Raw genomic sequence first — 72,089 nt, 5'->3', positions numbered from 1 at the left:
CCAGAGTGTGGCCAAGATGATGTGTCGGCCCTTCCACACATTGATTAAGGCCAAATGAGTTCAAAAGAGTTTTTAAATCATGAGCAAGTGGGTTTGAGGGACAACACACATGGATATTGAAGTCCCCACAGAAAGTCCAGCGCATTTGTCGTAAAGAAGTCATTCAAAATAAAAGTCTTATTCGTGAGTGATCTAGTGTTGATCAGCGCCATGCAAATTGAGCGTCTTTCAGTCTGTTGGGAAGCACGATTGATCGGGCGGAGATTCTCATGGTCACAGCCTCGCTTTGAGCGCTTCCTGTTCCAGCAGCGGGGAGATGGGCACTCGGAGTCGGGTACAGTCGACCGAAGCCACCGGTAACCGTGTACCAGAGAACGCCGCGGATTGCAGCCGATGAACTCTGCGGAAAACCCAACACAAGGATAGCCCAGATCGCTGGTGGAGGATGATGCCAGGTACGCTCTGAGCCTGACACGTACTCCTCCTCTCTTACCGCGTCTCCTGCGGCGATTGTTGCAGAGCGGCAGGCAGGGCTGACGCCGTAGATAGGCCGGTATGGACGCCAGGAAAGGTGGCGGCGTAGATTGACCATCAGCGCCGTAGATCGGCACTTTCTCCGCAGAATAATATATACTTAAAAGAGTCAGGCGATCATACACCAGCAGAGGTGACACATTTCGAATGACAAACAGTAGACAGAGGCAAATATACAATAATTCCAACACAGGTAAGCGGCGAGACATCGAGAGACATCTTGAACCCAGTTCAGATCAGTTTATCATGTGAAGCACTTTGTGACCGTCTGTGAAAGGTGCTATATCAAATAAACTTATTATTATTATTATTATTATTATTATTATTATTATTATTATATTATGTACGGTTTAGGCTGTAGTTGGAGTTTAAGGCGGAGAAGAATAATGGAAAATAATCTTTCCAAAAACAATAGGGTTCCACAGCCCTGCTGTGCGAACGGCGTAGCTCTTGCTACCGCCGGTTCTTCCAGACTCGGGCTTGGACCCCTAATAATCTTAGTAAAAACAATAGGGTTCCACAGCTACGCTGGGGATGTGTTCCGCGTTGCCTTGCATAGGCGGATCCCGTGCCTTGATTATTAGGGGTGGACCCTGTGTTAAAGTAGGCGGTGCCTGTGTTAAAGTGGGTGGTACCTGTGTTAAAGTGGGCGGTGCCTGTGTTACAGTGTGCGGTGTCTGTGTTAAAGTGGGTGGTGCCTGTGTTAAAGTGGGCGGTGTCTGTGTTAAAGTGGGCGGTACCTGTGTTAAAGTGGGCGGTACCTGTGTTAAAGTGGGCGGTGCCTGTGTTACAGTAGGCGGTGTCTGTGTTGAAGTGGGCGGTACCTGTGTTAAAGTGGGCGGTGCCTGTGTTAAAGTGGCCGGTACCTGTGTTAAAGTGGGCGGTGCCTGTGTTACAGTAGACGGTGTCTGTGTTAAAGTGGGCGGTGTCTGTGTTAAAGTGGGCGGTGTCTGTGTTAAAGTGGGCGGTGTCTGTGTTAAAGTGGGCGGTGCCTGTGTTAAAGTGGGCGGTGCCTGTGTTGACGTTGTGCAGGCAGCCGTGACGAGTAATATTGTTGACACTCTTTTAATAACAGTCATCGATCAGTGAAATAATAATAATCTCAAAACAGGTACACTGTAAACCCCAATCCATCCATGACACAAAATTTTAATGTTATGTCCACACAAATGTTCAGGATTGTCAAAACAACAATCAACAATGTTTTGACAATCCTGAACATTTGTGTGGACATAACATTAAAATTTTGTGTCATGGATGGATTGGGATTTACAGTGTACCTGTTTTGAGATTATTATTATTTCACTGACACACTTTGTTCATTTGACACAAAAAATCATCCCATGTGAGGTTGACATAATTTTTTTATGTTAAGTCAACAATTTTTGAGTTTTGAGTTCATTCTACTTAAATGTATAACGTCAACATCACATAATTAGTTCAAGGCCAATTAACAACACATATACTGTGCACTTGTCAAAATATGTACTCAATGTTTTTATGTTCATATGACAAGCGGTCACTTTCATGTTCAACAAAACGAAAATATTGTGTTCACTTAACACAACAAAAACACATAATTACAACATAAGTTCCAGAGTTATGCTGAACACAAATATTTTGTGCTGTTTTACCATAAAACTGCCACAATGTTTTGTGTTTTTACCAACATATTATATTTTAGTACACATAATTAAGTTTTAACTAGTCAAAGCAATGTTAAATTTAAAGGTTGAGAACAACTTCCATTTCTTTGTTTGTCTAATTTAAAATGTTTGAATAGAAAGGATACATACAATTTGTGTTATGTTTGATTTCAAATTTACTGTTAAAATGGCATATATTGTTAAGCTCAATGGACAGCATAGAATTTCTGTGCAACTGCCAGAAAGGGAAAAAAGGAATACAGTAACTCTGGCTCAGAAATACAACACTATCACAATATTTACAGTGTACTCACAATCAATTGTTTCTTGTTGGTCGTGTATGTGTTGAAGGCCGCTATGACAGATGGTCCCGCCTCTTCACCACTAAGCCCCTCCTCTCGACCTCTCTGAGACGAGCAGGCACAATGGTGGTTTCTATGCCCTGGGGACTGACTGACAGGCTGAGGTTGTAAGGAAAGGCAACTTTATTTCTACAGCACCTTTCAGCAACAAGGCAATTCAAAGTGCTTTACATGAAACGGTCATGATGAAAATAAAACAGGCTAAAATATAAGAATATACAAATACAGGAATAAAAGTTACAGTGAGTAAGAAATGTATAATTATTCAATTTAATAGGTTGTAGGGACAGGTTTGGGAGGAGTGAGGGAGGGGTTTTATTTAATTTTTTGTTTAATTTCTGTCAGTGTAAACTATTCTAAATTAATAACAATGTTCTAAGTAAATAGATTTGGAATTATTTTTACAACTGAAATAATTTTTTGTAATTACAGAGGGAAAGTACCGAAAAAAGTACTGTTGGGTACCAGAACCAAAATCCAGGTACCGGTAACGGTAATGGTATTGGTTCAGATGCAAAAGGTCCCCAACCCTAGTTTCCTCACTGAGGAGAGAAGAAACTAGAAAATATTCACATTTAACAAGCTGTTTTTCATATAAAAATGACTCAAACCGACTATCAATGGGCTACTATGGATGAATCAGTGCAGCTCTAAAGAAGAAGGGATGAATGCAGAAGTGAAGGTGTGAGTCTGTAGTCTGACCTGCAGTCTATCACAAAGCCTCTGGCCTGAAAACACCAAACCGAAGCCGCCGCTGCCGAGCAGAGAGCTGCAGCGATAGTCGAACGGTTCCTTCACTGAGGGAGACGGAGAGATAACACACAACAAGTCAGTCAGCTGAGGACAGTTTACACAGAATTCATTTTATATCCAGTAGAGTTCATTGTTTCCCTGGCTTTGTGGAAGACTTAAGGCTGTCTTATGGTTCTGCGGAGGCTCCACGCAGAGCTTTTGCCGTAGCCTACATAAGTGGCCTGATGTTCATACTTCCGCCCGCTGGTGTGTGCGTCGAGCCGGCGTGTGTGTGTGTGTGTGTGTGTGTGGTAGAGTGAGTGAGAGAGTGATGGTGATTATCTTCAGAGTGAGTAGTGACTCCAGAGTCATAGTGAGAGAAACTAAGTGTCTCCCCTGTTCTTTCTGACCACGGTGAGAAATCTGGAGCAGGAGAAGTTAACCCTCTCCTTGTTTTCATGTTGTTGATGGAGAAGGAGAACCAGGAAATGAGTCGGGGGGGAATGCAACGCTACCAAGCCACGGCCGAGAGACGTAGTTACATTTTTTGAGAAATGACATATCTAACCCTAATGGAGGCTGTTTTAAACAGTCACAGACTGGTTAGGTTTGTGTTGTTAGCTAACTTTACTTCTGTTCACACATCTGATGCAGAAGGGGACGTAGTTCTGTAAAGTAAAAAAAATAATTCACCCTTAATTTTTAAACGGTATATGAAGCCCAGTCTTCTGGGTGACAGCGCTCTCTCGTTTGTTTGACGAATATGAAGATACGACCCTCTGCTGGATAACAGATCAAAAGATGATGCTTTGGCTTTTTCCCCTAATGTTTACTTAGGAACAATATGTGTCCAAATCACAGAGCAACATAGGAAGTGCTGAGATCACCTATGGGGCAAGGTATATCCTAACTTTATGAACACCGGACATAAAGTACAAGTGAACAACCACAGTGATACCCATCATACTTACAACCAGGGCCTGAAATCAACACCAGACAACGCGCCAAATGCAGGAGAATTTTGCCATTGGGCGGTAAAACTGTCAATCTGCCACGTTGGCTGGTAGCCAGTGAGAATTGAGTGACTCAGTTGTTTCTTGCCAATATTGTTCTTTCACATTTTTCAGTCTGCCATATTCTTTGGATTTGAGCTCTAAAATGTGGCGGTACATTACTGCGGCGAAGAGGCCGGCTAAAACAAGCAGCCAACAAAAAGATTAGGTGATTAGATAATTCAGAGAAAGTAAAAAAAAAAAAGACATTTCAACCTTATTTGGTCAGAGCTGTTGCCTGCGACGGGAGAAACACATACTTTGTCTTATTTAATATCTCCTGATCAATATAGTGTAGAGACTTCCTTTTTTGTTGTCTAGAAGCAGAGAAATGCGCAGTTTCAACGAGGTCTTCTGACAATTGTAGTTTAGTAATCTGGCCAACCTGATCTCACAGAATTCCGTGAAATGAACACGGCCCCTTAACTCAAAATCTGTGGCAGTTTCACGGAATCGCAAAAAATTCCGTGATGGGCCCACGGAAGAATTCCGTTAATTGAACACGGCCCCTTAAGTTGAGGAAAAGGTCGCGGGTGGGTTTACGTTTCCATGACACGCGGGACAACAACAGGACGGTTGGGTTTAGGAAAAGAAGAACGGGACGGTGTTACGGAGGGTTGGTGAATGGCGGACCCAAAATGCAAAGATGGAAGCAGAGGATCGTTTGATGATTTAATAGAAAAAACATACAAAACCAAAGGAGTCCTGGAAAAGGCAGGTAGACGGAATCCAAAATAAAGTCCAAGTCAAAAAATAGAAAAACAGGAACACTAAGACTCACAGGGAAAACTAACACTGGCTAGTGCACACATAAAATACAAACAGGAGACGAAAAACACACAATGATCTGACACCGGACAGGGGGGAAGACAAAGACTATCCGTGCGTTCATGGACATCGGAAAAAAGTTTTTCCGAGTGAAAACGTCATCATTCACGTCCCTTCCTGTCGGAATCAGAGGTGGGAAACTCGGGCCAGATTTTACTAACCGAGTTTCCCAGTTGGTGACGCGTTGTTGACAACTGACGTTTGATGGAGGCGACTTTGGTTCACTGAACATATTTCAATGACAATAAACTGTTTATTGTGGACAAACGCCTCTGCTGAGAAACATACACAGACATAACATGTTTCAAATTATTCATAAATAGGCCTATGTATAAAAAAAAAAAACAACACATTATCCGTGTCCTTTCCTGTTTGTTGTCCTGCAGATAACTCAAACACCTGACGATGTGCTGTTTGTATGCTCGCATAACAAAACAGCAGCAAATTATTTTAGCCTCCATGTTTTATATACAGTCTATGGTTTTCACCAGGTTTTCACACACCTGATGCTCTAGGCTACACCCAACATTTGATGGCAGTCATGCAACAAGTTGTTATGCCAAACGCCAATATAACAGAAGAAGACGAACACGCATCCCGACCATCCTAACCATGTGAACACTGGTAGTCGGAAAAACAACATAATCACGGGGGCGGTCCCTGTTATTCCGAGGTGGCATGAACGCGCCATAAATACACAGGGTAACGAGGAAACACAAGACAGGTGACACAAGGCTGGGAAACAGGTGAAACTCATTAGGGCAATCACAAGGGCGGGAAAACACAGGAAGTAAAACAAGACAAGACAAGACAGAAAACAAGACCGTCAAAATAAAACAGGAAACAGGGCAAAAATCCAAAACAGAAAAAACAGATTACCAAAACAAGACAAAATACACCAAACCCATAACAGACGGTTGGGTTTATTTTCGGGCTTTCATACTACTTGCTACCGTAGTTGCTCTTAATGCTACGTCATTTTCTCGTTGACTTTACATTGGTATTGTTTTCCGTGGTGGCCACACGGAATTTTCACACATTCCGTGCCACCACCACGTCATGCGGTGTTAACAGTTTATCATTTCACGGAATTCTGTGAGACCAGTCTGATCATAGACTGTATATAAGAATGGACCAACAGATCCCGTTGCTCTGGACGGAGACCAGTGAAGGCCGTTAGAAGCACTTTTCCGGTGATGGCTGAGCGTTACTGAGCAGCCTCCAACTGAGAGAGACGACGTAAATGTGATGTGAGCAACCTGTCTGAAAGTTGGAAGTCTTCTGGTAGGTGTGCCAAGAGAAATCTCAATCATTCCCAATCTAGCAGAGACGGAGAGCGTAGGTATATGTAAGGAGATAACATAGGCACAGGCTAATTTTTGCTAACTAAAATGCTAGTTAACATTAGTAATTACACTTAAACAGCTAATGGAAGTCCAAACTGCCTGCGTGCTTCTCCTGTACTATACGGTAATTCCTCTACTATGAGACAGTAAGTCTCGTGGTTATGACCCAATCGTTAGCCTATTTTTATAAAAACGTCTGCTACGGAGCCATAACGTGAGGTACAAGGTAATGGAGCCTTTTATACATTGTCGTGTTTCTTTAGAAATAAACAATGGACAAATAGAGTCTTTAAACTCTTCAGATGTAAAGTTATTCTCTGTCAAAGTGACATCAAAATGAATGGCAGTCAATAGGATGCTAACGGGGGGTGATCGCTTTGTAGCATTAAAATGGCGCCATAGGAGGTTCGCGGTCCGAGGAGAAGCTTACCCCTTGGTCTGATCCGGCCAGAAAGATTAGCCGGATGCCATCTTTGATAAGGGCACTTTGACGGACAGCTGGCTTGACCAATGAAAGCAAGTCATAGAAAAAGAAAAGAAATGCCAGAATGAAGCCTGGAGGTTGAAATGAGTGTAGTTTGGCCTACTGATGTCAAATAGCAGACAGATAATGCTCTCGAGCTGACACTACTAACATTTTTGAAGTGTATTTAATTTCCGTTAATTGTTAATAACTTGACAACATTTAAATGTGTATTCTTGACAAGTTCAAGAACGATACTCGTGCTTTTCCTGTGTTTCACCTTAATTAGGCAAAAGATGGCTGTTAAAAAGCCTGCGTGGCTGGTGGCCAAAAAAGTTAACTTCAGGCCCTGCTTAAAACCATGTGGTATTAAAAAGAAAAACTGAATTAAAACAAAGTAGTCTTCAGCAAGTTAATAAGGCAAAGTTTGTGTGAATGCTACAGTATGGTGTCTTAATGAGCAGAGCTAAAACTGAAATGCCAAAACTCAATTCTCAATAGAAAAGTGTTTGATGGGGTAAATGACCATTTACTTAATTTGCCTGTGTATAGTGGGCATCATCAGACACACAAACAGTTCCCAACAGGTCCCGTGAGATTTAATTTGTCTCTCTATGAACAATGTTTTGCAGCCCATTAGTGGCTCCTAAAGGCGGTGTGCTGAACCCCTCTGGACAGGAAGTTTATTCACACCTGCATGTGTTAGTCAGATAATGACATCTCGACCAATGAGGTGTCACTGCAATCAGAGGTGTGAAGAAAAACAAGCATCAGCATCAACCAATCAATGTGATGTGATGCAATCATTACTGAACAGTGATGTTTTTTCAGTTGATATTGTGTCTGACAATGCAATAATTTAATCAAGTGGAATTTTCTTTAGATTTTTAAAAAGAAAAAGGGATTCAATTAGCATGTGAGAGGGGTTGCTGCCAGTCACAAATCCACAGAGAATTATCTCCTGACTGTGCAGCTCCTCTCAGCTCTACAGAGTGTTTTTATCTCAATGGTATTTTGTGTTTAAGGCCCAAAACGTCACTGTTTTTGTTCACTCTCACAGCTCTTATAATAATAATAATAATAATAATAATAATAATAATAATAATAATAATAATAATTCCATACATTTATATAGCGCTTCAGGGGGGACCACACTCTACCACCACCAATATGCCTTACAATGCCAGACGCTTACCTCTCATCAGAGTCCATTTCAGGACTCTAAAACCCACTGTACCAAAGAGTTTGGTGTAGCTCAGCAGCAAATAGACAGTTAGAGACCAGCTGGTGAATAAAGTGGAGGATTTAGCAGGTGAAGAGGGTTGTAGTGCTGCCGGAGTACACCAGAATGTACGGAAGGGGCCACATGAGCAAAGCATTAAATAAGGACACAAAGTATAAGAGCGCCAAATTCCATGTAAGAAAGCAGGTTGGGGGGGGTGGCTGGGTCAAACAAACACAGGACTTTAAACAAGGAGACCGGGGACCGTATCCTGTTTGAAAACAAAAGTAGTGGTATTTTCTTGCCAATGATAGGGCGTTAATTCATATAATGCTCATATGGGTCGTATTAGAGGGTAGGAATAAACAACCTATATTGTCATTTGGTTTGGACAACATTATAATGCTACTTGTTCTGGTTCTGCATCCTTTGGTTCAGTCAGACTGCAATGGAGGGGACAGAGGGGAAGTGGGAAGAAACGAAGCTTGCTGAATGTTAGGCTATGCTAGCAGGCCGAGAATCACAGTAGTTAGAAGTCGGCAGGGAATCAAGCAGGGGGCTAGCGGGCAACCTTCTTGACTCTAGAGAAGTGCTAGAGGGCCCATGGAAGCACTGGAGGTCTGGGAACAAAGGTTGGAAGATTCAGACTAGGCTGGAACAGGCTCTGGATAGACTGGAGCAGAGCTTGCAAACAATTTCCCCCTGAAGAATGCAACTTATTGGGCAAACTCTGGCACTGGCTCACAGATGGCAGTGGGAGTTACTGTGGAAGGATGCGGAAAATGATTAGTTTAGGTAAAGGAGCCTCCAGCAGCTGCTCTTGAGGTGTTAACACAGTATAGCAGTTTTAAAGAGAAACTGCTATGTATGGCAAGCACAGTCCTACACCAAGGGCTGCATCTGTGTGGATGTGTTACTTTAGCTGACAGTGAGGTTATGTAACAGGATCTGTGAAGTTTCAGATACAGGAGTATGAAGGCGTACGATCAGCCTGCCCAGGGACTACGGGTGAAAATTAGCTCTTGAGCTAAAACCTGGTACTATGCATCTCTCCTCTTGAGGTTAATGTTTATTGTACGCTGTCCCTGTTTCTCTAAATAAATAAAATAAAATAAAAAGTATTATGTTTGAAAATGCCTTAGCTTGCTACCATATAGCTAACATTAGCTTACTGACAGCTAACTTATCCTCTCTGGCAGACAAAGGGTGCCAAAATTATAATTCAACATGCTTAAATTTTGTGTTTTTAGCGAGCTACAGGCACTAGGTGGAGTAGTTTTCCTCGCCGGTGGGGGCGGGACTTACATGCACTGTCTCTATGGAAGGATGGAAGTGGGCCATAGAAGGATGTGATTTGCCAGTATTCAGATGACAGACAAACCAGAAGGAATTATGTGATCTCTCTTCTCTCTGTGGGCCGGTCAGCCAAAAGACCAAGGATGTGATTGGCTAGTGCACACATAAAAGACAAACAAGTGGGCCAATCATTTGATCTCTCTTGTCTCTATGGGCTAATAAAAAATAAAATTAAAAAAATAAAGTTTTGACCGGCATGCACCACATGCAGCCCACACAAATAGACCGGCCCACCGGGAAATCTACCGGTACTAGCGATGTCCAATCCATACCTGGCAACAGGTCGTCGTTGCAAATGAGAAATTGTTCTCAATTGACTTACCTGGATAAATAAAGGTTAAAAAAAAACAAATTAGTCAGACCACCACAATGGTTGCCTCAGGGCCACGAGTAATCACTTTGGATTTAAAAATTTCACGCAAGAAGGAAAAAAGCAAACTGCTGAAAGCAAGACCTGCTTATCAAAAATCTCGGACAGCCAGACTACAACCTCAAACATTTTTGTCATTTAAAGACTCATTCTGATCGGTAAGTGCCTGTCACGAGGTCTGATGTTAGCTAACATTAGCCCGATATAATCTGTTCACTTACAACTAACATATGCTATCTAATGTTAGCCCAATATGCAAATATCAGAATTGAATTGGCTGCTTCACGTTAGCGTAAAAAAGTGACTATTTAGGATTTGACTGGCCTTAAAGCGTAACTCTCGCCAAAATGCAACCAAGTATCACCAGGGGCTCTACACTTTAACAAAAGTGTTGAGAACATTGGTTGTGTACCCAGAGTTTACTAAAAAGAGAGGTTTTGAACAACCTACCGTAGGTCTGGTTGTTTCCGGCCGCTACCACCTCGGCAGTCAAAACGAGTCGATATCAAAACAAGTAGCCCCAGATTTAGTACATCTCTTGTGCACCGGTGTAGTTAAGGTGTAGAGCCCCTGATGATACTTGGAGCAAAGTCTCATGTTGTATCGAGCCTTCTTAGTGGTTTAAAAATAGCTATTTTGAGGCTAGCATAAAAGTGCCCCTAGCACTCCCATTCAAAAGGCCATTTGACCAAAAAACGAGAATACGGTAAATCTTAAAAGTGGCGCTTCTGTCCTAAATATGCTTTTAAACGAAAGTTTGACTCGGGTACATTCACAAAAAGACCCTAGGTTGCATTTTGGCGAGAGTTACACTTTAACTAAGGACATGCTTTAACGTGACATAACTTGTGACTTGACCTGACTTGCCACCAGTGTTGGGGAAGTTACTTTTAAAAAATAGTGTTTGATCGTTACTCGTTACTTCTTAAAAAAGTAATCCGTTACTTTACTTAGTTCCCTATGGAAAGTAACTTTTTACTTTACTCGTTACTTTTAAAAGCAGGCGTCTCTGGCAGAGACTGAAGTTAATTACACCAAAACTATCTTTGACCATAAAGCCAATCTCTGGTTTATCAGTGAAGTGTCTGAACTACACTGCAGGCTGGATTCTCTCCTCACAGAGTGACGGCTGATTCGTTATGAACGAGTCCAGCGCGGGTTGAATGCACATCAGCAGGTCATCGGCGTTACACGGTGTTAGTGAATACTACGTAATGTCTGTATCGACTTGTACCGGTCGCGCAGCCACGATGGTCCGTGCATTGTCGTAGACACATACAGCCTCTTTTCTGGAAATCCTCGCGTGTCCGTGCAATCTGCTTCGTGTATGAGGCCGTCTCCACCGCATCCATCTGTGAGGTTGTCAGCTTTGTGTCTGCCTGGATCAGAGCGCCATCCAGCAAAAAGCCACAAAGCTTAAAACGCTCTCAAAAGTTAGCGTTGGCTGCTTCTCGCTTGCCATGATTGCTCTGCTACAGCCTCTGTCACGTCCCGTGTGGAGCTTGTGAGTGCACAGCTGAGAAGGCAGTGTCGCTGTCAAATCTGTCTCTGGGAAAAGTAACGTTGCGCCGAATTGAAAAAGGAACTAAGTTTCATTACCAAATTTTCAGTAGTAGCGCGTAGTACGTCACTGCTTGCCACCCACAAAAATTAACTCGCGACTGGCTTGAGACTTGGAACAAATGACTAGAGACTAACTTAGGACTTGACCACAGATGACATGGTCACAATACTGACTGATGCTATTGCAGCATCTAAGCTAACCTCTTTAGGAGCCTCCATTGTTGTTTTAAACGCCCAGCACACACACCTGAACCGTACCCGTAGCTGCCAGTAGCTCCACACAGGACGCTGATTGGCTGGGCCTCGGTGGCTCGGACACCAACCATAGAATGAAAATATAATGGACGTAGCATCAGTGACATCACGTGTTGGTTTGTGGAATGCCGTAATGAAGCCTGGACTTTGCATTTTGGCAAAAAAACATCTTGATATTTTCTAGCCAGAAGTGACCATATTTACAGAAGAGGGCAGAGACTGGGGAGAATGACGCAGCTTTGCCACCATCGTGTATGGTTTCCATGGGGCTGCACTGAGAAAAGCGGTAGAGAGGGAACGTAGGTGATTTTTAACCAGTTGACACGAGTCATCAGGCAGACTTTTGCCGGCGGGTAAACATGGACCTCTGGGCCGATTGGTGGGATAGCTATGGAAAAAGTACACACTGCGATACTCTGGTAAGAGCAAATAACGATTAACCATGTGTCCAGCTAATTTAAATAGCTCACATTACTGTATTGTGTGAACACTTAACTTCATTTAATATTGTATGTGGTGTTTTCTTTTGCGGGATGGTAATGTTTCACCAAAACAAGTTCCTTCCTGATAGTATTTTGCAGAGCCACCGTCACGTCCATAGCGTTTTTTTCTTCTATCCCAGAATACATCTGTGGTGTAGGCTAAATTGAAACATAATCTCTAGGACAGTAATAGGACAAAGGAAAGGAAACAAGGGTAGAGAGTTACAAAGGAGAGATTGGATAGAGAGACGGTGAGGAAGGCAGGGTTATAGAGAGAGTGATGAAGATGATGGTGGGATGTGCAGAGTGAGGGAGGAGGAGCATCAGAGTCCAACAGGGACTGAGAGGGAGGAGGGGATGAAGGGAATGTGAGAGAGATAATTCAGTTACATGACTCAGGTTAGTTCAGAAAGCTGCCAGAGCTGCAGCTATCTGCAGATCTCTGCAGATGGAGGTTGAGGACAGAGCCCAGCTCTGCTTTCCACAGTTCCCAAACACCTCCTGCAGGAAGCCCTTGTCTCCTTGGCCCCAAACAGTTACCATTATGCTGTACTCCATCTCTCTGATCACTGTGACTCTCAACCTGCTCATTATCATCTCAATCTCCCACTTCAGGCAGATATTAACTTTTTGGCTTCTCTCTACAGGATATGTAACTTAAAAATGTCTTTGAGCTAGTACTGAATAATGTTGCTCCAAATGTCTGACTTTGATGCCTGAGACTGTTGTTCATGTTTACTCTCTTACCAATACCAAGCATTGCTTTCTGTCCACCGTGACCTTAACCAAATCATTTTAACTGTCTACACTTAAACATATGGTAACTACTGATGTGGTGGAACGGAAAATATTCAAGCTCATATGCATTTTTATTTTGTTAACGTTTTTGGGTTGTTTTGTCATTCTTATTGGTGTAATGATGTTTTTCTCTTTCCCTCCAGGCAGCCCTACGGCCCCTTTCCGACAGACTTTCAACTCACACCTCCGGCGGAGCTTTTCGTGCATCCCTGGAGGCTGGGGGCATTGAACCCGAGTGGACAATGTTCAAAGTTTCCATTGCTGAAGCTGCAGCAAGGAGCTGTGGTCTTAGGGCCTTAGGTGCCTCAAGGGGCGGTAACCCACGAACACCGTGGTGGACACCGGTGGTCAGGGAAGCCGTCCGACTGAAGAAGGAGTCTTTCCGGGATATGTTATCCCAGAGGACTCCGGAGGCAGTTGCAAGGTACCGAAGGGCCCGAAGGGCTGCAGCCTCTGCCGTGAAAGAGGCAAAGCAGCGGGTGTGGGGGGAGTTCGGAGAAGACGTGGAGAAGGACTTTCGGTCAGCACCAAGGTGCTTCTGGAAAACCGTTCGCCACCTCAGGAGGGGCAAGCGGGGAACCATCCAAGCTGTTTACCGTAAAGATGGGACGCTGTTGATCTCAACTGAGGAGGTAATAGGGCGGTGGAAGGAGCACTTTGAGGAACTCCTAAATCCAACTAATACGCCCTCTATGGTAGAGGCAGAGCTGGAGGATGATGGGGGATTGTCGTCAATTTCCCTGGTGGAAGTTGCTGAGGTAGTTAAACAACTCCACAGTGGCAAAGCCCCAGGGATTGATGAGATCCGTCCAGAAATGCTTAAAGCTCTGGGTGTGGAGGGGTTGTCTTGGTTGACACGCCTCTTCAACATTGCGTGGAAGTCTGGGACGGTGCCTAAGGAGTGGCAGCCCGGGGTGGTGGTTCCCCTTTTCAAAAAGGGGGACCAGAGGGTGTGTGACAATTACAGGGGTATCACACTTCTCAGCCTCCCCGGTAAAGTCTACTCCAAGGTGCTGGAAAGGAGGGTTCGGTCGATAGTCGAACCTCAGGTTGAAGAGGAACAATGCGGATTCCGTCCTGGTCGTGGAACAACGGACCAGATCTTTACTCTCGCAAGAATCCTGGAGGGAGCCTGGGAGTATGCCCAACCGGTCTACATGTGCTTTGTGGATCTGGAGAAGGCGTATGACCGGGTCCCCCGGGAAATACTGTGGGAGGTGATGCGGGAGAATGGGGTGAGGGGGTCCCTTCTCAGGGCCATCCAATCTCTGTACGACCAAAGCGAGAGCTGTGTCCGGGTTCTCGGCAGTAAGTCGGACTCGTGTCAGGTGAGGGTTGGCCTCCGCCAGGACTGCGCTTTGTCACCAATCCTGTTTGTAGTATTTATGGACAGGATATCGAGGCATAGTCGGGGTGGAGAGGGGTTGCAGTTCGGTGAGCTGGGGATCTCATCGCTGCTCTTTGCAGATGATGTGGTCCTGATGGCATCATCGGCCTGTGACCTTCAGCACTCACTGGATCGGTTCGCAGCCGAGTGTGAAGCGGCTGGGATGAGGATCAGCACCTCTAAATCGGAGGCCATGGTTCTCAGCAGGAAACCGATGGAGTGCCTACTCCAGGTAGGGAATGAGTCCTTACCCCAAGTGAAGGAGTTCAAGTACCTTGGGGTCTTGTTCGCAAGTGAGGGGACAATGGAGCGGGAGATTGGTCGGAGAATCGGCGCAGCGGGTGCGGTATTACATTCAATTTATCGCACCATTGTGACGAAAAGAGAGCTGAGCCAGAAGGCAAAGCTCTCAATCTACCGGTCAGTTTTCGTTCCTACCCTCACCTATGGTCATGAAGGCTGGGTCATGACCGAAAGAACGAGATCCAGGGTACAAGCGGCCGAAATGGGTTTTCTCAAGAGGGTGGCTGGCGTCTGCCTTAGAGATAGGGTGAGAAGCTCAGTCATCCGTGAGGAGCTCGGAGTAGAGCCGCTGCTCCTTCGCGTTGAAAGGAGCCAGTTGAGGTGGTTTGGGCATCTGGTAAGGATGCCCCCTGGGCGCCTCCCTAGGGAAGTGTTCCAGGCACGTCCAGCTGGGAGGAGGCCTCGGGGAAGACCCAGGACTAGGTGGAGGGATTATATCTCCAACCTGGCCTGGGAACGCCTCGCGATCCCCCAGTCTGAGCTAGTTAATGTGGCTCGGGAAAGGGAAGTTTGGGGTCCCCTGCTGGAGCTGCTACCCCCGCGACCCGATACCGGATAAGCGGATGAAGACGGATGGATGGATAGCATAGTGATTTGTTGTAAAGTGACATATGGTAATAAACAGACATATTCACAATGTAATATTGTGTCTTTTTATCGATTTTTCACACTGATGTGAAATAAGAGACAATGATGACATGTTGAAAACTCCAGAACAAAAACAGAACTAGGTGTTTTATTAGCCTTCATACTCCTGGGCATCTGAGTGGGATTGCTGCATTCAAACCTGCCCAAAACGGACCGCACCAAGGGGGAAAACCAACCCTAGTGGGATTCAACCAAACTAAATGAGGCAGCTGTTAAAGCCTGAGTCCATTTTTTGGTGGTCCACTTCGATGACAGATGCCTGCAAAAACACCCTTAGTAAGCAGCCTGTGCCATGCAACCATTATTGTTCAGTGTAGAGCTACATTATCTGCACACTTAAACTGCCACAGTTATTCATGAAATGCTCTGCTGACTTGCAAGAAGATGGAGCTGTAAACTAGTATTTTGCATTTTACATGAAGTAAAAAAGTTGAAATGACAAGGTGAATAGTGGTGTCATCAAGTCAACCTTTGTTGAGTCCAAGACCAGGACTAGTCAAGACAGAGTCCAAATGAGAGACAGAAAAAGAGAATCCTCTTCAAGACCACTTATATACTTGTTCATAATGTATGTGATGCAAGAGACACTATATCTTTTATTTTAAGATAATCATTTTGCATTATTTTTTGTAATGATCTAAAAGCAAGTACAGTGTACCAACACTGTACTTGCTTACTGGTACTGCTTACTTACTGGTAACACAGGTGTCCCTAAAAAATACAAATGTTCCCATTTTTGAAACTTATCACTTGTCTTGAAGAATCCATGGTACAAAGTGCTCAGTGACATTGTGTCTGTGGCCGAAATCAAAAAAAGCTCTCGCTGCTCGGCCCCTAATAAGACAGGCAAAAACAATAGAGTCCACGCAGCTTCACTGCTCGGCCCCTAATTATCATCAAGGGATTTAGTGGAAATTTCCTCAGGTATGTAAGGTATATCAAATGTGGCCAACTGCACTCATCCCACAGCTGAGAAATATAGTACACCCAAAAGTAAGTGAAAGAGCAAGACACTCCAATGGGGTTATTCACTGAAAAAAACAGCTACCATGGAAACAATGTTTTTTTTGCACTTCATCAAAGGACCAAAAATGTAGATGTATGTGGGTTCACGTAACATACACCACAAGGATGAGAGCACAATAGTAGCATCAGACATAATGACATCATCTTTAATAAGTGTGAATGGATCATACTGACACTCCAAAATCCACTATGAAAACTAAATATCAAGATGAAAGAGTAACATCAATATTGAACAGACTGGCCTGTTTTGTAGCTCACTTGAACAAATCACGTATAAGATAGTTCAGTAAAATAGGTCAAACTATGCTAAGCCAAATGAAGCTATGGACTCGTGTGCAGAAAGGGTTTTTAAGCAGGAAGAGGTGTCAAATTATAAATACATGGTCTATAATCATAACCATACGAACTGCTAATTATTTAAATCTTCTAAATTAAAATATCTTTGATTTTGTGTCTCCAATCCCCACATGAGCGTAATGCCAGAGTACACAGTGGCATGTTAACCTAGGACACAAACTAATGAGCTGATCATTTCAGACAGGTGTGTTGATGCTCTGAAATATCTATTTCCTCTTGTAATGGCTTCTTCAGGAGAGAACAACTGCCACCAGAGAAGGCCTTAGTTTAATAGAAATGTTTGGGGTGGGGCCCAGTGAAGGGCCCAGTGAAGGAAACGTGGACGCAATTTAACGACCTGAGATGTACCCATAGTATGCTCATTAGTGAAAACAGGTGTGCATCATTAGCACTTTCAGCAGCGAGTGTGTGGACTCTGACAAGAGGAGGGAGGAATCTTTAAACTGCTATGACGTATGTCTGAGTCTGGTCTCGAGACATTTTTTTCTATTGTCTCAGACTTGTCTTGGACTTGTCTCAGACTTGAGTCCAGCACTTTCTTTCAAACTTTCTCCTTCAAAACAAAACCATTGAAGCGTGTTTGTCCAGAAAACAGGTATTAGTTGAATTCAAAATCCATCCAGAACGGACACTGACATTGGTCACCTATACTCCTGGCTGCATCATACGAGCCTGTATTATTATTATTATTATTATTATTATTATTATCATTATCATCATCATCATCATTATCATTATCATTATTATTATTATTATTATTATTATTATTATTAGGGGCGTGGACCCTATTGTATTTGTTTGAATTATTTATTCTTCTTCCTAAGAAATCCATGTTCCCAAGCACGAAAACTCACCAGACTTTGCACATAAATCCAATCCTATGCTAAACTTAATCACTGCGTTTTGTGTGCTAAGTGTCCAGCCATCTAAAATTCTAAACTTTAAAAATTCATAACTTATCAGCTGTACACGCTACAACGTAGCAACTTATGCCAAACTGCAGCCCCAATGGAGCAGAAACTACGCTCTGCTGTAACCACGAGCAATTTCTCTTCTTAAACCTATCTACTCCCACCAAATTTGGGCAACTCCATCTCCAGACTGTCTACAAACTTAACTTTTCAGATTTCTGATTAATCAAACATTTAGCCCATAGTGCATTACCACATTTTACTGCATATAGTAGTGTAAACAAATCCAGCAATTTCTTCCAAACTAAATCTTTAATGTTCGTGGAAAAAAAAATCACAACATCTGAAGATCATTATAGAATTGGTTTGCAAAATTTTATCTAAAAAAAATTAATTTAAATTTTAGTTAAAAATGCCCCAATAAAAATAATCTTTAATTGCATACTTGACACCTGCTGCTTGGTTGTCAAAACAATGATGTGATTTGTTTGTAGCTGTTGATGTTGTATTGGGCCTAGGAATGAGTGGGCTGGTAGGTCCATTCTGGAGAAGGGGTGCCATGCTAGTGCAAAGCATTAGACCTTAACAGAGACTAATGCTATCTTTCAAATAGTGTACTGATCACATTGAAGGCTACTAGAAGAAGAGTTGGTAAAATCAGCCACATTAATACCAGCTTCAATAAACTAAATTATTTGCAATTGTACTCTAGAGTTTGTCATTCCCGAGCCCCTGTAATCATAGCTAAAAATCATAGCTAAAAACTAAAATGTTTTTTTTATTTTTTGAAATAAGGAGTGTTCAGAAAGAACTAAAAGGAGGAAAATATCAGTGAAAGTGGAGGAACATTTGTGTCTCCCTGAAAAGGAGTCTATGATTGATGATTTGTTCTGAAAAGCAATCCCCACTGGATGATTTGTTAGAGCATACTGAAAGTGAAGATTCCACGGACACTTTCTACAAGGCTTGTGATCAGAACTGTTTTGAGAATTCAAATAATTTAGAAGATGAAAATTCCTCAGATTTTGTTAATGATTTTAACATTTCCTCATTTGATGATCTGGATTCTGAAAACTGGGTGCCAGGTGATATGCCTGGTTGGGATAGTGACTGTGATTTGCATGGAAATGAATGTTCTGACTGATAATGATGATGATGATGATTCATGTGGGCTTGCAGAGTGGGCTGCAGAATTCCAAGTACCACAAACAGCATTGTCTGCCCTTCTTAAAATCCTAAGGAGGAAGGGCCTTGATATCCCAATGGATGCCAGAACTCTTATGTCCACTGACAGATCTTGCAATGTGACGAATATGGCTGGGGGGTCCTACTACCACTTTGGAATCAAAAATGCTCTCATAGCTGAACTACCATCTTTAGGATATTTAGCAAATGTGACTGATATTCTCACACTCAAAACGACATTGATGGATTGCCCTTATTCCATAGCTCCAGTATCAGTCTGTGGCCTATTCTGGGTAGGATTAAGGAAATTCCAGGGTGTAGTGTGTTTGTAATTGGAGTGTACTCAGGTCCGTCCAAACCCGCAAACGTGCAAGAATATGAAAGCCGTTTCTCAGAGTGGTATTGTGTACAATGGGTGTACATTTCAGGGTAGCATTACCCGATGCTTTTATTTGTGATGCACCTGCTTGTGCCTTTCTTAAATGCTGCAAAGGCCATATTTATGGGTGTGAGAGGTGCACTCAAAAAGGTCAGTACATGAATGGGAAGGTTATCCTGAAATATCAGCAGAGCTCAGGACAGATGAGCAATTTGGTAGTCAAGTGTCTCAAGTCATTAGTTCTTTTGTAATGGGCTAGGTTACTTGCATGAGAGAAAATTAGACTAAGGAAGTGAGCACAGCACGCACACGACAGAAGGAGAGAGATGGTAGGCTAATGTTACATCTCAACATTCTAAAAAATTTGCCTTCCTTTACATCTTTTCCAGAAACAAATGTGATTTTTGCTGTGGTTAGTAGTTCTTGTTGTAATAGCAGTTCTGTTACATAGGACTGGATGTTATTTTCACTAATTGCATACTTGAGTGGCTGGGTTAGCTCAGTTGGTGGAGCGGGCGCACATGTGTAGGGGTTTGCTCCTCAACGCAGGGGAAACGTAGAGAGCTCTACTTTAAAGTTCTTTTACAACCTTTTTATATCATCTTTATAATGTGGATTTTAACCTTTTTTTTTTTAAGCAGTGATTGCTTTTAATCTCACAGGAGGATTTTAACCTGCAACAGCTCATTTTAATGGAGGATTGTTTTAACAAGCCAGGAAGCAAGTTTTTTTTTTTGCAGGATGGTGGGGGAAGACTCATGAATATTCATTATGGAACTCATCCCTGATTGGCTAACCCTGACATTGTTACCCTAACCATAACCAATCCCACTCCTCTTGCCTAAACATAACCAATCCCACCAGAGCAGGCAACGAGTACTAGCCATTCAAAGGGAGAGTAGGACGGATTCTTCCCCTACCATCCTACAAAAAAGAATTCCGCAGCCAGGAAACCTAAGGGGTGAGTCAGCTGATCTTATTGTGTTTGCACACTGAAGACTACTAAACTCCCCACCTATACAGGATGGCCTTTTATCAACTTTTAGAGTGGATTTTTATCCTCTTTTAATAACTTGGAGACAGTGTGGACCCAGGAGGTACCCAAAGAGGGCCCCTTTCTTTCGGGCAACGGCCTAAGCACCCACAAGGCCTCCGAACCTGTGCGTATTAAGTTCTTTTAACCTCACTGTAACCTTTTACTCCACAGCTTTAAGGAGCCTACCTTCCTTTTACTTCTCTCTTTACTTTCTTAATCCCCCTCTCTCTCTCTCTTTTTATTCCTCTGTATTTTCCTTTACTGAAGGTTTATTGGGCCTATGTGATCAGGTTTTTTTAGGGCCCGAGCGCCGACAGCGGCGAAGGCCCTATTAAAACTGAAGGAATTACTATTCCTTCTTTCTTTTCTGCAAATTAATCGCCTTTTTGAGGGGCTTAACATATGCAAAAACTCACCAAAATTGGCGGTCGAATCAATTCTGGTGAAACTTACGTATTTTAAGGGTTTCGGGAATAGGCGCACAAAAATGGCTCGCTAGCGCCCCCTACAAAATCAAAACAATTTAACACCTGCAGTCCGTTTAACGTAGACTCACGAAACTTGGTACACATATGTAACGTGTCAAGACGTACAAAAAAGCACATTGGAGCCATACCCTAAACTCAACAGGAAGTCCGCCATTTTTAATTGAAAGTTTGAATTTAGTGCGATTTTGGCCATTTCCACATCTCGTACTTTAACGAACTCCTCCTAGAGATTTCAACCGATCGACTTCAAATTCGGTCTGTGCCATCTTAAGACGTTAAAGATGAAAAGTTATTAAAAGAAAAACTTTTCGTCATAGGGCCTGGCCTTGGTGTGGTGGCCATTTTGTGTGTTTCGCCATCGAAACGGGAAGTGGGTGTAACTTGAGTGTACATTATCCAACTGGCTCAAAACTTTTCAGGATTCATAAGAGTCCAACCCTGAGGACAAATAAAGGCCGATATTTACTTAAAGTCATAGCGCCCCCTAGTGGCAACAGGAAGTAGGCCTAAAAGTCAAGGTGCTATACTTTAACAAACTCCTCCTAGAGATTTCATCCAATGGACTTCAAATTTAGTCTGTACCATCTCAACACCTTAAAGATGAAACGTTATTAAAAGAAAAACTTTTCGTCCAACGGTGTGGGTGTGGCGGCCATTTTGAGTGTTTAGCGATGAACAATGGCTATTGTTAAAAACAGCATCCATGTCTGACATAATCAATTTTGAATATCTTAGGAGTGGAGCCCTTCTTCTGCCCATGTGGGGCCCAACAACAAAGCTCACTCTGAGCCCATGCCCAGCCGAAGCCCAACTAGACCAAACATAGGCGTAAATCCCAGAGGGGTCGGGGGGGGTCAGGCCTCCCCCTCCCCATCTAAGGGTTGCCCCCCCTGAAATATTAAAAACCATGCAGTGTATTGTAAATAACATAATGATGTATACTTACAATATCTGTGTAAGTAGTAAAACAATACAAACCCCAAAAAATGCTTTTTAAGTTTAGAAACATTTTGAGTCCCCCCCTCCCTTGCCTCACCGTAGTTTGGTCCACTGCCTGTTTCACACACCAAGTCCGGCGGACCACGGGAGAGAATGAGAGAACATACTGGTAGTTAGATTGGCTACAGTAACGCTAGTTGTGGAATAGTAAGTAGGCTGTTCAAGGCTATTTCCTTCACATTAAATATCGGATGAAGTTTTTTCTTTTCTCAAATAGAAATGATGCTGAGTAATTAATAAATTTAAAAAAAAAAAAGTTTGCTATGTTACTGTTACAATGTAATAGTAGTATAATAATAGTGTAGCTTGTTTAATAGCTTGTTGGAAAGAAATACACCCACTACAACTAACATTACCATGGCGATAAGCCTAACGTTATGTGCATGAACTGATATTAGGGTTAATATTGGAGATCTACAGGTTGTGTTTTGCTCAATATATTAAGTGGCTGATCAGTGGGTTTACTGCAGTTAAATATATATCCTCTGTCCCAGACATAACCTAATATTTATGTGGAGGATGCAAGATCATTTTATAATTATAATATGACCGAGTGGTGAACCTATGAACCGTTTTACAGTCGGCGTAGCCGAGCTGTCGCGCGCCAATGTGACGTCAAAATGACGTAGATCTCGCTGGCGCGCCAGGATTTTGAGTGGGCGTCCAGAGGGCGTGCACCATTATATTTTTTTCAGCGGCGCACGACAAAGCAGAAACAGGAAGCCTGAACGAGCTTGAGGGTAACGTGATGCCAGGACTCTCAGAGTGACTGCAAGTCTCTCTTGTAAACTTACTGGGTTAAGATGAGTTATTTTATGGTGAATGAAAGGCTTGATCCGACCAAGTAGGTCATCCAATCAAATCGAAGCATTGACGTCAATGCTGTTGCCAGTTCTGCCGTTGTTTACCTTTTTCTTCTTCTTCTAGTCCGTAGAAATAGCAAAGTCGGTAGCCTTTCCTCATTAGCACCACCTCTGTTCAGGAGAAGACTGCAACTAGTGTCACGACCACCAGCGCGAGTATAAACAGTCACGGCGCTCCCTTGACGTCACACTGGCGCTCGACAGGTCGGCTGCAGCGAGTATACCCCACGTTTAACTCGTAGACAGGGGCAGATCTACAGGGTGGTAAGGGGGGGCAGGTGCCCTCCCCCCACTCTGGAGCCTTGCCCCTACAGCTGCCGCCCTAACTTTGGTGATCCAAAAACTGTACTTGTAAAAACAGACCGCCACTATGTCCACAAGCTTCTCAAAACATTGAACTAAACAATACATTTACCAAAAGTGAACAATTTAGTTTTTAATTTTAAATGTTTTCTTAGCCCCCTGCCCCTCAAATACTTAGCTACGTCCCTGATTCAAACGTGCGAGCAGTGTTCGCTCAGTCTGGCTCGCACACAGGAGTCTGCTGCAATGTGGTGGCCCTGCAACCCGGCTGGAGAGACTGAGCTGCCCCCCCGAGCCTCTGAAGGTGAAGTCAGTTTCCCCAGGTGAAGTTTAAACACACGTTTAACTTAAAGTTACATTTGTAATAAATGTAATGTATGCTAAAGGCGAGTCATCCATCCATCCATCCATCTTCTTCCGCTTATCCGGTAACGGGTCGCGGGGGTAGCAGCTCCAGCAGGGGACCCCAAACTTCCCTTTCCCGAGCCACATTAACCAGCTCCGACTGGGGGATCCCGAGGCGTTCCCAGGCCTGGTTGGAGATATAATCCCTCCACCTAGTCCTGGGTCTTCCCCGAGGCCTCCTCCCAGCTGGACGTGCCTGGAACACCTCCCTAGGGAGGCGCCCAGGGGGCATCCTTACCAGATGCCCGAACCACCTCAACTGGCTCCTTTCGACGCGAAGGAGCAGCGGCTCTACTCCGAGCTCCTCACGGATGACTGAGCTTCTCACCCTATCTCTAAGGGAGATGCCAGCCACCCTCCTGAGGAAACCCATTTCGGCCGCTTGTACCCTGGATCTCGTTCTTTCGGTCATGACCCAGCCTTCATGACCATAGGTGAGGGTAGGAACGAAAACTGACCGGTAGATTGAGAGCTTTGCCTTCTGGCTCAGCTCTCTTTTTGTCACAACGGTGCGAGTCAGCATCAGCAAAAACAGTCTATTACGTTAGCCAAAAGTCAAATCGCTCCCTCGTGATTTGTAAGAGCACTTTGATTAGTTTTGATTTTAGTAAAGACAAGAACAGCTTAATATAAAATGTAAAATCTTGTTTGTATCCATAACTTTTAGTGATGGTCGCTGTTTTGCCGACGTTACGTTACAACACCCAATACAGTGCCAGTTGGGAGACCGATCATTTTTATTTGATTAGCTAATCAGTCCTATAAAATCCACTTCCTCTCACATATCACAGCAATAAGGCTGCACAAATTAAACCAGGTTACAACTGGGGAAATAACAAATACAATAGGATTAAGTAGTCTAAACATAACTGTTGTGTGCATGTGATAAATCTCTTCTGATTTGATGTTTGTTAGGCTACTTACTGTATTAGCTACAGGGCCCTACAGTGTAATGTAATACAAGAATAACCAGAGCTTTTCACATATTGACTTTTGCAGGCTAGAGTAGCTGAACAAATTAGCTGGCGCCTAAACATGAAAAGGAAGGCTAAAGGTGGGGATATTGCCAGCTTTTTTGCTAAGAAAATTCAAAGAATTACACAGAGAATAAGGGAAATGAAGAAGGTGAACGCAGTAAAGTGGAGAAACCAGGAGGGTCAGAGCAGATGAAGACCACAGAAGGAGACGAGGAAATAAGTGAATGAGAAGAGGAAATAAGTGAAGGAGACGAGGAAAAAGAAGAATCAGTGAGGGATGAAGAGGAGGCTCCAGATTCAGAGAGAGGAACAGAGGCAGGGAGTGATCAGGAGGAGGAAGATGACAGAGAGGAAGAGGGTAGACCTGCAATTCCCCCTGGACCATATGCAGGGCTTAAAGTGAAAAAATATCCTGAGCCTGAAACTTTTTTTGGAACAGGGGGGGGGGTCCACAGTGTAATGTTTCAATATGTACTCATTAAAATTCATTTGACTGGCAAAACAGTTAAAGTCCTTCTTACATTACACAATAATAAAAGTCATAATTTTTAAGAAGTAAAAATTTTGGCTCAATTTTTACTTCTTCCAACCATATGTTCAATTAAGAGTCAATGGAGATTTACATATTGCAATAATATCATAATCCTACAATGCATCATTGTGAAAACAAAACGTTCTAGATGTTGTATTGTTACTTTGGCCAGGTCATCATCAAAAAGTGAATTAGTGCATTTATGATTTTGTCCATGTTGACATTAGTTGCTTCATGTACATTTATTAAAAAAGTGGCATTGTTTATCTTTTCATATAGCTAGACGTCTAAACTCTGGGACAAGGCTGTGATGTTTAAATACCTGCCATGCTGATTCCAAACAGACAGCTTTGTCAAGGCAGTTTGGGCTTCAGATAGCTTTTACACAGTGGCCATCGTTAATGATAAATCATGTTCCTCTATGAACGTGCACACACGTATAGTTGTATCACAAACACGGCCGGTCAGTGAAGGAGCAGTGGTAGCCGTCATTGCCGGTAACATACTCGTATGACAGAGTGCACGGACCGGAGCTTTGTGACTAGCATCTAATGACTAGCAAGCACTTTCTTACCACTGCTGCCGTACAGTATCTTCCTTGATTTCCCTCAATTTGAGGCACCAAGTGCTAAACAGCTTCCTGTCTCCACCCTTTTCCTCTTGTCCTCTATTCATGCCCAGCGCCATTTGTTTTTAACTCCTTTCTCAACTAAAGCTGTATCTACATGCTCCAAGTTTGATAAACCCTTGCCTCCATTTTTTTTAGCCGCGTTACCACAGAGACCACACCGCACTCTCGCTTTTCGGCAAAGACCCGCCCTACTTTGCATCTGATTGGCTAGAACTCGTTTCATTGGTAGGTGGAAGTTCGATGATTGGTTAAACCCAGCGCATCAAAAACAGATCCCATGTGGACTTTTTCATTTATTTATTTTTCTAAAATAGTCATACTCCAGAAATCCGGCACCAGGCCCGAGTACTTTAAGCCCTGCGTTAGTTAAAGCTGCGTTCCTCTCATATGATTGGTAGGTGAAATCAATTGACTCGAAAATATTAAACCGCACGCAAGTTTTTTTTTCACCGAGGCCGCATGCCGGAGATCCAGCACGGTGGCAGAATACTTTAAGCCCTGCCTATGGTATGTTTTTATTCTTCTTCCTTATAAATTGCCGTGCAGTAGGATAATATGTAATGTCACTTATATGCATTGGCTATGTCCATGTTGTAAAATTGCATTAGATAATTATAGTTGCCAAAATTGAAACATGCAATGGTTGCAACATTTGTACCATTGTCAAATCAAAAACAACCAAACACACATCTAGGAGACTACATGATACTTTTGTAACATCTACACTTGGACAGCAAACACATGTTTAGACTCATCATAGACTCAATGATCAGTGAGGTGGACAGGCACTTTTCAAACTCTAGCAGCAAGATAATGAGGGCTATATTTAACCGGCCTGGCCTCAGTACCGGTTACCTGCGTTGTGTCTAACTTATGAAGGCTGGAGACTCAGGCTTTGGCACAGGACATTTATTGCTGTTGAGTGTTTTAGAGAGGAGAAACACAGCGCTGGTAGAATGCCCTCAACACACGCAGCTCTCGGCCAGATCCAACATCGTCTCTTAGAAATAATTTAATTTCTCAATAAAATAAAAAACACATATTAAACAATAAATGCAAAAATACAACATAAGAATATAAAAATACTTTTGTAATATATAGCCTATATAAAACTGCTCTCAGATGTCTCACACTTTAACTGCAAACTCACAGCATTACAAAATACACATTTTAAATCACAATAAGTCGTGCAAATAACATACCTGTTGAGTGTTTTAGAGAGGAGAAACACGGCGCTGATAGAATGCCCTCAACACACGCCTAACAACATAAAGAGAACATACATGTACTTATACGGGCGCAGTGCAGGACACAAAATGGCGAATGCCAACGCAGATACATATGAAAACATAGCATGTAAGCTAGCTCACTAAAACACTCAGAACTGAATAATAAACAAAAATACACAGAAGAGAATGAAACAGTCCAACTGCTAAAGACCTATACTAACCACAATCAGCCTGTCTAATCACTTAAATACACATTAAACATAGTATTTTATACATTCGCCACGCGCTACTCAAAGTACCTACCGCTCTCGGCCAGATCCAACATCGTGTGAGGAGAGCCGGGAAAACAAATAGTACGTCCACAAAACGAACAGCAGAGGGTGCATTACCCATGCAAAATACATACACAGTCCCTTCATTGAATAAGGAGCAAAGAAACAAAAATGAATACACAGTAAAATGAGGGATATTTGGTGGAATACAAACACTTTTCAAGCTTTAAACCCATCAAACAATGACTTCTTAAAGGAATAATTGGTTTGTTAGTGGCTGAGGAATTTGGCTCTGACTTGCAGACTTGAAAACTGAGATCCACCAGGCAAAAAGACTTCTTGAAAGAAACAGAGCAACAGAGCAAATGGCAAAGTCAACCCATCCAGTCTGACTGACTTTGTGACGTTCTTGGCGCATTTTAAGGAGGTTTTCTTTGAGCATTTTCACCTGTGCAAGATCACTATTGTTTTGCCAGTGAGTACTGCTTGGTGTGAGCGAAGCTTTTCAACTTTGAGGCTTGTAAAAAATCACCTGCCTCAACCATGGCAGATGACCGACTGAGAAATCGGGCTGTTCTCAGTATTGAGAAACAGCGTGCAAAAGCACTAGATTTAGATAGGTTGGTGAAACGTTTTGCTGCAAAGCACAACAACTGTCGCCTTAAGCTTTCCTTTTCCGTGATTTGTGGACTGTAATTAGATGTTTTTAATTATAATAAGTACTTGAGTATTGTCTGCTGTTTTATACTTGTAGTCCACTGCATCTTGGACACAATAATTGTACTTTTTATTTTATATTTTCATTTTGCTTTTTATACTTTTACGTTTTAAAAGATGCACAGTTTAGTTTAGTTTGAACACTGGGGCTTATTCCTGTTGTGAATTAAAAACGCTTGTAGTGTGTAAGGGCATGTTTAAACAATAACTACCGTAGTTTAAAAGTATTCTTGTGTTTGTTTTGTTCAAGCCATTCACATATAGGGATTCCCACGTACCGTCTACCCATGCCACCCTACCAAGACCTCTTGCCCCCCCTTTGCCACCCCATGTAAACTTTTCTAGATCCACCACTGCTCATAGACATCTGACGTTAAATATTTGTGTTGTTGTTGCCCAGATTAAATGACAGATAAAAGAAAAACAGACATAAGATCCTTTTTCAGTACACCAAAACATCTTTATAAGAATGGGTGCTTATGGAAATACTAAGGTCACTATGGGTGGAACAGGTGGAGAGTCTCAGGGAGACCAGGAACAGTCAGGTGGAGAGTCTCGGGGAGACCAGGGCCAGTCAGGTGGAGAGTCTCAGGGAGACCAGGGATAGTCAGGTGTAGAGTCTCGGGGAGACCAGGGACAGTCAGGTGGAGAGTCTCGGGGAGACCAGGGACAGTCAGGTGTAGAGTCTCAGGGAGACCAGGGCCAGTCAGGTGTAGAGTCTCGGGGAGACCAGGGACAGTCAGGTGGAGAGTCTCGGGGAGACCAGGGACAGTCAGGTGTAGAGTCTCAGGGAGACCAGGGCCAGTCAGGTGTAGAGTCTCAGGGAGACCAGGGACAGTCAGGTGGAAAGTCTTAGGGAGACCAGGGACAGTCAGGTGGAGAGTCTCAGAGAGACCAGGGACAGTCAGGTCTAGAGTCTCAGGGAGACCAGGGACAGTCAGGTGGAAAGTCTTAGGGAGACCAGGGACAGTCAGGTGGAGAGTCTCAGGTAGACCAGGGACAGTCAGGTGTAGAGTCTCAGGGAGACCAGGGACAGTCAGGTGGAGAGTCTCAGGTAGACCAGGGACAGTCAGGTGGAGAGTCTCAGGGAGACCAGGGACAGTCAGGTGGAGAGGCTCAGGGAGACCAGGGAAAGTCAGGTGGAGAGGCTCAGAGAGACCAGGGCCAGTCAGGTGTAGAGTCTCAGGGAGACCAGGACCAGTCAGGTGGAGAGTCTCAGGGAGACCAGGGACAGTTTCGTTGGAGAGTCTCAGAGAGACCAGGGACAGTCAGGTCTAGAGTCTCAGGGAGACCAGGGACAGTCAGGTGGAGAGTCTCAGGTAGACCAGGGACAGTCAGGTGTAGAGTCTCGGGGAGACCAGGGACAGTCAGGTGGAGAGGCTCAGGGAGACCAGGGACAGTCAGGTGGAGAGTCTCGGGTAGACCAGGGACAGTCAGGTGGAGAGTCTCAGGTAGACCAGGGACAGTCAGGTGGAGAGTCTCGGGGAGACCAGGGACAGTCAGGTGGAGAGTCTCGGGTAGACCAGGGACAGTCAGGTGGAGAGTCTCGGGGAGACCAGGGACAGTCAGGTGGAGAGTCTCGGGTAGACCAGGGACAGTCAGGTGTAGATTCTCGGGGAGACCAGGGACAGTCAGGTGGAGAGTCTCGGGGAGACCAGGGACAGTCAGGTGGAGAGTCTCAGGGAGACCAGGGATAGTCAGGTGTAGAGTCTCGGGGAGACCAGGGACAGTCAGGTGGAGAGTCTCGGGGAGACCAGGGACAGTCAGGTGTAGAGTCTCAGGGAGACCAGGGCCAGTCAGGTGTAGAGTCTCGGGGAGACCAGGGACAGTCAGGTGGAGAGTCTCGGGGAGACCAGGGACAGTCAGGTGTAGAGTCTCAGGGAGACCAGGGCCAGTCAGGTGTAGAGTCTCAGGGAGACCAGGACCAGTCAGGTGGAGAGTCTCAGGGAGACCAGGGACAGTTTCGGTGGAGAGTCTCAGAGAGACCAGGGACAGTCAGGTCTAGAGTCTCAGGGAGACCAGGGACAGTCAGGTGGAAAGTCTTAGGGAGACCAGGGACAGTCAGGTGGAGAGTCTCAGGTAGACCAGGGACAGTCAGGTGTAGAGTCTCGGGGAGACCAGGGACAGTCAGGTGGAGAGTCTCAGGTAGACCAGGGACAGTCAGGTGGAGAGTCTCAGGGAGACCAGGGACAGTCAGGTGGAGAGGCTCAGGGAGACCAGGGAAAGTCAGGTGGAGAGGCTCAGAGAGACCAGGGCCAGTCAGGTGTAGAGTCTCAGGGAGACCAGGACCAGTCAGGTGGAGAGTCTCAGGGAGACCAGGGACAGTTTCGTTGGAGAGTCTCAGAGAGACCAGGGACAGTCAGGTCTAGAGTCTCAGGGAGACCAGGGACAGTCAGGTGGAGAGTCTCAGGTAGACCAGGGACAGTCAGGTGTAGAGTCTCGGGGAGACCAGGGACAGTCAGGTGGAGAGGCTCAGGGAGACCAGGGACAGTCAGGTGGAGAGTCTCGGGTAGACCAGGGACAGTCAGGTGGAGAGTCTCAGGTAGACCAGGGACAGTCAGGTGGAGAGTCTCGGGTAGACCAGGGACAGTCAGGTGGAGAGTCTCGGGGAGACCAGGGACAGTCAGGTGGAGAGTCTCGGGTAGACCAGGGACAGTCAGGTGTAGATTCTCGGGGAGACCAGGGACAGTCAGGTGGAGAGTCTCGGGGAGACCAGGGACAGTCAGGTGTAGAGTCTCAGGGAGACCAGGGCCAGTCAGGTGGAGAGTCTCAGGGAGACCAGGGACAGTTTCGGTGGAGAGTCTCAGAGAGACCAGGGACAGTCAGGTCTAGAGTCTCAGGGAGACCAAGGACAGTCAGGTGGAAAGTCTTAGGGAGACCAGGGACAGTCAGGTGGAGAGTCTCGGGTAGACCAGGGACAGTCAGGTGGAGAGTCTCAGGTAGACCAGGGACAGTCAGGTGTAGAGTCTCGGGTAGACCAGGGACAGTCAGGTGGAGAGTCTCAGGTAGACCAGGGACAGTCAGGTGGAGAGTCTCAGGTAGACCAGGGACAGTCAGGTGGAGAGTCTCGGGGAGACCAGGGACAGTCAGGTGAAGAGTCTCGGGGAGACCAGGGACAGTCAGGTGGAGAGTCTCAGGGAGAGCAGGGACAGTCAGGTGGAGAGTCTCGGGTAGACCAGGGACAGTCAGGTGGAGAGTCTCAGGTAGACCAGGGACAGTCAGGTGGAGAGTCTCAGGGAGAGCAGGGACAGTCAGGTGGAGAGTCTCGGGTAGACCAGGGACAGTCAGGTGGAGAGTCTCAGGTAGACCAGGGACAGTCAGGTGGAGAGTCTCAGGGAGACCAGGGACAGTCAGGTGTAGAGTCTCAGGTAGACCAGGGACAGTCAGGTGTAGAGTCTCAGGTAGACCAGGGACAGTCAGGTGGAGAGTCTCAGGTAGACCAGGGACAGTCAGGTGTAGAGTCTCGGGGAGACCAGGGACAGTCGGGTGGAGAGTCTCAGGTAGACCAGGGACAGTCAGGTGGAGAGTCTCAGGTAAGTGTGTTGAGCTTAGTTCATATTTTAGCAGGTGTGTGGCTGTCAGGGTTAGCAGATGAGCTTTACCAGTGGCTCACTAATTTACATTATGATCAGCTAACTTAACAAGTCTACAAAAGCATTGTATTTCTTTTATATGGGGACACTTTTTCAAAATTAGTCATTGTGTTTAAAAGGTATTTTTGTGGCTTGATTGTAAACAACTTAAAAATATATAAATGGTTTTAAAGAAGAATATTTTTGGTCAATTTAGTCAGCTTTTTCATTGAATCAAGAGAAACACTGAAAAGAAGGATAATGGTACAGTCTCCATGCTACACTAATGATAGTATTAAGGCTTTCCTCTGTGTACACATGTCCTCTACGAGTATAACAGTGGCTGTATTATCTGTGTGTGTTTATTGGAAGGCAGAGGAGAGAAAGAAAAGAAATGCCAGAATGAAGCCTGGAGGTTGAAATGAGTGTAGTTTGGCCTACTGATGTCAAATAGCAGACAGATAATGCTCTGGAGCTGACACAACTAACATTTTTGGATAAAAGTGTATGGAATTCTCTGGGAAAAATCCTGAATTGTTTTATATTTTTGTTAGATCCAGAGTTTATTTGTCAGGGTTTTGGTATTTTGTTCTGTTTTATTGTGGTAGTCTTGTTTTTCTGTTATGTTCGGTTTCCTGTTTTATTTTGTAGTCTGTCTTGTCTCCCTTGTCTTGTCTAGCTTACTTCCTGTCTTTGTTTGTTTCCCGCCTTTTTTGATTTGTTCTGCCCCACCCTGATTTGTTTCACCTGTTGTGTCACCAGTCCAGTGTTAGTCCTCGTTACCTGGTGTATTTAGTTCCTGTTCTGTCTTTGTCTCTTGTCGGATTATTGTTCTTGTTGCGTGTATTTTGTTACTGTGTGTACCTGCTCGTTTCTTGTTTCCTTGTTTGTTCCTGTCTCCCTGGCTGTAAGTTTTTTGCTCTGCCACTCGCCTGGACACTCTTTGTTGCAGTTTATTGCTGCTTAATAAATTCTGAGCTGCATTTGGGTCCAAGCCTCTTTCCTCCTCTCTACAATGTGACATTATTCTTGTTTTCCCTAATTGCCAATACCTAGAAGAACACTTTTTAAAAGCCAAAAGGAAGTCATTATTGTTCTTTGTGTGATTTCAATACATTTCTGTTTAGCCTTATAGGAGACAGAGGACCGTATCCTGTTTGAAAATAAAAGTAGTGGGGCGTATTTTCTTGTCAACGATATGACGTTAATTCATATAATGCTCCTATGGGTCATATTAGAGGGTAGGAATAAGACATCTATATTGTCATTTGGTTGGGAAGACTTGTTGGACCCTTTATTATCCTACTGGTTCTACTTCTGCATCTTTTGGTCCTGCAGGGTGGGTGGTGAACATCCAATGGTGTTATTTTTTAGTGCTTAACAACATGACAGCGCCAGCCAAATTCAATCAGACTGCAATGAAGAGGATAGATGGGAGGTGCGAAGGCCCGAGGCTTGCTGACTGTTGGGCTATGATGGTAGGCCGAAAACCAGAATAGTTACAAGTCTGCAGGGTATCAAGCAGAGGGCTAGCTGGTAACCTGCTTGATTCCAGAGAGGTGATAGAGGGTGATAGAGGGCCCACGGAAGCACTGGAGGTCTGGGAGCAAATGTCGGAAGATTCAGAGGAGACAGGAACAGGCTCAGGAGAGCATGGTTCTGGATCAGAGCTTTCACCTGAAGAATGCCACTTCTTGGGCAAACTCTGGCACTGGCTCACAGATAGCAGTGAGGAGCTTCAGGAAGCAGTGCACAGGTGGATAGGAGTCTGATGGGAAAGTGCATCTGGTGGCAAGTCTGGAAAGTTCCTTACAAGTGCATGGGCCTGGGTGCCTGGATAACTCAGTTGATAGAGTGGGTGCCCATACATAGAGGTGTACTCCTCGGCGCAGTGATTTAATAGGGATTGCAGACGAGAGACCAGCGGCGACTAGGAGGCGAGTGCACGTTAGAAACATTATCCGACGCCGACGTAGCGACGGCGTATGTTACAATTCCCATATAACTTTATGCCTACTAAAGACGTCTAAACTAAGTACGTCACCTTACAAACATGTGAAACACACGTCTTCACTTCATTTTGTTAGTGTTCTTTTGCTTACTTTCTGGTGCTTATGTGTTACTAATTAATGTGTGGCTAATAATATCATCGTGCTTATAAAAAAGTATTAAAATGCTGAATGAAAACTCGGAATGTTTGTTCAGAATGTCTCTATGGCAACAAGAGACAGATGCCGCTAGCATTAGCTACCTTAGCTTAGCCGTCTGAACAACAATCATAAATAAAATAGCAGTTTGGCATATTTAAACAAAATCAACTGTCTTATGCCTTAGGACCTTAACGAAGGTTTAGCCACAAGATATATGATCAAAATCATAAAAAATAACAGCTTGATTGCTCAGAGAGTAATTGTAAATCATACAATGTCACAGAAAAAAATATGGGTAACACTGCTTTTTCTGCCAAAAGGCATAATTTTGTGAGTAATTACATGCCACTTTGCCACACAGTAATACAGCAGAAACCTTATTGATACATATAAATATTAACCCAGCTTAATGTTACTACATTGTATGTGCTGGTTGACAAGTAGCTAACGTTAATGCTAGCTAATGCTTGGTGGATAACATCATAGGGTTACAACATCATTCAACACGCTCATAAAGTTATTAGTAGTATGACTGTTTTGACTATGGATAAAAGCAGCACTGCGCTAACCCACGAATAAGTTCACTAGTAACGTTAACATTATCTGTATAGATAGACGATTAATATAATGCTAATTTAGCCAGCTAGCACACCCCGCTCTGCCTGCCTCACTCCCCCGGCACAAAGACACTTTATTCGGGATGACAGCTGACAACACAGCCGGGACATGTAGTAATAGCTAGTTACCGTTAGCCCCAGCCGGTGCTTACGACGCTAACATCAGTTTAATGAAGCGTCGGGAAACAGAATAGCAGACCCAGGCATCCTAGTCACATGTGTTTGTACCGAAAATCTCCTCCCTACCGAATTTCTCCCCCCTTCGCGTTTAACTGTCTTTACAGTTAGCTAGCTAAATTAACCTGACAAAAGGTGGGTTAGGCACCAAAACGAATAGTTAAGATTACAGAAAAGTGAAGGGGGAGATTGGGCAGCTGGGAGATGTTCTCCTGCTGCTGACAACGGCAATCGAACGAACATGCTCCCCGTCCTGGAGATTCCCCCTGCAATCCCCACCCACACCAGTCTCTCAGCCTTGTTGAGTAGCTAGCTAGCGTTACAACAAACCCTGTCCTCTCGGTAAAATCCAAAAGGTGACATTGGCATGTGAAATGTACTGTGATAGTGTAAGGTGACCAGATTTCTGAGACAAAATCTGGGGACATTTTCAGCTCAGAAGCGTAAATACCTCCAAAAAAGGTAATGGTTTTATCTTTGTAAAACTTAAAACCGGGACACTGCCCCAGGGGCGTTACTACTAGACCTAGAGCTGCACCCTAGGGGGGATCCATGGGCATGCTCCCCTGTAAGAAAATGTTGTCTATTTTAATGATTAAACGCATCAATCTAGTGCACTTTGAATAGAAATTCAGAGGTTAGACTTCCATCCATCCATCTTCGTCAGCTTATCCGGTGTCGGGTCGCGGGGGTAGCAGCTCCAGCAGGGGACCCCAAACTTCCCTTTCCTGAGCCACATTAACCAGCTCCGACTGGGGGATCCCGAGGCGTTCCCAGGCCAGGTTGGAGATATAATCCCTCCACCTAGTCCTGGGTCTTCCCTGAGGCCTCCTCCCAGCTGGACATGCATGGAACACCTCCCTAGGGAGGCGCCCAGGAGGCATCCTTACCAGACGCCCGACCCACCTCAACTGGCTCCTTTCGACACGAAGGAGCAGTGGCTCTACTCCGAGCTCCTCACGGATGATTGTGCTTCTCACCCTATCTCTAAGGGAGACACCAGCGACCCTCTTGAGAAAACCCATTTCGGCCGCTTGTACCCTGGATCTTGTTCTTTCGGTCATGACCCATCCTTCATGGCCATAGGTGAGGGTAGGAACGAAAACTGACCGGTAGATTGAGAGCTTTGCCTTCTGGCTCAGCTCTCTTTTCGTCACAACGGTGCAATAAATTGAATGTAATTCCGCACCCGCTGCGCCGATTCTCTGACCAATCTCCCGCTCCATTGTCTCCTCACTCGCGAACAAGACCCCAAGGTACTTGAACTCCTTCATTTGGGGTAAGGACTCATTCCCTACCTGGAGAAGGCACTCTATCGGTTTCCTGCTGAGAACCATGGCCTCAGATTTAGAGGTGCTGATCCTCATCCCAGCCGCTTCACACTCAGCTGCGAACCGATCCAGTGAGTGCTGAAGGTCACAGGCCGATGATGCCATCAGGACCACATCTGCAAAAAGCAGCGATAAGATCCCCAGCCCACCAAACTGCAACCCCTCCCCACCCCGACTACGCCTCAATATCCTGTCCATAAATACTACAGACAGGATTGGTGCCAAAGCGCAGCCCTGGAACTTTCTCACCTGAAACGAGTCTGACTTACTGCCGAGAACCCGGACACAGCTTTGGTCATACAGAGATTGGATGGCCCTGAGAAGGGACCCCCTCACCCCATACTCCCGCAGCACCTCCCACAGTATCTCCCAGGGGACCCGGTCATACGCCTTCTCCAGATCTACAAAGCACATGTAGACCAGTTGGGCATACTCCCAGGCTCCCTCCAGGATCCTTGCGAGAGTGAAGATCTGATCCATTGTTCCACGACCAGGACGGAATCCGCATTGTTCCTCTTCAACCTGAGGTTCGACTTTCGACCGAACCTTCCTTTCCAGCACCTTCGAATAGACTTTACCGGGGAGGCTGAGAAGTGTGATACCCCTGTAATTGGCACACACCCTCTGGTCCCTCTTTTTGAACAGGAACCACCACCCTGGTCTGCCACTCCTTAGGCACCGTCCCAGACTTCCACACAATGTTGAAGAGGTGTGTCAACCAAGACAACCCCTCCACACCCAGAGCTTTAAGCATTTCTGGATGGATCTCATCAATTCCTGGGGCTTTGCCACTGTGGAGTTGTTTAACTACCTCAGCAACTTCCACCAGGGAAATTGACGACAATCCCCCATCATCCTCCAGCTCTGCCTCTACCATAGAGGGCGTATTAGTTGGATTTATGAGTTCCTCAAAGTGCTCCTTCCACCGCCCTATTACCTCCTCATTTGAGGTCAACAGCGTCCCATCCTTACTGTACACAGCTTGGATGGTTCCCCGCTTCCCCCTCCTGAGGTGGCGAACGGTTTTCCAGAAGCACCTTGGTGCCGACCGAAAGTCCTTCTCCATGTCTTCTCCGAACTTCTCCCACACCCGCTGCTTTGCCTCTTTCACGGCAGAGGCTGCAGCCCTTCGGGCCCTTCGGTACCTTGCCACTGCCTCCGGAGTCCTCTGGGATAACATATCCCGGAAAGACTCCTTCTTCAGTCGGCTTCCCTGACCACCGGTGTTCACCACGGTGTTCGTGGGTTACCGCCCCTTGAGGCACCTAAGACCCTAAGACCACAGCTCCTTGCCGCAGCTTCAGCAATGGAAACTTTGAACATTGTCCACTCGGGTTCAATGCCCCCAGCCTCCACAGGGATGCACGAAAAGCTCCACCGGAGGTGTGAGTTGAAAGTCTGTCGGACAGGGGCCTTCTCCAGACGTTCCCAATTTACCCGCACTACCCGTTTGGGCTTACCAGGTCTGTCCAGAATCTTCCCTCACCCCCTGACCCAACTCACCACCAGATGGTGATCAGTTGACAGCTCTGCCCCTCTCTTCACCCGAGTGTCCAAAACATACGGCCTCAGATCAGATGAAACGATTATAAAATCGATCATTGACCTTTGGCCTAGGGTGCTCTGGTACCAAGTACACTTATGAGCATCCCTATGTTCGAACATGGTGTTCGTTATAGACAATCCATGACTAGCACAGAAGTCCAACAACAAACAACCACTCTGGTTTAGATCAGGGAGGCCGTTCCTCCCAATCACGCCTCTCCATGTGTCTCCATCATTGCCCACGTGCGCGTTGAAGTCCCCCAGCAGAACTATGGAGTCCCCCACTGGAGCCCCATATAGGACTCCACTCAAGGTCTCCAAGAAGGCCGAATACTCCGAACTCTTGTTTGGTGCATATGCACAAACAACAGTCAGAGTTTTCCCCCCCACAACCCGCAGGCGTAGGGAGGCGACCCTCTCGTCCACCGGGGTAAACTCCAACGTAGCGGCGCTCAGCCGGGGGCTTGTAAGTATCCCCACACCCGCCCGGCGCCTCACACCCTGGGCAACTCCGGAGAAGAAAAGAGTCCAACCCCTATGCAGGAGTATGGTTCCAGAACCGAGACTGTGCGTAGAGGTAAGCCCCACCAGATCTAACCGGTAGCGCTCCACCTCCCGCACCAGTTCCGGCTCCTTCCCCCACAGAGAGGTGACATTCCACGTCCCCAGAGCCAGCGTCTGCTGCCCGGGTCTGGTCCGTCGAGGCCCCTGACCTTCACTGCCACCCATGTGGCAGCGCACCCGACCCCAGCGGTTCCTCCCACAGGTGGTGGGCCCATGGGATGGAGAAATGGATGCCACGTAGCTTTTTTGGGCTGTGCCCGGCCGGGCTCCGTGGCAAACCCGGCCACCAGACGCTCGCTGACGAGCCCTCCATCTGGGCCTGGCTCCAGACGGGGGCCCCGGGCTTCCTCCGGGCAGGGTCACTCCATCTCTTCCTCGGTCACTCATAGGGTTTTTGAACCATTCTTTGTCTGGCCCCTCACCTGAGACCACAAACCTCTCCACCACGATAAGGTGATGGTTCAAGGAGAGGAAAATAGCAGTTTGGCATATTTAAACAAAATCAACAACAATCAACTGTCTAATGCCTTAGGACCTTAACGAAGGTTTAGTCACAAGATATATGATCAAAATCATAAAAAATAACAGCTTGATTGCTCAGAGAGTAATTGTAAATCATACAATGTCACAGAAAAAAATATGGGTAACACTGCGTTTTCTGCCAAAAGGCATAATTTTGTGAGTAATTACATGCCACTTTGCAACACAGTAATACAGCAGAAACCTTATTGATACATATAAATGTAATCCAATTTAATGTTACTACAATGTATGTGCTGGTTGACAAGTAGCTAACGTTAATGCTAGCTAATGCTTGGTGGATAACATTATAGGGTTACAACATCATTCAACACGCTCATAAAGTTATTAGTAGTATGATTGTTTTGACTATGGATAAAAGCAGCACTGCGCTAACCCACGAATAAGTTCACTAGTACCGTTAAGGTTAGCTGTATAGATAGACGATTAATTTTTTAATTTTAATTTTAATTAAATTAAATTTAATTTAATTAAATTTAATTAATTAATTTTTTAATTGGCTAATTTAGCCAGCTAGCACACCCCGCTCTGCCTGCCTCACTTCCCCGGCACAAAGGGACTTCATTCGGGATGATAGCTGACAACACAGCCGGGACATGTAGCAATAGCTAGTTACCGTTAGCCCCAGCCGGTGCCGTGTGCTTACGAAGGTAACGGCAGTTTAATGAAGCGTCGGGAAACAGAGAATAGCAGACTCAGGCATCCTAGTCACCACATCAGCCATCCATAATGTTAGCTACCGGTGTTTGTACCGAAAATCTCCTCCCTGCCGAATTTCTCCCCCCTTCGCGTTTAACTGTCTTTACAGTTAGCTAGCTAAATTAACCTGACAAAAGGTGGGTTAAGCACCAAAACGACTAGTTAAGATTACAGAAAAGTGAAGGGGGAGATTGGGCAGCTGGGAGATGTTCTCCTGCTGCTGACAACGGCAATCGAACGAACATGCTCCCCGTCTTGGAGATTCCCCCTGCAATCCCCACCCACACCAGTCTCTCAGCCTTGTTGAGTAGCTAGCTAGCGTTACAACAAACCCTGTCCGCTCGGTAAAATCCAAAAGGTGACATTGGCATGTGAAATGTACTGTGATAGTGTAAGGTGACCAGATTTCTGAGACAAAATCTGGGGACATTTTCAGCTCAGAAGCGTAAATACCTCCAAAAAAGGTAATGGTTTTATCTTTGTAAAACTTAAAACCGGGACACTGCCCCAGGGGCATTACTACTAGACCTAGAGCTGCACCATAGGGGGGATCTATGGGCATGCTCCCCTGTAAGAAAATGTTGTCTATTTTAACAATTAAATGCATCAATCTAGTGCACTTTGAATAGAAATTCAGAGGTTAGACTTCCATCTATCCATCTTCGTCAGCTTATCCGGTTGGAGATATAATCCCTCCACCTAGTCCTGGGTCTTCCCTGAGGCCTCCTCCCCTGGACGTGCCTGGAACACCTCCCTAGGGAGGCGCCCAGGAGGCATCTTTACCAGACGCCCGAACCACCTCAACTGGCTCCTTTCGACGCGAAGGAGCAGCGGCTCTACTCCGAGCTCCTCACGGATGATTGTGCTTCTCACCCTATCTCTAAGGGAGACACCAGCCACCCTCTTGAGAAAACCCATTTTGGCCACTTGTACCCTGGATCTTGTTCTTTCGGTCATGACCCAGCCTTCATGACCATAGGTGAGGGTAGGAACGAAAACTGACCGGTAGATTGAGAGCTTTGCCTTCTGGCTCAGCTCTCTTTTCGTCACAACGGTGTGATAAATTGAATGTAATTCTCCCGCTCCATTGTCTCCTCACTCGCGAACAAGACCCCAAGGTACTTGAACTCCTTCATTTGGGGTAAGGACTCATTCCCTACCTGGAGAAGGCACTCCATCGGTTTCCTGCTGAGAACCATGGCCTCAGATTTAGAGGTGCTGATCCTCATCCCATCCGCTTCACACTCAGCTGCGAACCGATCCAATGAGTGCTGAAGGTCACAGGCCGATGATACCATCAGGACCACATCATCTGCAAAAAGCAGCGATGAGATCCCCAGCCCACCAAACTGCAACCCCTCCCCACCCCGACTACGCCTCGATATCCTGTCCATAAATACTACAGACAGGATTGGTGCCAAAGCGCAGCCCTGGCGGAGGCCAACCCTCACCTGAAACGAGTCCGACTTACTGCCGAAAACCCGGACAAAGCTCTCGCTTTGGTTGTACAGAGATTGGATGGCCCTGAGAAGGGACCCCCTCACCCCATACTCCCGCAGTATCTCCCGGGGGACCCGGTCATACGCCTTCTCCAGATCTACAAAGCACATGTAGACCGGTTGGGCATACTCCCAGGCTCCCTCCAGGATCCTTGCGAGAGTGAAGATCTGGTCCGTTGTTCCACGACCAGGACGGAATCCGCATTGTTCCTCTTCAACCTGAGGTTCGACTTTCGACCGAACCCTCCTTTCCAGCACTTTGGAGTAGACTTTACCGGGGAGGCTGAGAAGTGTGATACCCCTGTAATTGGCACACACCCTCTGGTCCCCCTTTTTGAACAGGGGAACCACCACCCTGGTCTGCCACTCCTTAGGCACCGTCCCAGACTTCCACACAATGTTGAAGAGGTGTGTCAACCAAGACAACCCCTCCACACCCAGAGCTTTAAGCATTTCTGGATGGATCTCATCAATCCCTGGGGCTTTGCCACTGTGGAGTTGTTAAACTACCTCAGCAACTTCCACCAGGGAAATTGACGACAATCCCACATCATCCTCCAGCTCTGCCTCTACCATAACGGGCGTATTAGCTGGATATAGGAATTCCTCAAAGTGCTCCTTCCACCGCCCTATTACCTCCTCAGTTGAGGTCAACAGCGTCCCATCCTTACTGTACACAGCTTGGATGGTTCCCCGCTTCCCCCTCCTGAGGTGGCGAACGGTTTTCCAGAAGCACCTTGGTGCCGACTGAAAGTCCTTCTCCATGTCTTCTCCAAACTTCTCTCACACCCGATGCTTTGCCTCTTTCACGGCAGAGGCTGCAGCCCTTCGGGCCCTTCGGTACCTTGCAACTGCCTCCAGAGTCCTCTGGAATAACATATCCCAGAAAGACTCCTTCTTCAGTCGGACGGCTTCCCTGACCACTGGTGTCCACCACGGTGTTCGAGGGTTACCGCCCCTTGAGGCACCTAAGACCCTCAGACCGCAGCTCCTCGCCGCAGCTTCAGCAATGGAAACTTTGAACATTGTCCACTCAGGTTCAATGCCCCCAGCCTCCACAGAGGTTAGACTTTATTATTCTTATCTATGGATGGAAATACTGTATTTGTGCTGTAGCTTGAACTATTTTGCACTTCAGAATTATAACCATGCACACACAGGTGGAATAATTTTTTCTTCATATTTTTGCATTAATGACACTAGGAAGCATACCAGTAGAAATATATATTCGTATTTGTAAGTAAGTGGGATTGTCTGGAATCAGGCAATATAATAATCATTATGGTGGGATACACTGGCTAAGCAATTAACAAAAATGTCTGTACTGACATAAATAGTTTACATGAGAATACATTATAATTTTGGCCCTTTGGCTGAGTCTCTATCTGTCAGAGGGAGAGCAGGAGTGCGGTTGTGAAGAAGTTGGTAAATTCATGTTGCAGATTAACACTTTTGCATGCATTATATCCGTGTCACATTCTCATTAGGGGCTGAGCCCCCCTAAAGGTCTGATCCTAGAATCGCCCCTGCTGCTACTTCATACTTGTACTCCACTACACCTCAGAGGGAAATGTTGTAATGTTTACTGCACTAAATTTATCTGACAGCTTTTGCTTTATTGCTTCACGCTGGACTTGTTTCTCATTGAGTATCAGATACAATTAAAACTATTGCGGAAATATTTTCCTTTGACATTGGTCCAGTATTAAACAAGATCGCTGCAGTCTTCAATGGTGAAACAAGCTACAATGTAAGTTAATAGGACGTCAATTGTCCATCTTGTATTTACGTTCATAAAGTGCTCGTTTTGCCACTGAAAGGCTCAAATAAATATTGTGTCTGACAACATTATGGAAAGGATTTCTAAGGAGGTCGATCTTTCTGTTAAAGAGTAAGATCCTTTTTTAAAACCTAAGAAAGTCAGCGAAATTGCATTCGCTAATCCCACAAGACTCCATGTAAATAAACAGTAATTTTATCAGCGAAAAATGGGCATTCTAGAACATCTCTGAGCTCTGAGGCTTGCTCTGGCTGTCTTGAGCCTGTGCGTGTAGGGTGCACGACTATTTAATTCCAAGTTCGGGTCTGTCAGTCACAGTGAAAAACTGGGACATTTCCGGGGACAGCTCCAGCCGGGGACAGGCCACCAAAACCGGGGACAGGCCACCAAAACCGGGGACAGGCCACCAAAACCGGGGACTGTCCCCAGAAACCGGGGACGTCTGGTTACCCTATGATAGTGTGGTTTTAGTTGCTGGCTAATCATTAGCCAGTAGCTAAAACCTGCTAACGTTAGCCCTGGCTCACTCGCTAACTGGTCAGCTAGCTAGCTACAAATACAGATTGAATCAAGAAAAACGTAATTGTGTTGGGGAAACTGCAGCTATTTCATTAGCATGACATGAATAAACATTACTAAACGTAACGTGAATAAACTTGAATGGGTAAACTTGTCCATGAACAGATGCATTCTAATCGACGATAGTGTTTAGCAATAAAAACTCCCAGAATTCCACGCAACTTCCCAACGTCATCAAACTACTGTGTTTACAATCCATTGTTTTGGTTGAGAGACCCCTAGCGGCAGAAAGTTACACATTGTACGTTTAATAAATAAAGAACTTACAGTATATTTCGGATTTTTATCAGAAACTGCTTTATTGGCCAAGTAAGTGTAAACACAAGGGAGTTTGAGTCTGACTTTGTGTTGCTTTTAACACAGAAACAGACATAACGTTACGGCTAAAATCAAAGATAAACAACGTTGTCTGGCGATTGGCTAGGTGTGGCGGCATACTTATCAACTAGGATGTACACTGGCGACAGTGTAGTCAATCCACACGTTAAAGTCACACAACAGTCTCCTTCGGTAGGTTATCCAAGGCACAATCCACTCGCCATACGACCTGCAGCCCTTTGCTGCATTTAATTCCACCCTCTCTCTCCCCTTTCATGTCTTCAGCTGTCCTGTAAAAATAAAGGCCGAAAATGCCCAAAAGGACCTAGGGGTAGTGGCAGGAACAGAGGGCCAGACTAAGACAGAAAAAATCTACTGAGGTAGCCGTCGAGACACTGAGATGGCCTAGCAAGTTCAAACCAGACACCCTGTTATCATGAAGCACATGTACACATATAGCTATGAAAAGTAAACCACTGTAATCTGATGTATTCCAGGTATTTATTACCATCAGGGCCAGTGCCTCCGTTGGTATCTGCCTCCACAATGTCAAGTCATTTTCATTTGAGCGAGCAGAAATCAACTTTGAGAGGAGAGTTAACCTGCGAGAGCGTGTCTGTCCTCAAGCGCACGTAAAGCAGACAGTCAGGGGCACATGGTGGCTGCTCTTTGTGTGATGCTTGGTTTTACACGCAAATGTGCCATTCTTTCCCTCTCCCTATGTTTGTTTTCACGCTCGCAGCTGCCTGAACAACTCTCGATTGTTGAAATTATATAATTGGCTCATGAGCATGTTTTATCACTCGGGAAATATGACATTAACTTACACCATGAAAAACAACGCATGGGGCTATTACTAGGAAGCTGTTGAAGACTTGAGGGTTCGGTAAGCTTGAAACAAACTGAGTCACTGACCTGTTGACCAATTGTCTAAAGATAAAAGTGCTTATACCTGCTCCAGGCCATGCTGTTGCGTGTGTTCAGCTGGGACGAGATCTGAAAGTCTGGAATCTGGGGGTGACAGAAGATTGACAGATATTATTGAAAGGCTTGTGAACTAACAGAGAAAGTGTAGAAGATGACGTTGTGATATGGAAAAAAAGAAAAGGACATCAGTGTCCAACAGAGAGAGAGAAAGAGAGGGGTGGAGACGAGGGTAGAAAGTGATAAATCAGTTGGAGGACAGAGTTTGAAGCAGAAAGCTGAGGTCTCTCATCCTCCCACTGATGATAGAGACACAGGACGGAGCAGAGCTCTGCTTTCCTCAACTCTTCAACACCTCCTGCAGGAAGCTGACACCTCCTCCGTTTGAAGTGATGCTCATTCATACTTTGCTCTACTTCATCTCTCTGCTCACTGTAGCTCTCAACCTGCTCGTCATCATCTCAGTCTCCCACTTCAGGCAAAGATTAATGTCTCAACAATTGAAGTTTTAGCTGTATGAAGACTTTGTGTCAGTTTCAGGGTCCTGGTATTGTGCATGCTGACTTGATGTCTTAATATCATGGCTTAGTGGGATGCTTGGGGGAGATATTGATGATGTTATTATAATGTAACACCTGTTCTTCTCATACTGTGATAATCAAACAGACTGCTCAGAATAAGGCCTGTTTCTATGACAGATCGGGAAAAAACTCATGAGTGTTTCTGGAATGATTGTTTCAGACCGAACTAACATAAAATGTTTGTTTGTCACATAGATATGAGGACTTGTTGGTGTAATGGTGCTTTTCTCTTTCCCTCCAGGCAGCTCCACACACCCACCAACATCCTCCTCCTCTCTCTGGCTGTCTCAGACTTTCTAGTGGGCCTCGTGCTGATGCCGGGAGAAATCCTCCGAAAAAGATCCTGCTGGTTTCTTGGTGACTTTATGTGTTTTCTTAATAATTATCTTTCAGGCATCATTCCCGTATCCTCAATAGGTGACATGGTGCTCATATCAGTTGACCGTTATGTGGCTATTTGTGACCCTCTGCATTACACCACCAGAATCACTGTGAACAGAGTTAAACTCTGTGTTTGTCTGTGTTGGCTCTATTCTGTTTCCTACAGCCTTCTCTTTGTAATGGATGACCTGACTCAACCAGGGAGGTTTAATTCCTGCTACGGAGAATGTGCGTTTGTCGGTCACTATGTTGTAGGAGTAATAGATGTCGTTTTGTCCTTTATTGTTCCAATTACTGTCATCATAGCTCTGTATCTGAGAGTATTTGCCGTGGCTGTGTCTCAGGCTCGTGCCATGCGCTCTCACATTACAGCTGTCACACTCCAGCTTTCAGTGACTCCAAAGGCAAAGAAATCAGAACTGAAAGCAGCCAGGACTCTTGGTGTTCTCATAGTTGTATTTATAATGTGTTTCTGCCCATTTTACTCTTTCTTGCTTACAGGTGACAGCTTGGTCAGTGCTTCATCTGTATCCTATGTTCTCTTTGTGTTCTATTGTAACTCTTGTCTAAACCCTGTGATCTATGCCTTGTTTTACCCCTGGTTTAGAAAAGCAGTTAAACTCATAGTTACTCTTCAGATACTGCAGCCTGGCTCCTGTGAGACCAACATGCTGTAGAGATGCTGTGGAGGAAGATCAGACTCTGTCTAAGGATAAAGGAATGAATGTGTTCCTGCTGTTCAGTGAGTGAATTATCAAATACAGAAGGTGAACATATACTTTCCTGTCTTTAAGTCTAAATTGTGTATGAACAACAATTGAAAGGCCTGTCCTTCAGCTTTATCTTGTTGTGTATTGTGTCTCTCTGATGCTGCTGCATTTAAAGAAAGAGTCATAAGCACCATATACTGTTTCTAGTAATCACCCAGTTTAATGCAAGCTTTAAATTCACACATGTATGAAACTTATGTAGAGTCTTTTTTTTACTAGGGAACCTTTTTTTCTTTGTGATAGGAAACATTTCAACCCAACAACAAGAGAGCTACTAAAGCTTTGTATTGATGTCTCTGTTTGGTCAAAGCATTATCTCTGTGATTTGTGTCCATTATGCAAACAGAAATTACAGGTCTGCTTGACTCCTGTTTCACGTAGAAAAGATGCCCCTGACCAACCACACTTTCCCATCAAGTATTGAAAAACATCACTTATGAACAGTAATTGTGTTTCACATAAAGATCTTGGCCCCTTTACAAAGTTGTTTTAATCATTTCAGTTTCGTGTTATTCATATGTGATCCCTGTATAACATCTCTTGTCTTTATGACAGAATTATTTAAAGCACTATGAAGTCCTTTTGCGAGAAGTAAAAATCTAGATTATTTGAAAAGACAGGATTATCTCCATCAGATCACTGCAGTCACATTTCCAGAGAAACATGTAATCATAGGACAGAGAATGTTAAAGTTTAATAAATGATGCAAAGTGTAATGGGTTGTAATTTTAAATCAGTTTCATTAGAAAATGATCAGAATTATTGTAATTTATTTAATTTTACATAGCATAGTGATTTGTTGTAAAGTGACATATGATAATAAACAGACATATTCACAATGTAATATTGTGTCTTTTTATCGATTTTTCACACTGATGTGAAATGATAAGAGACAATAATGACATGTTGAAAACTCCAGAACAAAAACAGAACTAGGTGATTTATTAGCCTTCATACTCCTGGGCATCTGAGTGGGATTGCTGCATTCAAACCTGCCCAAAACGGACCGCACCAAGGGGGAAAACCAACCCTAGTGGGATTCAACCAAACTAAATGAGGCAGCTGTTAAAGCCTGAGTCCATTTTTTGGTGGTCCACTTTTCGGTCCACTTCGATGACAGATGCCTGCAAAAACACCCTTAGTATAGCAGCCTGTGCCATGCAACAATTATTGTTCAGTGTAGAGCTACATTATCTGCACACTTAAACTGCCACAGTTATTCATGAAATGCTCTGCTGACTTGCAAGAAGATGGAGCTGTAAACTAGTATTTTGCAGGATAGACATGAAGTAAAAAAGTTGAAATGACAAGGTGAATAGTGGTGTCATCAAGTCAACCTTTGTTGAGTCCAAGACCAGGACTAGTCAAGACAGAGTCCAAATGAGAGACAGAAAAAGAGAATCCTCTTCAAGACCACTTAGATACTTGTTCATAATGTATGTGATGCAAGAGACACTATATCTTTTATTTTAAGATAATCATTTTGCATTATTTTTTGTAATGATCCAAAAGCAAGTACAGTGTACCAACACTTACTTACTGGTAACACAGGTGTCCCTAAAAAATACAAATGTTCCCATTTTTGAAACTTATCACTTGTCTTGAAGAATCCACGGTACAAAGTGCTCAGTGACATTGTGTCTGTGGCCGAAATCAAAAAAAGCTCTCGCTGCTCGGCCCCTAATAAGACAGGCAAAAACAATAGAGTCCACGCAGCTTCACTGCTCGGCCCCTAATTATCATCAAGGGATTTAGTGGAAATTTCCTCAGGTATGTAAGGTATATCAAATGTGGCCACCCGCACTCATCCCACAGCTGAGAAATATAGTACACCCAAAAGTAAGTGAAAGAGCAAGACACTCCAATGGGGTTATTCACTGAAAAAAACAGCTACCATGGAAACAATGTTTTTTTTGCACTTCATCAAAGGACCAAAAATGTAGATGTATGTGGGTTCACGTAACATACACCACAACGATGAGAGCACAATAGTAGCATCAGACATAATGACATCATCTTTAATAAGTGTGACTGGATCATACTGACACTCCAAAATCCACTATGAAAACTAAAGATCAAGATGAAAGAGTAACATCAATATTGAACAGACTGGCCTGTTTTGTAGCTCACTTGAACAAATCACATATAAGATAGTTCAGTAAAATAGGGGACTCGTGTGCATAAAGGGTTATTAAGCAGGAAGAGGTGTCAAATTATAAATACATGGTCTATAATCATAACCATACGAACTGCCAATTATTTAAATCTTCTAAATTAAAATATCTTTGATTTTGTGTCTCCAATCCCCACATGAGCATAATGCCAGAGTACACAGTGGCATGTTAACCTAGGACACAAACTAATGAGCTGATCATTTCAGACAGGTGTGTTGATGCTCTGAAATATCTATTTCCTCTTGTAATGGCTTCTTCAGGAGAGAACAACTGCCACCAGAGAAGGCCTTAGTTTAATAGAAATGTTTGGGGTGGGGCCCAGTGAAGGGCCCAGTGAAGGAAACGTGGACGCAATTTAACGACCTGAGATGTACCCATAGTATGCTCATTAGTGAAAACAGGTGTGCATCATTAGCACTTTCAGCAGCGAGTGTGTGGACTCTGACAAGAGGAGGGAGGAATCTTTAAACTGCTATGACGTATGTTTGAGTCTGGTCTCGAGACATTTTTTTCTATTGTCTCAGACTTGTCTTGGACTCGTGGGTAATTGCACTCGGACTTGTCTCGAACTTGACCATTGGTCTCGCCAAATTTTCTAGTTGGTCTTGAATGAGTCCAGCACTTTCTTTCAAACTTTCTCCTTCAAAACAAAACCATTGAAGCGTGTTTGTCCAGAAAACAGGTATTAGTTGAATTCAAAATCCATCTAGAACGGACACTGACATTGGTCACCTATACTCCTGGCTGCATCATACGAGCCTGTATTATTATTATTATTATTATTATTATTATCATCATTATCATTATCATTATTATTATTAGGGGCGTGGACCCTATTGTATTTGTTTGAATTATTTATTCTTCTTCCTAAGAAATCCATGTTCCCATGCACGAAAACTCACCAGACTTTGCACATAAGTCCAGTCCTATGATAAACTTAATCACTGCGTTTTGTGTGCTAAGTGTCCAGCCATCTAAAATTCTAAACTTTAAAAATTCATAACGAATCAGCTGTACACGCTACGTAGCAACTTATGCCAAACTGCAGCCCCAATGGAGCAGAAACTACGCTCTGCTGTTACCACGAGCAATTTCTCTTCTTAAACCTATCTACTCCCACCAAATTTGGGCAACTCCATCTCCAGACTGTCTACAAACTTAACTTTTCAGATTTCTGATTAATCAAACATTTAGCCCATAGTGCATTAACACATTTTACTGCATATAGTAGTGTAAACAAATCCAGCAATTTCTTCCAAACTAAATCTTTAATGTTCATGGAAAAAAAATCACAACATCTGAAGATCATTGTAGAATTGGTTTGCAAAATTTTATCTAAAAAAAATGAATTAAAATTTTTTTTTTGCAAAGTTAAAAATGCCCCAATAAAAATAATCTTTAATTGCATACTTGACACCTGCTGCTTGGTTGTCAAAACAATGATGTGATTTGTTTGTAGCTGTTGATGTTGTATTGGGCCTAGGAATGAGTGGGCTGGTAGGTCCATTCTGGAGAAGGGGTGCCATGCTAGTGCAAAGCATTAGACCTTAACAGAGACTAATGCTATCTTTCAAATAGTGTACTGATCACATTGAAGGCTACTAGAAGAAGAGTTGGTAAAATCAGCCACATTAATACCAGCTTCAATAAACTAAATTATTTGCAATTGTACTCTAGAGTTTGTCATTCCCGAGCCCCTGTAATCATAGCTAAAAATCATAGCTAAAAACTAAAATGTTTTTTTTATTTTTTGAAATAAGGAGTGTTCAGAAAGAACTAAAAGGAGGAAAATATCAGTGAAAGTGGAGGAACATTTGTGTCTCCCTGAAAAGGAGTCTATGATTGATGATTTGTTCTGAAAAGCAATCCCCACTGGATGATTTGTTAGAGCATACTGAAAGTGAAGATTCCACGGACACTTTCTACAAGGCTTGTGATCAGAACTGTTTTGAGAATTCAAATAATTTAGAAGATGAAAATTCCTCAGATTTTGTTAATGATTTTAACATTTCCTCATTTGATGATCTGGATTCTGAAAACTGGGTGCCAGGTGATATGCCTGGTTGGGATAGTGACTGTGATTTGCATGGAAATGAATGTTCTGACTGATAATGATGATGATGATTCATGTGGGCTTGCAGAGTGGGCTGCAGAATTCCAAGTACCACAAACAGCATTGTCTGCCCTTCTTAAAATCCTAAGGAGGAAGGGCCTTGATATCCCAATGGATGCCAGAACTCTTATGTCCACTGACAGATCTTGCAATGTGACGAATATGGCTGGGGGGTCCTACTACCACTTTGGAATCAAAAATGCTCTCATAGCTGAACTACCATCTTTAGGATATTTAGCAAATGTGACTGATATTCTCACACTCAAAACGACATTGATGGATTGCCCTTATTCCATAGCTCCAGTATCAGTCTGTGGCCTATTCTGGGTAGGATTAAGGAAATTCCAGGGTGTAGTGTGTTTGTAATTGGAGTGTACTCAGGTCCGTCCAAACCCGCAAACGTGCAAGAATATGAAAGCCGTTTCTCAGAGTGGTATTGTGTACAATGGGTGTACATTTCAGGGTAGCATTACCCGATGCTTTTATTTGTGATGCACCTGCTTGTGCCTTTCTTAAATGCTGCAAAGGCCATATTTATGGGTGTGAGAGGTGCACTCAAAAAGGTCAGTACATGAATGGGAAGGTTAGCCTGAAATATCAGCAGAGCTCAGGACAGATGAGCAATTTGGTAGTCAAGTGTCTCAAGTCATTAGTTCTTTTGTAATGGGCTAGGTTACTTGCATGAGAGAAAATTAGACTAAGGAAGTGAGCACAGCACGCACACGACAGAAGGAGAGAGATGGTAGGCTAATGTTACATCTCAACATTCTAAAAAATTTGCCTTCCTTTACATCTTTTTCAGAAACAAATGTGATTTTTGCTGTGGTTAGTAGTTCTTGTTGTAATAGCAGTTCTGTTACATAGGACTGGATGTTATTTTCACTAATTGCATACTTGAGTGGCTGGGTTAGCTCAGTTGGTGGAGCGGGCGCACATGTGTAGGGGTTTGCTCCTCAACGCAGGGGAAACGTAGAGAGCTCTACTTTAAAGTTCTTTTACAACCTTTTTATATCATCTTTATAATGTGGATTTTAACCTTTTTTTTTTTAAAGCAGTGATTGCTTTTAATCTCACAGGAGGATTTTAACCTGCAACAGCTCATTTTAATGGAGGATTGTTTTAACAAGCCAGGAAGCAAGTTTTTTTTTTTGCAGGATGGTGGGGGAAGACTCATGAATATTCATTATGGAACTCATCCCTGATTGGCTAACCCTGACATTGTTACCCTAACCATAACCAATCCCACTCCTCTTGCCTAAACATAACCAATCCCACCAGAGCAGGCAACGAGTACTAGCCATTCAAAGGGAGAGTAGGACGGATTCTTCCCCTACCATCCTACAAAAAAGAATTCCGCAGCCAGGAAACCTAAGGGGTGAGTCAGCTGATCTTATTGTGTTTGCACACTGAAGACTACTAAACTCCCCACCTATACAGGATGGCCTTTTATCAACTTTTAGAGTGGATTTTTATCCTCTTTTAATAACTTGGAGACAGTGTGGACCCAGGAGGTACCCAAAGAGGGCCCCTTTCTTTCGGGCAACGGCCTAAGCACCCACAAGGCCTCCGAACCTGTGCGTATTAAGTTCTTTTAACCTCACTGTAACCTTTTACTCCACAGCTTTAAGGAGCCTACCTTCCTTTTACTTCTCTCTTTACTTTCTTAATCCCCCTCTCTCTCTCTCTTTTATTCCTCTGTATTTTCCTTTACTGAAGGTTTATTGGGCCTATGTGATCAGGTTTTTTTAGGGCCCGAGCGCCGACAGCGGCGAAGGCCCTATTAAAACTGAAGGAATTACTATTCCTTCTTTCTTTTCTGCAAATTAATCGCCTTTTTGAGGGGCTTAACATATGCAAAAACTCACCAAAATTGGCGGTCGAATCAATTCTGGTGAAACTTACGTATTTTAAGGGTTTCGGGAATAGGCGCACAAAAATGGCTCGCTAGCGCCCCCTACAAAATCAAAACAATTTAACACCTGCAGTCCGTTTAACGTAGACTCACGAAACTTGGTACACATATGTAACGTGTCAAGACGTACAAAAAAGCACATTGGAGCCATACCCTAAACTCAACAGGAAGTCCGCCATTTTTAATTGAAAGTTTGAATTTAGTGCGATTTTGGCCATTTCCACATCTCGTACTTTAACGAACTCCTCCTAGAGATTTCAACCGATCGACTTCAAATTCGGTCTGTGCCATCTTAAGACGTTAAAGATGAAAAGTTATTAAAAGAAAAACTTTTCGTCATAGGGCCTGGCCTTGGTGTGGTGGCCATTTTGTGTGTTTCGCCATCGAAACGGGAAGTGGGTGTAACTTGAGTGTACATTATCCAACTGGCTCAAAACTTTTCAGGATTCATAAGAGTCCAACCCTGAGGACAAATAAAGGCCGATATTTACTTAAAGTCATAGCGCCCCCTAGTGGCAACAGGAAGTAGGCCTAAAAGTCAAGGTGCTATACTTTAACAAACTCCTCCTAGAGATTTCATCCAATGGACTTCAAATTTAGTCTGTACCATCTCAACACCTTAAAGATGAAACGTTATTAAAAGAAAAACTTTTCGTCCAACGGTGTGGGTGTGGCAGCCATTTTGAGTGTTTAGCGATGAACAATGGCTATTGTTAAAAACAGCATCCATGTCTGACATAATCAATTTTGAATATCTTAGGAGTGGAGCCCTTCTTCTGCCCATGTGGGGCCCAACAACAAAGCTCACTCTGAGCCCATGCCCAGCCGAAGCCCAACTAGACCAAACATAGGCGTAAATCCCAGAGGGGTCGGGGGGGGTCAGGCCTCCCCCTCCCCATCTAAGGGTTGCCCCCCCTGAAATATTAAAAACCATGCAGTGTATTGTAAATAACATAATGATGTATACTTACAATATCTGTGTAAGTAGTAAAACAATACAAACCCCAAAAAATGCTTTTTAAGTTTAGAAACATTTTGAGTCCCCCCCTCCCTTGCCTCACCGTAGTTTGGTCCACTGCCTGTTTCACACACCAAGTCCGGCGGACCACGGGAGAGAATGAGAGAACATACTGGTAGTTAGATTGGCTACAGTAACGCTAGTTGTGGAATAGTAAGTAGGCTGTTCAAGGCTATTTCCTTCACATTAAATATCGGATGAAGTTTTTTCTTTTCTCAAATAGAAATGATGCTGAGTAATTAATAAATTTAAAAAAATAAAAAAAAAAAAAAAAAAAAGTTTGCTATGTTACTGTTACAATGTAATAGTAGTATAATAATAGTGTAGCTTGTTTAATAGCTTGTTGGAAAGAAATACACCCACTACAACTAACATTACCATGGCGATAAGCCTAACGTTATGTGCATGAACTGATATTAGGGTTAATATTGGAGATCTACAGGTTGTGTTTTGCTCAATATATTAAGTGGCTGATCAGTGGGTTTACTGCAGTTAAATATATATCCTCTGTCCCAGACATAACCTAATATTTATGTGGAGGATGCAAGATCATTTTATAATTATAATATGACCGAGTGGTGAACCTATGAACCGTTTTACAGTCGGCGTAGCCGAGCTGTCGCGCGCCAATGTGACGTCAAAATGACGTAGATCTCGCTGGCGCGCCAGGATTTTGAGTGGGCGTCCAGAGGGCGTGCACCATTATATTTTTTTCAGCGGCGCACGACAAAGCAGAAACAGGAAGCCTGAACGAGCTTGAGGGTAACATGATGCCAGGACTCTCAGAGTGACTGCAAGTCTCTCTTGTAAACTTACTGGGTTAAGATGAGTTATTTTATGGTGAATGAAAGGCTTGATCCGACCAAGTAGGTCATCCAATCAAACGAAGCATTGACGTCAATGCTGTTGCCAGTTCTGCCGTTGTTTACCTTTTTCTTCTTCTTCTAGTCCGTAGAAATAGCAAAGTCGGTAGCCTTTCCTCATTAGCACCACCTCTGTTCAGGAGAAGACTGCAACTAGTGTCACGACCACCAGCGCGAGTATAAACAGTCACGGCGCTCCCTTGACGTCACACTGGCGCTCGACAGGTCGGCTGCAGCGAGTATACCCCACGTTTAACTCGTAGACAGGGGCAGATCTACAGGGTGGTAAGGGGGGGCAGGTGCCCTCCCCCCACTCTGGAGCCTTGCCCCTACAGCTGCCGCCCTAACTTTGGTGATCCAAAAACTGTACTTGTAAAAACAGACCGCCACTATGTCCACAAGCTTCTCAAAACATTGAACTAAACAATACATTTACCAAAAGTGAACAATTTAGTTTTTAATTTTAAATGTTTTCTTAGCCCCCTGCCCCTCAAATACTTAGCTACGTCCCTGATTCAAACGTGCGAGCAGTGTTCGCTCAGTCTGGCTCGCACACAGGAGTCTGCTGCAATGTGGTGGCCCTGCAACCCGGCTGGAGAGACTGAGCTGCCCCCCCGAGCCTCTGAAGGTGAAGTCAGTTTCCCCAGGTGAAGTTTAAACACACGTTTAACTTAAAGTTACATTTGTAATAAATGTAATGTATGCTAAAGGCGAGTCATCCATCCATCCATCCATCTTCTTCCGCTTATCCGGTAACGGGTCGCGGGGGTAGCAGCTCCAGCAGGGGACCCCAAACTTCCCTTTCCCGAGCCACATTAACCAGCTCCGACTGGGGGATCCCGAGGCGTTCCCAGGCCTGGTTGGAGATATAATCCCTCCACCTAGTCCTGGGTCTTCCCCGAGGCCTCCTCCCAGCTGGACGTGCCTGGAACACCTCCCTAGGGAGGCGCCCAGGGGGCATCCTTACCAGATGCCCGAACCACCTCAACTGGCTCCTTTCGACGCGAAGGAGCAGCGGCTCTACTCCGAGCTCCTCACGGATGACTGAGCTTCTCACCCTATCTCTAAGGGAGATGCCAGCCACCCTCCTGAGGAAACCCATTTCGGCCGCTTGTACCCTGGATCTCGTTCTTTCGGTCATGACCCAGCCTTCATGACCATAGGTGAGGGTAGGAACGAAAACTGACCGGTAGATTGAGAGCTTTGCCTTCTGGCTCAGCTCTCTTTTTGTCACAACGGTGCGAGTCAGCATCAGCAAAAACAGTCTATTACGTTAGCCAAAAGTCAAATCGCTCCCTCGTGATTTGTAAGAGCACTTTGATTAGTTTTGATTTTAGTAAAGACAAGAACAGCTTAATATAAATGTAAAATCTTGTTTGTATCCATAACTTTTAGTGATGGTCGCTGTTTTGCCGACGTTACGTTACAACACCCAATACAGTGCCAGTTGGGAGACCGATCATTTTTATTTGATTAGCTAATCAGTCCTATAAAATCCACTTCCTCTCACATATCACAGCAATAAGGCTGCACAAATTAAACCAGGTTACAACTGGGGAAATAACAAATACAATAGGATTAAGTAGTCTAAACATAACTGTTGTGTGCATGTGATAAATCTCTTCTGATTTGATGTTTGTTAGGCTACTTACTGTATTAGCTACAGGGCCCTACAGTGTAATGTAATACAAGAATAACCAGAGCTTTTCACATATTGACTTTTGCAGGCTAGAGTAGCTGAACAAATTAGCTGGCGCCTAAACATGAAAAGGAAGGCTAAAGGTGGGGATATTGCCAGCTTTTTTGCTAAGAAAATTCAAAGAATTACACAGAGAATAAGGGAAATGAAGAAGGTGAACGCAGTAAAGTGGAGAAACCAGGAGGGTCAGAGCAGATGAAGACCACAGAAGGAGACGAGGAAATAAGTGAATGAGAAGAGGAAATAAGTGAAGGAGACGAGGAAAAAGAAGAATCAGTGAGGGATGAAGAGGAGGCTCCAGATTCAGAGAGAGGAACAGAGGCAGGGAGTGATCAGGAGGAGGAAGATGACAGAGAGGAAGAGGGTAGACCTGCAATTCCCCCTGGACCATATGCAGGGCTTAAAGTGAAAAAATATCCTGAGCCTGAAACTTTTTTTGGAACAGGGGGGGGGGGTCCACAGTGTAATGTTTCAATATGTACTCATTAAAATTCATTTGACTGGCAAAACAGTTAAAGTCCTTCTTACATTACACAATAATAAAAGTCATAATTTTTAAGAAGTAAAAATTTTGGCTCAATTTTTACTTCTTCCAACCATATGTTCAATTAAGAGTCAATGGAGATTTACATATTGCAATAATATCATAATCCTACAATGCATCATTGTGAAAACAAAACGTTCTAGATGTTGTATTGTTACTTTGGCCAGGTCATCATCAAAAAAGTGAATTAGTGCATTTATGATTTTGTCCATGTTGACATTAGTTGCTTCATGTACATTTATTAAAAAAGTGGCATTGTTTATCTTTTCATATAGCTAGACGTCTAAACTCTGGGACAAGGCTGTGATGTTTAAATACCTGCCATGCTGATTCCAAACAGACAGCTTTGTCAAGGCAGTTTGGGCTTCAGATAGCTTTTACACAGTGGCCATCGTTAATGATAAATCATGTTCCTCTATGAACGTGCACACACGTATAGTTGTATCACAAACACGGCCGGTCAGTGAAGGAGCAGTGGTAGCCGTCATTGCCGGTAACATACTCGTATGACAGAGTGCACGGACCGGAGCTTTGTGACTAGCATCTAATGACTAGCAAGCACTTTCTTACCACTGCTGCCGTACAGTATCTTCCTTGATTTCCCTCAATTTGAGGCACCAAGTGCTAAACAGCTTCCTGTCTCCACCCTTTTCCTCTTGTCCTCTATTCATGCCCAGCGCCATTTGTTTTTAACTCCTTTCTCAACTAAAGCTGTATCTACATGCTCCAAGTTTGACAAACCCTTGCCTCCATTTTTTTTAGCCGCGTTACCACAGAGACCACACCGCACTCTCGCTTTTCGGCAAAGACCCGCCCTACTTTGCATCTGATTGGCTAGAACTCGTTTCATTGGTAGGTGGAAGTTCGATGATTGGTTAAACCCAGCGCATCAAAAACAGATCCCATGTGGACTTTTTCATTTATTTATTTTTCTAAAATAGTCATACTCCAGAAATCCGGCACCAGGCCCGAGTACTTTAAGCCCTGCGTTAGTTAAAGCTGCGTTCCTCTCATATGATTGGTAGGTGAAATCAATTGACTCGAAAATATTAAACCGCACGCAAGTTTTTTTTTCACCGAGGCCGCATGCCGGAGATCCAGCACGGTGGCAGAATACTTTAAGCCCTGCCTATGGTATGTTTTTATTCTTCTTCCTTATAAATTGCCGTGCAGTAGGATAATATGTAATGTCACTTATATGCATTGGCTATGTCCATGTTGTAAAATTGCATTAGATAATTATAGTTGCCAAAATTGAAACATGCAATGGTTGCAACATTTGTACCATTGTCAAATCAAAAACAACCAAACACACATCTAGGAGACTACATGATACTTTTGTAACATCTACACTTGGACAGCAAACACATGTTGACAGCATTCATTCCCATCATAGACTCAATGATCAGTGAGGTGGACAGGCACTTTTCAAACTCTAGCAGCAAGATAATGAGGGCTATATGTAACCGGCCTGGCCTCAGTACCGGTTACCTGCGTTGTGTCTAACTTATGAAGGCTGGAGACTCAGGCTTTGGCACAGGACATTTATTGCTGTTGAGTGTTTTAGAGAGGAGAAACACAGCGCTGGTAGAATGCCCTCAACACACGCAGCTCTCGGCCAGATCCAACATCGTCTCTTAGAAATAATTTAATTTCTCAATAAAATAAAAAACACATATTAAACAATAAATGCAAAAATACAACATAAGAATATAAAAATACTTTTGTAATATATAGCCTATATAAAACTGCTCTCAGATGTCTCACACTTTAACTGCAAACTCACAGCATTACAAAATACACATTTTAAATCACAATAAGTCGTGCAAATAACATACCTGTTGAGTGTTTTAGAGAGGAGAAACACGGCATAGGTAGAATGCCCTCAACACACGCCTAACAACATAAAGAGAACATACATGTACTTATACGGGCGCAGTGCAGGACACAACATGGCGAATGCCAACGCAGATACATATGAAAACATAGCATGTAAGCTAGCTCACTAAAACACTCAGAACTGAATAATAAACAAAAATACACGGAAGAGAATGAAACAGACCAACTGCTAAAGATCTATACTAACCACAATCAGCCTGTCTAATCACTTAAATACACATTAAACATAGTGTTTTATACATTCGCCACGCGCTACTCAAAGTACCTACCGCTCTCGGCCAGATCCAACATCGTCTGACGAGAGCCGGGAAAACAAATAGTACGTCCACAAAACGAACAGCAGAGGGTGCATTACCCATGCAAAATACATACACAGTCCCTTCATTGAATAAGGAGCAAAGAAACAAAAAGGAATACACAGTAAAAATGAGGGATATTTGGTGGAATACAAACACTTTTCCATATCTGCTACATATACAAGCTTTAAACCCATCAAACAATGACTTCTTAAAGGAAGAATTGGTTTGTTAGTGGCTGAGGAATTTGGCTCTGACTTGCAGACTTGAAAACTGAGATCCACCAGGCAAAAAGACTTCTTGAAAGAAACAGAGCAACAGAGCAAATGGCAAAGTCAACCCATCCAGTCTGACTGACTTTGTGACGTTCTTGGCGCGTTTTAAGGAGGTTTTCTTTGAGCATTTTCACCTGTGCAAGATCACTATTGTTTTGCCAGTGAGTACTGCTTGGTGTGAGCGAAGCTTTTCAACTTTGAGGCTTGTAAAAAATCACCTGCCTCAACCATGGCAGATGACCGACTGAGAAATCGGGCTGTTCTCAGTATTGAGAAACAGCGTGCAAAAGCACTAGATTTAGATAGGTTGGTGAAACGTTTTGCTGCAAAGCACAACAACTGTCGCCTTAAGCTTTCCTTTTCCGTCATTTGTGGACTGTAATTAGACGTTTTTAATTATAATAAGTACTAAGAGTATTGTCTGCTGTTTTATACTTGTAGTCCAATGCATCTTGGACACAATAATTGTACTTTTTATTTTATATTTTCATTTTGCTTTATATACTTTTACGTTTTAAAAGATGCACAGTTTAGTTTAGTTTGAACACTGGGCTTATGCCTGTTGTGAATTAAAAACGCTTGTAGTGTGTAAGGGCATGTTTAAACAATAACTACCGTAGTTTAAAAGTATTCTTGTGTTTGTTTTGTTCAAGCCATTCACGTATAGGGATTCCCACGTACGGTCTACCCATGCCACCCTAGCAAGACCTCTTGGCCCCCCTTTGCCACCCCATGTAAACTTTTCTAGATCCACCACTGCTCATAGACATCTGACGTTAAAGATTCGTGTTGTTGTTGCCCAGATTAAATGACAGATAAAAGAAAAACAGACATAAGATCCTTTTTCAGTACACCAAAACATCTTCATAAGAATGGGTGCTTATGGAAATACTAAGGTCACTATGGGTGGCACAGGTGGAGAGTCTCAGGGAGACCAGGAACAGTCAGGTGGATAGTCTCGGGGAGACCAGGGCCAGTCAGGTGGAGAGTCTCAGGGAGACCAGGGACAGTCGGGTGGAGAGTCTCAGGTGGACCAGGGACAGTCAGGTGTAGAGTCTCGGGGAGACCAGGGACAGTCAGGTGGAGAGTCTCGGGGAGACCAGGGACAGTCAGGTGTAGAGTCTCAGGGAGACCAGGGACAGTCAGGTGTAGAGTCTCAGGGAGACCAGGGCCAGTCAGGTGGAGAGTCTCAGGGAGACCAGGGACAGTTTAGGTGGAGAGTCTCAGAGAGACCAGGGATAGTCAGGTCTAGAGTCTCAGGGAGACCAGGGACAGTCAGGTGGAGAGTCTCAGGGAGACCAGGGACAGTTTAGGTGGAGAGTCTCAGGGAGACCAGGGCCAGTCAGGTGGAGAGTCTCGGGGAGACCAGGGCCAGTCAGGTGGAGAGTCTCAGATAGACCAGGGACAGTCAGGTGGAGAGTCTCAGGTAGACCAGGGACAGTCAGGTGGAGAGTCTCAGGGAGACTAGGGACAGTCAGGTGGAGAGTCTGATGGAGACCAGGGACAGTCAGGAGGAGAGTCTCAGGTAGACCAGGGACAGTCAGGTGGAGAGTCTCAGGGTGACCAGGGCCAGTCAGGTGTAGAGTCTCAGGTAGACCAGGGACAGTCAGGTGGAGAGTCTCAGGGAGACAAGGGCCAGTCAGGTGTAGAGTCTCAGGTAGACCAGGGACAGTCAGGTGGAGAGTCTCAGAGAGACCAGGGATAGTCAGGTCTAGAGTCTCAGGGAGACCAGGGACAGTCAGGTGGAGAGTCTCAGGGAGACCAGGGATAGTCAGCTCTAGAGTCTCAGGGAGACCAGGGACAGTCAGGTGGAGAGTCTCAGGGAGACCAGGGACAGTTTAGGTGGAGAGTCTCAGGGAGACCAGGGCCAGTCAGGTGGAGAGTCTCGGGGAGACCAGGGATAGTCAGGTCTAGAGTCTCAGGGAGACCAGGGACAGTCAGGTGGAGAGTCTCAGGGAGACCAGGGACAGTTTAGGTGGAGAGTCTCAGAGAGACCAGGGATTGTCAGGTCTAGAGTCTCAGGGACACCAGGGCCAGTCAGGTGGAGAGTCTCAGGGAGAACAGGGCCAGTCAGGTGTAGAGTCTCAGGTAGACCAGGGACAGTCAGGTGGAGAGTCTCAGGTAGACCAGGGACAGTCAGGAGGAGAGTCTCAGGTAGACCAGGGACAGTCTGGTGGAGATTCTCAGGGTGACCAGGGCCAGTCAGGTGTAGAGTCTCAGGTAGACCAGGGACAGTTAGGTGGAGAGTCTCAGGGAGAACAGGGCCAGTCAGGTGTAGAGTCTCAGGGAGACCAGGGCCAGTCAGGTGTAGAGTCTCAGGTAGACCAGGGACAGTCAGGTGGAGAGTCTCAGGGAGACAAGGGCCAGTCAGGTGTAGAGTCTCAGGGAGACAAGGGCCAGTCAGGTGTAGAGTCTCAGGGAGACCAGGGCCAGTCAGGTGTAGAGTCTCAGGGAGACCAGGGACAGTCAGGTGGAGAGTCTCAGGGAGACCAGGGACAGTCAGGAGGAGAGTCTCAGGTAGACCAGGGACAGTCAGGTGGAGAGTCTCAGGGTGACCAGGGCCAGTCAGGTGTAGAGTCTCAGGTAGACCAGGGACAGTCAGGTGGAGAGTATCAGGGAGAACAGGGCCAGTCAGGTGTAGAGTCTCAGGGAGACCAGGGACAGTCAGGTGTAGAGTCTCAGGTAGACCAGGGACAGTCAGGTGGAGAGTCTCAGGGAGACAAGGGCCAGTCAGGTGTAGAGTCTCAGGTAGACCACGGACAGTCAGGTGTAGAGTCTCAGGGAGACCAGGGACAGTCGGGTGGAGAGTCTCAGGGAGACCAGGGACAGTTTAGGTGGAGAGTCTCAGAGAGACCAGGGATTGTCAGGTCTAGAGTCTCAGGGAGACCAGGGCCAGTCAGGTGGAGAGTCTCAGGGAGAACAGGGCCAGTCAGGTGTAGAGTCTCAGGTAGACCAGGGACAGTCAGGTGGAGAGTCTCAGGTAGACCAGGGACAGTCAGGAGGAGAGTCTCAGGGAGACCAGGGCCAGTCAGGTGTAGAGTCTCAGGTAGACCAGGGACAGTCAGGTGGAGAGTCTCAGGGAGACCAGGGACAGTCAGGTGTAGAGTCTCAGGGAGACCAGGGACAGTCAGGTGGAGAGTCTCAGGGAGACCAGGGACAGTTTAGGTGGAGAGTCTCAGGGAGACCAGGGCCAGTCAGGTGGAGAGTATCAGAGAGACCAGGGATAGTCAGGTCTAGAGTCTCAGGGAGACCAGGGACAGTCAGGTGGAGAGTCTCAGGGAGACCAGGGACAGTTTAGGTGGAGAGTCTCAGGGAGACTAGGGACAGTCAGGTGGAGAGTCTCAGGGAGACCAGGGACAGTCAGGTGGAGAGTCTGAGGGAGACCAGGGACAGTCAGGAGGAGAGTCTCAGGTAGACCAGGGACAGTCAGGTGTAGAGTCTCAGGTAGACCAGGGACAGTCAGGTGGAGAGTCTCAGGGAGACAAGGGCCAGTCAGGTGTAGAGTCTCAGGTAGACCACGGACAGTCAGGTGTAGAGTCTCAGGGAGACCAGGGACAGTCGGGTGGAGAGTCTCAGGGAGACCAGGGACAGTTTAGGTGGAGAGTCTCAGAGAGACCAGGGATTGTCAGGTCTAGAGTCTCAGGGAGACCAGGGCCAGTCAGGTGGAGAGTCTCAGGGAGAACAGGGCCAGTCAGGTGTAGAGTCTCAGGTAGACCAGGGACAGTCAGGTGGAGAGTCTCAGGTAGACCAGGGACAGTCAGGAGGAGAGTCTCAGGGAGACCAGGGCCAGTCAGGTGTAGAGTCTCAGGTAGACCAGGGACAGTCAGGTGGAGAGTCTCAGGGAGACAAGGGCCAGTCAGGTGTAGAGTCTCAGGGAGACCAGGGCCAGTCAGGTGTAGAGTCTCAGGGAGACCAGGGACAGTCAGGTGGAGAGTCTCAGGGAGACCAGGTACAGTCAGGAGGAGAGTCTCAGGTAGACCAGGGACAGTCAGGTGGAGAGTCTCAGGGTGACCAGGGCCAGTCAGGTGTAGAGTCTCAGGTAGACCAGGGACAGTCAGGTGGAGAGTATCAGGGAGAACAGGGCCAGTCAGGTGTAGAGTCTCAGGGAGACCAGGGACAGTCAGGTGTAGAGTCTCAGGGAGACCAGGGACAGTCAGGTGGAGAGTCTCAGGGAGACCAGGGACAGTTTAGGTGGAGAGTCTCAGGGAGACCAGGGCCAGTCAGGTGGAGAGTCTCAGAGAGACCAGGGATAGTCAGGTCTAGAGTCTCAGGGAGACCAGGGACAGTCAGGTGGAGAGTCTCAGGGAGACCAGGGACAGTTTAGGTGGAGAGTCTCAGGGAGACCAGGGCCAGTCAGGTGGAGAGTCTCGGGGAGACCAGGGCCAGTCAGGTGGAGAGTCTCAGATAGACCAGGGACAGTCAGGTGGAGAGTCTCAGGTAGACCAGGGACAGTCAGGTGGAGAGTCTCAGGGAGACTAGGGACAGTCAGGTGGAGAGTCTCAGGGAGACCAGGGACAGTCAGGTGGAGAGTCTGAGGGAGACCAGGGACAGTCAGGAGGAGAGTCTCAGGTAGACCAGGGACAGTCAGGTGGAGAGTCTCAGGGTGACCAGGGCCAGTCAGGTGTAGAGTCTCAGGTAGACCAGGGACAGTCAGGTGGAGAGTCTCAGGGAGACAAGGGCCAGTCAGGTGTAGAGTCTCAGGTAGACCAGGGACAGTCAGGTGGAGAGTCTCAGGTAGACCAGGGACAGTCAGGAGGAGAGTCTCAGGTAGACCAGGGACAGTCTGGTGGAGATTCTCAGGGTGACCAGGGCCAGTCAGGTGTAGAGTCTCAGGTAGACCAGGGACAGTTAGGTGGAGAGTCTCAGGGAGAACAGGGCCAGTCAGGTGTAGAGTCTCAGGGAGACCAGGGCCAGTCAGGTGTAGAGTCTCAGGTAGACCAGGGACAGTCAGGTGGAGAGTCTCAGGGAGACAAGGGCCAGTCAGGTGTAGAGTCTCAGGGAGACAAGGGCCAGTCAGGTGTAGAGTCTCAGGGAGACCAGGGCCAGTCAGGTGGAGAGTCTCAGAGAGACCAGGGATTGTCAGGTCTAGAGTCTCAGGGAGACCAGGGCCAGTCAGGTGGAGAGTCTCAGGGAGAACAGGGCCAGTCAGGTGTAGAGTCTCAGGTAGACCAGGGACAGTCAGGTGGAGAGTCTCAGGTAGACCAGGGACAGTCAGGAGGAGAGTCTCAGGGAGACCAGGGCCAGTCAGGTGTAGAGTCTCAGGTAGACCAGGGACAGTCAGGTGGAGAGTCTCAGGGAGACAAGGGCCAGTCAGGTGTAGAGTCTCAGGGAGACCAGGGCCAGTCAGGTGTAGAGTCTCAGGGAGACCAGGGACAGTCAGGTGGAGAGTCTCAGGGAGACCAGGGACAGTCAGGAGGAGAGTCTCAGGTAGACCACGGACAGTCAGGTGTAGAGTCTCAGGGAGACCAGGGACAGTCGGGTGGAGAGTCTCAGGGAGACCAGGGACAGTCGGGTGGAGAGTCTCAGGGAGACCAGGGACAGTCGGGTGGAGAGTCTCAGGGAGACCAGGGACAGTCAGGTGGAGAGTCTCAGGTAAGTGTGTTGAACTCAGTTCATATTTTTGGAGGTGTGTGGCTGTCAGGGTTAGCAGATGAGCTTTACCAGTGGCTCACTAATTTACATTATGATCAGCTAATTTAACAAGTCTACAAAAGCATTGTATTTCTTTTATATGGGGACACTTTTTCAAAATTAGTCATTGTGTTTAAAAGGTATTTTTGTGGCTTGATTGTAAACAACTTAAAAATATATAAATGGTTTTAAAGAAGAATATTTTTGGTCAATTTAGTCAGCTTTTTCATTGAATCAAGAGAAACACTGAAAAGAAGGATAATGGTACAGTCTACATGCTACACTAATGATAGTATTAAGGCTTTCCTCTGTGTACACATGTCCTCTACGAGTATAACAGTGGCTGTATTATCTGTGTGTGTGTGTGTGTATTGGAAGGCAAAGGAGAGAAAGAAAAGAAATGCCAGAATGAAGCCTGGAGGTTGAAATGAGTGTAGTTTGGCCTACTGATGTCAAATAGCAGACAGATAATGAACTGGAGCTGACACAAGTAACATTTTTGGATAAAAGTGTATGGAATTCTCTGGGAAAAATCCTGAACTGTTTTATTATTTTTGTTAGATCCAGAGTTTATTTGTCAGGGTTTTGGTATTTTGTTCTGTTTTATTGTGGTAGTCTTGTTTTTCTGTTATGTTCGGTTTCCTGTTTTATTTTGTAGTCTGTCTTGTCTCCCTTGTCTTGTCTAGCTTACTTCCTGTCTTTGTTTCCCGCCTTTTTTGTTCTGCCCCACCATGATTTGTTTCACCAGTCCAGTGTTAGTCCTCGTTACCTGAGGCCTGTACTACGAATCAAGATCAACATGACCTGGATTTCTTTCAGTTATCCGGCTTCACCTAACCTAATAACCGCGGTCCCGCATAACCTGTATCACGACGGTGGTTAACAACTAGTTCAATCAACCCAGGGCTTCCCAATCCAGCGGCGCGCGCGCGTTCACATAAAAGAGGCGGTATTTGCGCAGCACGACCAATCGAAAACATCTACCAGAACCGCATATTTTACATAAGAAGAGCAAACTATAATTCTACATAAATATGAAGAACACAGACACGGTTTAACAGGCAAAATGCAGGAAGGAAAGCTGGCATAAAAAGCCGACGCTGTTTTGCGTAAATCACAACGCTTATCCTATCAATATCACTTCCAGTGGTGTAGTCTACGTGATAGCTCCAGGATGTCTATATACCCACTTAAAAATGCCCAATGACACGTAACATACTTTCGATTATATTTTTGATAGATTTTAAATTGTTATCCGTGCTTTTTTCTAAGGTAGCCTATTTTTTTTTGCATAAAAGTGTATCGGAATGCAAGAAATTAAGTCGTTGGCGCTTAAAACTTCCCTGGGGGAGGACACCCAGACCCCCTACTATGATATGCCCCCCTCCTCCCCAAAGGCAGATTCTGGCCAATATACAGTACAGTACACCTACTATAATAGCCTACATTAGACTAGTCACTTTCCCATCAGTCAGGCACAAGATCTGACCATAATTACACTTTTGCTTTCCATGAACTGTCGTTGCTTTAGCCTTTTATTTCAGTTGCAACCCCAGCAGTGGTAAGCTGTGAGAGAAAATAAAATATCAAAACATAATTCTAACCAATGTGTGTATTGGCAACACATGGCTGACGAAGCCGACAAATAGCCTATATATGTAATTCCCTCCGCTTCAAATCTATATCTTTCATAAAGATACCCATCAGGGAATGTTAACGTCGTTGTCGGTCTCTAAATGTTTTAACTTTTCTGAGCGCACCTTTCTCTCTCTCCGCCCACCGAGGACAGCTGATCTTCTAAGAACGGTGACGCCATTATCAGTCGAGTATTGACTGGTCAGTGGGCGGTGCTTTTACACCGGTTGATCTCTAATCTCCAACATAACCTGCTCCCGACCAGGTTAGGCGTTCAGCATAAGTTACCATGGCGATTGAACCCGGTAACAACTAATCCACCTTCATAGTACAGAAAACCCTGGGTTGAACCTGAAGTTAGCTCGTTAACGTCAAATCTCGCTTCATAGTACAGGCCTCAGGTGTATTTAGTTCCTGTTCTGTCTTTGTCTCTTGTCGGATTATTGTTCTTGTTGCGTGTATTTTGTTACTGTGTGTACCTGCTCGTTTCTTGTTTCCTTGTTTGTTCCTGTCTCCCTGGCTGTAAGTTTTTTGCTCTGCCACTCGCCTGGACACTCTTTGTTGCAGTTTTTTGCTGCTTAATAAATTCTGAGCTGCATTTGGGTCCAAGCCTCTTTCCTCCTCTCTACAACGTGACATTATTCTTGTTTTCCCTAATTGCCAATACCTAGAAGAACACTTTTTAAAAGCCAAAAGAAAGTCATTATTGTTCTTTGTGTGATTTCAATATATTTCTGTTTAGTCTTATAGGAGACCGAGGACCGTATCCTGTTTGAAAATAAAAGTAGTGGGGCGTATTTTCTTGTCAACGATATGGCGTTAATTCATATAATGCTCCTATGGGTCATATTAGAGGGTAGGAATAAGACATCTATATTGTCATTTGGTTGGGAAGACTTGTTGGATCCTTTATTATCCTACTGGTTCTACTTCTGCATCTTTTGGTCCTGCAGGGTGGGTGGTGAACATCCAATGGTGTTATTTTTTAGTGCTTAACAACATGACAGCGCCAGCCAAATTCAATCAGACTGCAATGAAGACGATAGATGGGAGGTGGGAAGGCCCGAGGCTTGCTGACTGTTGGGCTATGATGGTAGGCCGAAAATCAGTATAGTTACAAGTCTGCAGGGTATCAAGCAGTGGGCTAGCTGGTAACCTGCTTGATTCCAGAGAGGTGATAGAGGGCCCACGGAAGCACTGGAGGTCTGGGAGCAAATGTCGGAAGATTCAGAGGAGACAGGAACAGGCTCAGGAGAGCATGGTTCTGGATCAGAGCTTTCACCTGAAGAATGCCACTTCTTGGGCAAACTCTGGCACCGGCTCACAGATAGCAGTGAGGAGCTTCAGGAAGCAGTGCACAGGTGGATAGGAGTCTGATGGGAAAGTGTGCGGGCATCTGGTGGCAAGTCTGGAAAGTTCCTTAGAAGTGCATGAGCCTGGGTGCCTGGATAACACAGTTGATAGAGTGGGTGCCCATACATAGAGGTTTACTCCTCGGCGCAGTGATTTAATAGTGATTGCAGACGAGAGACCAGCGGAGACTAGGTGGCGAGTGCACATTAGAAACATTTTCCGACGCCGACGTAGCAACGGCGTATGCTACAATTCCCATATAACTTTACGCCTACTAAAGACGTCTAAACTAAGTACATCGCCTTACAAACATGTGAAACACACGTCTTCACTTCATTTTGTTAGTGTTCTTTTGCTTACTTTCTGGTGCTTATGTGTTACTAATTAATGTGTGGCTAATAATATCATCGTGCTTATAAAAAAGTATTAAAATGCTGAATGAAAACTCGGAATGTTTGTTCAGAATGTCTCTATGGCAACAAGAGACAGATGCCGCTAGCATTAGCTACCTTAGCTTAGCCGTCTGAACAACAATCATAAATAAAATAGCAGTTTGGCATATTTAAACAAAATCAACAACAATCAACTGTCTTATGCCTTAGGACCTTAACGAAGGTATAGTCACAAGATATATGATCAAAATCATAAAAAATAACAGCTTGATTGCTCAGAAAGTAATTGTATATCATACAATGTCACAGAAAAAAATATGGGTAACACTGCGTTTTCTGCCAAAAGGCATAATTTTGTGAGTAATGACATGCCACTTTGCAACACAGTAATACAGCAGAAACCTTATTGATACATATAAATATAATCCAATTTAATGTTACTACAATGTATGTGCTGGTTGACAAGTAGCTAACGTTAATGCTAGCTAATGCTTGTTGGATAACATTATAGGGTTACAACATCATTCAACACGCTCATAAAGTTATTAGTAGTATGATTGTTTTGACCAGGGGTGGCGAACCTGTGGCTCTTGAGCCGTATGCGGCTCTTTGCCTGCTCCTGTGAGGCTCTTACTGTGTCACTGGGGGCTGTGTCATTGGTTGATTGTTGTTTTTAACTTTTCTGAAACATACAGTATTTCAGATAAGTAAAAAAAACATTTGAATACATTTGCCAATTATTTTAAAATGGAAAATAATGCAGCAGAGTTTTGAGGACAGATTCTGCAACCTGAGGAAAAACAGCGGCCACAGACCTTCCTCATTAACCCTTTCACTGCTGAATCCGATTGTTTGAAAGCCCCTTTAGTGACAAATGAGTTCTTCGAGTGGCCACAACCGAGTTAAAGCAAGACCTGAAAAGGATTGTGGATAACAAAGACTGTCAGGTTTCCCACTGAGTCAATCTAAGTGAGAAAAAAAACTATGAAAACTGCTATGTATTATGACTGTCATCAGATCTGGAAGACACTGTTGCTGTTGTAGTGTGGACGTGTGGCTTTTTGCTATGGTGCGTTTTTTTTTGTGGCTCTTTATACCTAACTGGTTGGCCACCCCTGGTTTTGACTATGGATAAAAGCAGCACTGCGCTAACCCACGAATAAGTTCACTAGTAACGTTAACGTTAGCTGTATAGATAGACGATTAATCTAATGCTAATTTAGCCAGCTAGCACACCCCGCTCTGCCTGCCTCACACCCCCGGCACAAAGAGACTTCATTCAGGATAATAGCTGACAACACAGCCGGGACATGTAGTAATGGCTAGTTACCGTTAGCCCCAGCCAGTGCCGTGTGCTTACGACGCTAACGGCAGTTTAATGAAGCGTCGGGAAACGCCCTAACCCTAACCCTTTCGACGCGAAGGAGCAGCGGCTCTACTCCGAGCTCCTCACGGATGATTGTGCTTCTCACCTTATCTCTAAGGGAGACGCCAGCCACCCTGTTGAGAAAACCCATTTCGGCCGCTTGTACCCTGGATCTTGTTCTTTCGGTCATGACCCAGCCTTCATGACCATAGGTGAGGGTAGGAACGAAAACTGACCGGTAGATTGAGAGCTTTGCCTTCTGGCTCAGCTCTCTTTTCGTCACAACGGTGCAATAAATTGAATGTAATTCCGCACCCGCTGCGCCGATTCTCTGACCAATCTCCCGCTCCATTGTCTCATCACTCGCGAACAAGACCCCAAGGTACTTGAACTCCTTCACTTGGGGTAAGGACTCATTCCCTTCCTGGAGAACCCTGCTGAGAACCATGGCCTCAGATTTATAGGTGCTGATCCTCATCCCAGCCGCTTCACACTCAGCTGCGAACTGATCCAGTGAGTGCTGAAGGTTACAGGCCGATGATGCCATCAGGACCACATCTGCAAAAAGCAGCGATGAGATCCCCAGCCCACCAAACTGCAACCCCTCCCCACCCCGACTACGCCTCGATATCCTGTCCATAAATACTACTGACAGGATTGGTGCCAAAGCGCAGCCCTGGCGGAGGCCAACCCTCACCTGAAACGAGTCCGACTTACTGCCGAGAACCCGGACATAGCTCTCGCTTTGGTCATACAGAGATTGGATGGCCCTGAGAAGGGACCCCCTCACCCCATACTCCCACAGCACCTCCCACAGTATCTCCCGGGGGACCCGGCCATACGCCTTCTCCAGATCTACAAAGCACATGTAGACCGGTTGGGCATACTCCCAGGCTCCCTCCAGGATCCTTGCGAGGGTGAAGATCTGGTCCGTTGTTCCACGACCAGGACGGAATCTGCATTGTTCCTCTTCAACCTCAGGTTCGACTATCGACCGAACCCTCCTTTCCAGCACCTTGGAATAGACTTTACCAGGGAGGCTGAGAAGTGTGATACCCCTGTAATTGGCACACACCCTCTGGTCCCCCTTTTTGAACAGGGGAACCACCACCCCGGTCTGCCACTCCTTAGGCACCGTCCCAGACTTCCACACAATGTTGAAGAGGCGTATCAACCAAGACAACCCCTCCACACCCAGAGCTTTAAGCATTTCTGGACGGATCTCATCAATCTCTGGGGCTTTGCCACTGTGGAGTTGTTTAACTACCTCAGCGACTTCCACCAGGGAAATTGACGACAATCCCCCATCATCCTCCAGCTCTGCCTCTACCATAGAGGGCGTATTAGTCGGATTTAGGAGTTCCTCAAAGTGCTCCTTCCACCGCCCTATTACCTCCTCAGTTGAGGTCAACAGCGTCCCATCCTTACTGTACACAGCTTGGATGGTTCCCCGCTTCCCCTTCTTCTCCCACACCCGCTGCTTTGCCTCTTTCACGGCTGAGGCTGCAGCCCTTCGGGCCCTTTGGTACCTTGCAACTGCCTCCGGAGTCCTCTGGGATAACATATCCCAGAAAGACTCCTTCTTCAGTCGGACGGCTTCCCTGTCCACCACGGCCTTCGAGGGTTACCGCCCCTTGAGGCACCTAAGACCCTAAGACCACAGCTCCCTGCCGCAGCTTCAGCGATGGAAACTTTGAACATTGTCCACTCAGGTTCAATGCCCCCAGCCTCCACAGAGGTTAGACTTTATTATTCTTATCTATGGATGGAAATACTGTATTTGTGCTGTAGCTTGAAATATTTTGCACTTCAGAATTATAACCATGCACACACAGGTGGAATAATTTTTTCTTAATATTTTTGCATTAATGTCACTAGGAAGCATACCAGTAGAAATATATATTCATATTTGTAAGGAAGTGGGATTGTCTGGAATCAGGCAATATAATAATAATTATGGTGGCATACACTGGCTAAGCAATTAACAAAAATGTCTGTGCTGACATAAATAGTTTACATGAGAATACATTATAATTTTGGCCCTTTGGCTGAGTCTCTATCTGTCAGAGGGAGAGCAGGAGTGCGGTTGTGAAGAAGTTGTTAATTTCATGTTGCAGATTAACACTTTTGCATGCATTATATCCGTGTCACATTCTCATTAGGGGCTGAGCCCCCTAAAGGTCTGATCGTAGAATCGCCCCTGCTGCTACTTCATACTTGTACTCCACTACACCTCAGAGGGAAATGTTGTAATGTTTACTGCACTACATTTATCTGACAGCTTTTGCTTTATTGCTTCACGCTGGGCTTGTTTCTTATTGAGTATCAGATACAATTAAAACTATTGAGGAAATATTTTCCTTTGACATTGGTCCAGTATTAAACAAGATCGCTGCAGTCGGCAACGGTGAAACAAGCTACAATGTAAGTTAATAGGACGTCAATCGTCCAGCTTGTATTTACGTTCATAGAGTGCTCGTTTTGCCACTGACAGGCTGAAATAAATATTGTGTCTGACAACATTATGGAAAGGATTTCTAAGGAGGTCGATCTTTCTGTTAAAAAGTAAGATCCTTTTTTAAAACCTAAAAAAGTCAGCGAAATTGCATTCGCTAATCCCACAAGACTCCATGTAAATAAACAGTAATTTTAGCAGCGAAGAATGGGCATTCTAGAACATCTCTGAGCTCTGAGGCTTGCTCTGGCTGTCTTGAGCCTGTGCGTGTAGGGTACACGACTATTTAATTCCAAGTTCGGGTCTGTCAGTCACAGTGAAAAACGGGGACATTTCCAGGGACAGCTCCAGCCTGGGACAGGCCACCAAAACTGGGGACTGTACCCGGAAACCGGGGACGTCTGGTCACCCTATCATAGTGTGGTTTTAGTTGCTGGCTAATCATTAGCCAGTAGCTAAAACCTGCTAACGTTAGCCCTGGCTCACTCGCTAACTGGTCAGCTAGCTAGCTACAAATACAGATTGAATCAAGAAAAACGTAATTGTGTTGGGGAAACTGCAGCTATTTTATTAGCATGACATGAATAAACATTACTAAACGTAATGTGAATAAACTTGAATGGGTAAATTTGTCCATGAACAGATGCATTCTAATCGACTATAGTGTTTAGCAATAAAAACTCCCAGAATTCCACGCAACTTCCCAACGTCATCAAACTACTGTGTTTACAATCCATTGTTTTGGTTGAGAGACCCCTAGCGGCAGAAAGTTACACATTG

The 72,089-nt window shown here is 45.0% G+C and overlaps 1 protein-coding gene and 1 long non-coding RNA gene across 2 annotated transcripts; one reads left to right on the top strand and one right to left on the bottom strand.

The window, feature by feature from the left end:
- Nucleotides 1-25,297: 25,297 nt before the first annotated feature.
- Nucleotides 25,298-43,098, bottom strand: LOC116056217. Its single transcript, XR_004106518.2, has 3 exons — nt 43,087-43,098; nt 27,664-27,674; nt 25,298-25,377 (listed from the first exon to the last, which is right to left on the bottom strand). It is a non-coding gene; the product is annotated as an uncharacterized LOC116056217 (long non-coding RNA).
- Nucleotides 43,099-44,254: 1,156 nt separating this feature from the next.
- LOC118496096 (trace amine-associated receptor 13c-like) lies at nt 44,255-45,814 on the top strand. The gene is made up of 2 exons (XM_036006342.1): nt 44,255-44,430; nt 44,775-45,814. Exons 1-2 carry the CDS (start codon nt 44,255-44,257, stop codon nt 45,589-45,591), a joined length of 993 nt encoding a protein of 330 aa, XP_035862235.1. The 3' UTR covers nt 45,592-45,814.
- Nucleotides 45,815-72,089: the final 26,275 nt, after the last annotated feature.

This window comes from Sander lucioperca, chromosome 10, assembly GCF_008315115.2.
Source record: "Sander lucioperca isolate FBNREF2018 chromosome 10, SLUC_FBN_1.2, whole genome shotgun sequence".
NCBI lineage: Eukaryota > Metazoa > Chordata > Actinopteri > Perciformes > Percidae > Sander > Sander lucioperca.
This window is presented reverse-complemented; position numbering and strand designations above follow the sequence as displayed.

What these genes read in the sequence shown, in the direction of transcription:
- LOC118496096 (XM_036006342.1), top strand. Translation starts at nt 44,255, where the DNA reads ATGATAGAGACACAGGACGGAGCAGAGCTCTGCTTTCCTCAACTCTTC. An exon ending in ATCTCAGTCTCCCACTTCAG is followed by an intron (nt 44,431 to 44,774) that starts GCAAAGATTAAT and finishes CTTTCCCTCCAG; the next exon opens with GCAGCTCCACACACCCACCA.